The 72089-nt window shown below is 36.4% G+C and overlaps 3 protein-coding genes and 1 pseudogene across 10 annotated transcripts; 1 reads left to right on the top strand and 3 right to left on the bottom strand.

Moving 5' to 3' along the window:
• Positions 1-23435: 23435 nt before the first annotated feature.
• On the bottom strand, positions 23436-26388 carry LOC149165836 (anamorsin homolog 1-like). Of its 3 annotated transcripts, XM_089432401.1 has the most exons (6): positions 25998-26388; positions 25814-25899; positions 24767-24962; positions 24464-24600; positions 23969-24051; positions 23436-23854 (listed from the first exon to the last, which is right to left on the bottom strand). In XM_089432401.1, exons 2-6 carry the CDS (start codon positions 25871-25873, stop codon positions 23830-23832), a joined length of 501 nt encoding a protein of 166 aa, XP_089288527.1. In that variant the 5' UTR covers positions 25874-25899; positions 25998-26388; the 3' UTR covers positions 23436-23829. The 3 variants fall into 3 exon arrangements, with proteins under 3 accessions (XP_089288527.1, XP_089288526.1, XP_089288524.1); XM_089432400.1 differs by lacking the exons at positions 23436-23854; positions 23969-24051 and having other exon boundaries at positions 24059-24600; positions 25998-26067; positions 26204-26388; XM_089432398.1 differs by lacking the exons at positions 23436-23854; positions 23969-24051 and having other exon boundaries at positions 24059-24600.
• Positions 26389-26410: 22 nt separating this feature from the next.
• On the bottom strand, positions 26411-28511 carry LOC149165835 (ATP synthase small subunit 6, mitochondrial-like). The gene is made up of 3 exons (XM_089432402.1): positions 27984-28511; positions 27830-27875; positions 26411-26480 (listed from the first exon to the last, which is right to left on the bottom strand). Exons 1-3 carry the CDS (start codon positions 28102-28104, stop codon positions 26426-26428), a joined length of 222 nt encoding a protein of 73 aa, XP_089288528.1. The 5' UTR covers positions 28105-28511; the 3' UTR covers positions 26411-26425.
• A 739-nt stretch (positions 28512-29250) lies between these two features.
• Positions 29251-43790, bottom strand: LOC149165834 (protein RER1A pseudogene; annotated as a pseudogene).
• Positions 43791-44509: 719 nt separating this feature from the next.
• Positions 44510-50008, top strand: LOC149165833 (uncharacterized). Of its 6 annotated transcripts, none has more exons than XR_016260774.1 (3): positions 44515-45794; positions 46873-47038; positions 49441-50008. XR_016260774.1 is itself a non-coding variant. In XM_089432397.1 (3 exons), exons 1-2 carry the CDS (start codon positions 44702-44704, stop codon positions 46878-46880), a joined length of 1101 nt encoding a protein of 366 aa, XP_089288523.1. In that variant the 5' UTR covers positions 44515-44701; the 3' UTR covers positions 46881-46921; positions 47001-47916. The 6 variants fall into 6 exon arrangements, 4 of the variants coding, with proteins under 4 accessions (XP_089288520.1, XP_089288521.1, XP_089288523.1 ...); XR_016260773.1 differs by lacking the exon at positions 49441-50008 and adding an exon at positions 48735-48750; XM_089432397.1 differs by lacking the exon at positions 49441-50008 and having other exon boundaries at positions 46873-46921; positions 47001-47916.
• Positions 50009-72089: the final 22081 nt, after the last annotated feature.

Here is a 72089-nt window from a genome sequence, read left to right as displayed (position 1 = left end):
TGGATGCTTTTCTAGGTATATTTATCATGGTGCTAGATTTGGCACCACAAATTTCTCTAAAAATAACATCGTAAATAACAACAAAAAAATATTTCCAGAAATAATGCCATAAATAGTGCCCGAAATAGTGTCCAACATCTGACCTAGAGTTGTGCTAGAAATAACACCATAAGTAGTACCAGGAATAATGTCATAAATAGTGCCTGGAATAGTGCCAAGAATAGAGCCAGAAATAACACCATTTTATCACCGAAAATAGCACCAAGATTTGCTTCCAATTTGGAACCTGGTCTGGCTTCCAATTTAACGTCCAATTTTGCTTCTCGTTTTGCTTCTAGTGTGGCTTCCAACTGCTTCCAGTTTTTCTTCTAGTGTGGCTTCCAATTTTTCTTCTAGTGTGGCTTCCAATTTTTCTTATGGTGTGGCTTTCAATTTTTCTTCTAGTGTAGCTTCCAATATTGCTTCCAGTTTTGCTTCTTGTGTGGCTTCCAATATTGCTTCCAGTTTTTCTTCTAGTGTGGATTCCAATTTTGCTTCCAGTTTTTGCTTCTAGTGTGGCTTCTAATTTTGATTACATTGTTGCTTCTTTTTTTGCTTCCAAGTGTCAGAAACATCACCACATTTAGCGCCAAGAGATAAATTCAGTTTCAATTCTGATTTGGCTTTCATTTTTGCTTCCCGTTTTACTTCTAGTGTGGCTTCCAATTTGGATTCCATTGTTGCTTCTTCTTTTTCTTCCAAAAACTGATTATTATTTTGCATACAGTCAAATTAATATGTTTTATTTCAATTTAATTAGTTAAATATATCATGTCTGTTAAAAATATATATGATTATACATTATATGAATGCATTTGAAATATTTTATAGGATAACACATTAAATAATTTTTAAGGAAACAGACATCCATACAAATTAACAACATCATTATACTTATTAAATCTCCATCAAAATAGAATTTACAACATCGAATATATATAAAATAACAAGATAATTATTGTAACATGATCATAATCTATAACTAAAATAAGTGAGTCAAATATCTATAATTTAAGTGAATTTGAAAACACCCATCATGAATAGTAAATCAAAACTATCATACGTAATAAATATGCTTCCAAATCATCAACCACTTTCAACATACAAAAATTGACGAGTCAATACTGACAAGAACATCATCATATATAACTAAAATAAGTTAAATTCACATATACTAGTAGATCAATAACATGTGGAAATGGTCTATGGGGGGAGGTAGGAGCGGGAGGGGTTATCTTTTGCCCCGATGGAAAAGTTGAAGTTTTTTAGCATGGGTTCTAGGATTCGCCTCACATGATCAACCATAATAATTAGGGCTATCGGAAGGGCTCAAGCTAGCAGCAATTGAAGGAATCCTTAAATTAAGTGTCTTTGGAGACTCTCTCAATACAATTCAAAAATGTATCAAATTGAATCATTTCAAGGACCCAAATACAAGACCAACTCTACAAAGAATGCATTTGATCATGGATAAATTTGAAATTTTGGATTTCTATCATATCAAGAGAGATAAAAACACTTTGGTGGATGATCAAGCCAACAAAGGCGTCAATTTGGTTCAAGGCGAGTTGATGGAGGAGGGCAGCATAACAACTATATGTCACATACCATGATTTTTTATAACTATATGATCTTGAGATGCTTAAGGGTAATTAAGGAGGATAATATCACTAACATGGTGCATAAATTTGGTAGTCATTTCACGGTATAAAAGATCGTTGGTAATCACTCTAGCAGAATGACAGACCGTTCATCCAACATATGGTTAAACATGGGGATTAATGCTAAGCATGTGGACAGGTTGGATGTCATCGGCCAAGAATTAAGGCAGTTTTGTAGTGAAGGATTTGATATTTATGTTGACGAGAAAGAATGTCTCAGTTCGACTGTGTGTATTTATGGTCCATACCAAGAAGCAATGAATTCACAATTGTTTGTAGGGTGTGCAATGAATGTGAACGACACTAAACTCGAAGGGACTCCCCCCGTCATCATTTTGGAGTTAAGTCTAGCTATAAGGGGATGGTTGTGGAGAATTCATGCACAGTGGCTCTCCATACATTTTTTCCAAGCCGAAGAGATGGCCTCCTCGTCAAGCGATGGCGCTGGTGGCTCCCCAAATGATAATGACTGGGTGTTCAAGGAGGAAACCAAGGAGATGATCTCCAAGATAGGTGGGAAAATAATTTTTCAGGCTCTCTATCATTTCACCTTGGTAATAGGTAATTTGGAAGGTCTAAAAAAAGATGTTGAAATTGTGCAAGCGACAGTGGAGGTAATCATATCCAAGATAGAAAATATTGATTACAAGGTGGAGAACTTTGAGGTCGTGGTGGAGAATACATTTGTTTCAGTGTTAAAATAAATATTTGGCCTTAGTGATAGCGGTGAACAGGATATGGTGATTGGTGAGGGAGGGGATCTCCCTCTAGTGTTTCCTGATCAACAGGAGTTGTAGTAGGAGCAGGGGTAGCAAGGAGCAGCGAAACCATTCCAACAGGAGGAAGCGGATAAGGTTGCTATGGAGGAACTCGGTCACAACTATATGGATGGAACCAGGTAGTTAATATGATAGTAATAGGTAGATTATGTTATATAGGTATGTAAGTATTAATGGGGCATTTTGGATAAATTACAAGAAGAATGATGTAGTAAATCTGGAAAAAGAATTACTGCATACCCAAAGATACTGGCCAGAGCAATTTTGGAGGACTCTAGAAATTTTGCTGCTTTTGAATGTAATGGCATTGGCCAAATTCCAGTTTGATTAATAGAAGTATACCCATTCCTTTGAAAAAAAGTGAAAATGATGCATGTCCAACAACCAACATAAGTCAGAATGATACATCATGTACAAAAGATATAAATAAAAATAATGAATTATGTAATACAAAATGATACAAGTCAATATGATACGTCATGTACAAATGATATTAGCCAAAAAGATACATGTCAAAAAGATACAACTCAATAATATGGTACATGAGGTCGTGAAAATGATACATATAATAGTAACCATGAAAATCAACATCATAACAATATATCAAAAATAATCCATGATGTAGTGTATATGATCATGAATGTCACTAGCGGCTACCAACAACTGCCTCATGATCATCATATTTTGTATCGGCATTGGCCTCATGTCATCATGAGCATCATCTGCCATCTCAACATTGGACCCAACATGATCTGGATCCATGTGTTGAGGATTATTTAGATCTTTTGGACGATGCTTGTTCTGCAAAAAAACATTTAGAATGAAAATTTATTATTTATTTCATGCAATAATTAATTTCTATGTTACATATATAATATTACAACATATGAAATGAAACAATAATCATATCATATCATATCAAAGTGCACATAAGATAATAAAATTTCAAATAAGTTACAACTAAGATGTTGTAACAGCAAGCCATTTCATCTTGCTTTCCAGAGCTTGAAAGTGGGTAGCCAAAGAGGTGTTTCTGCCACCAAACACTACACTAGCACTTGGGGGATCAAGAAAACAAATTGAGAGGCACAAACATAGGTAACAACAAATTGAGAAGAAGATGTTAACAACATCGGAAATTTTTGAGACACTCGATCATAATTTTCTGGAGGAAGAGAATAAATGCATTTGCATTCCACTTTGTCCATTAGGGCTGGACTATTGGACAAAGTTGTTAAGCAAATCCTTCAGAATCAGAGACACACAGAATGTTGTGGAAAATTTCAGCACTGCTTCTTTAATAGTGCCAAGGTTAACAAAAGTATTAATTAACCTTGTACTCACTGCCTGGTTCATATTAGAGTGCTTCTCTAGCTCTCTCATTGCTCAAAGGGCTATAGGAGACTATGTTGTGGACAACAAAGGAAGTGGGCTTGGTGGAAATGTGTTTCTAACCAAAGACGAGTCCCCAGTCAAATCCCAAGATAGCTTCAAATATTTTTTCCATGTGCTAAGCTTCAAAGGTAAACATGGTATCAGAACCTTCTTGTTTATGGTGGGTTGTGTCAATTTGAAATGCTCCATTAGCTGGGTTGTGTTGATTGCAATTCATGGAAGCATTGGGAAATGGTATGATGATAACCCCATAACACTATCTAAACCAAGAGTAACAGTGATAATGGGCATGATGAGTATTATGTTGGGCATGGACATTTTTCATTTGTACCTGAGTTGGCGTACTTCTAAAAATTTTCTTTCTAGAAGCAATGTTATGGTTTTGGTAGTGATAATTTTAGAAATAACATGCAAAGTATCAGGCAATGTAGTAATCTGGACTTTGGGTATAAAGGTATTTAGAAAATGGCTATACAATGTTGTGCATGTTTTATTTTGGGTGAAGTGGGTAGTTGGTAGTTATCTTCTGGGTGAGTATCCACCAGAATACAAATCTGAAATAGATTATGATAATGGGATTTTAGTGTACTCTTTGATATTTTTTGCTAAACTCGGTTTTGGCAGGAGTCAGAGGCTCCTGGAAGTATTCACTTAAGTTAGAAGAGTTTTTGTTGTGAATTTATCAAAGATCCTATGAACATTATTGTAATAAATGGTTTAATTATAGTTAAATCTATCGCATTTAACTTATGTTTTATCAATTTTTTTTGTTTTTTTATTAAAAATATTTAATTAATTTTTCTCCAAGTTTCATTTAAATAATGATGATACACATTACTCTCATGTGGTATCTAAAATAAGAACAATTTGATGACTAAATATTTGAAAAACCAAAAAAATACATAAATATTTTAATATGGATGCTGGCACGTGATTCAGATATAAGAAAAAAAGAATGTCGTGCCTAGACCATGACTCTGCCTGACCAGTGAGTAGACCTACATGGATGATCTGCCCCACGGAAGATGTCAGATAATGAAGTATGTCGTCTCACATGAAACAAATATATCACTCTGTTGTAGCGACTACAACCACCCTCCAATATTTTTCCTTAGCTTCATTTTGGAGCCTCCCTACCAACCTTTCACAACACCTTGTCTTGCTTCATCAAGTACACAAGATTCGATGCTCTGCTTGCACCAAGACAACTTGTCGATCACAACTTGATGCATTCCCCTCACAGGTTGTTCACCCGGACTTGGTCCAGCTGTAGGCTGAGAAGCTCCCCCAAGAAATTGTGCATTTCTGGAGGGCAACCAGCCTTCCCTCCAGAAATTGTACAATCTTTTCTAGCAGCCTGTTGGGCTCCAAAATTGCGCAATTTTGCCAGTCAGCACTCCCAGTGAAAATTGTGCAATTTTCCCCAACATGGCTGCTCATCCCAGAATTTGTGCAAATCTGGGTAGCAGTCATCTGCTCTGCCTAGAAATTGCACAAATCTCTTGGGAAGCCAGCCTAGGTCCTAACCATAAATGCACATTTCCTTCAAGCAGTTGAGAAACTGCATGCATGAGCAGTCTGGTTGACCAGTTCCACTCGGGACCGAGGAAACTTGACTTGCATGCATGGCTTGCGTTTTCCCAGAATAGCAAAAGGCAACATGCAAAAGGCATCCCATGATTCAGGGAGCTATTTTTAGCAGTCGGTGGTTACATGCAAAGTTCATTTTGAAACTTCCCTCCAATTGTCGCTTTTTTCTTGATTTGTGGCATGCACGTCATGAGCCCAAATTTTTTTATTCGTCGCATTAGATCTCATTCTTTCACATCGATCTTGGAGCTCTGACATCCCATAGCACATCCAGGACTCTTCGACACATTCAACTCAGCTATTCACGGGTACGTGGCCTCAACTTGTCTTTTCCAACATTTCTGTCACTTTTTTTGTATTTTCTTGTGTGAGTGTTGTTTGTTTGATTTATTTGAACGATTTTGTTGTTTACATGTATAATAACTTTCCCTAGCTCTGTTTTAGTTTTTGTTGCTATCTCACTGCTGTCGCATGCATGAAACTATTTTGCACGAATGGTCGTTGATTCGTCCACTCGCTTCACTCACATGCATGTTAATCTGTTTACTGAATCTTTCATTGATGTTTGCATGCACTGTCAATCACTTCTGCTTTCACTTAGTGTCGCCATGCATTCACTGTCATATTTTCTTTTAGTTGCCGGTCGGCGAGTCGGGTCAAACATGGCCCAGACTTTGCCTTCACTGAGACATCATTACGCAATCTGGGGAAGGAAGGCTCTGCCTTCCTCTCTATAAATGTGCAAAACTGGAATCTCTCCCAACTCGAATTATGCATTGCGCAATCCCAGTAGCCACTCTTGCCTCCCAAATAACCCAACACTTTCCTCCAGGACTGTTTTGCACATTTTTGAGGGACAATGACTACTAGCCCAGAAATGCGCAAAACTGGAGTCACTCCTAACTGGAATTACGCATTGCGCAATCCCAGCAGCCAGTCTTGCCTCCCAGATAGCCCATACTTCCTTTTGCGCAATTCTGGCAACCAGTCACCCAACCTCCTAGAAGAAATTACGCAATCTTTCCCATCAGTTTTCCAGGTATGTGTTGTGTCATTCCTCGAATTTGCTTTGGTTTTTTCTAACATATTTCTTGCCATGCATGTTGCTTGTCTCCAGATATTTCAGGTGTTCATCCGTATCTTAGCAGCACCGGATTAATGGCTTCCAAGAGAACAGGATCACATGACATTGATGGAAATGCAGCTGGAGCAACAGTTGAGCGAGTGTCCTCTAGTCTACCGATCTATGAAGATACAAAGTTGTATCTAGACAGGGACATCAAATTGAAGTGGCTAGAGGTCAATGAAGGAAGGCCTTGAAGACCGTCAAGTGTCTGTGAACATATGCAAGTCTGACCTATACCGGATTGCATGCAGATACCCCACGTTCCCATGCGCGGACATGATACACTAGATCGTTTCTCACACTGATCCCGAGACGATGACCTTGAGAAGTTTCAGTGGGACGAAGCTTGCATCCTTTTGGGAACGAGATCATGATGATATGTATCAGATGTTAGATCCCGTGACTGCCATGAAGACTCCATTCAGCTTACCCAACAACAGTGCTAACTCTAGAGACATACTGAGGAAGGCGTATCAATACTTGGTAATATTTTCTTCTCGACTATATGACCAAGCAAGCATGGAAACCTTCCCACAGAGTTGCGTGATTGGACTAGACCAAGTGGCTAGAGAAGGAAAACCATGTAATTGGTCCGACATTTTAGCTCATCAGCTGAAGGAACAAGTAACAAAGGCTCGACAGTCACCCGGAGGTATGCATGCGGAGATGTACATGTTCGCCTACATCTTAGATGCAGTCTGTGCCCGACAGGAGTTCCTGGGTTTGGAGTGGGCATGGTCACCGGCAGAGACTGCTGTGAACACATACTTCAAGTTGTTGTCTAAATGCAGCTTCAAAGGAGTAATCACATGGTTGTCTGACCGTTTTTTCACCCCTGTGTACAAGATGATATTTGAACATGATCCACCCTGCATGTCAAAGGAAGCAATGGAGGCATTGTTGATTGGTATGTCTCACCATACAGAACCTTCATCCGAATGTTCAGCGCGGAGAAGCCTTCGCATGTTCTACCGAAGTTTGCCTTGGATGTACTGGTCATGCAGAAAATAGCATATCACATCTTGGCAGGATTGACAGCTAGACTGAATCGGAAGGAGAAGGCACCTTGGCCCACTCTTTTGTTGCAGATTGGGTTATATGAGATCTAGAGTATCAAGCAAGCGGATGTCGAAGCAGAACAGATGAAGAAGTACCCACTCGACCTCTGAAGCTACAATCCGTATGACCCACATTGCATTGTGAAAGATCACTGCACGAGAGTTCAGTTCAACTGGATCCACGGGGCATTTCATTGGGCCAAGGAGGACCCATGGAGATATTGCTATAGCTTCTCCAGACCCAATGAACAGATTGGCTTCGATGGGGTGTGGTTAGCGAAGCAACTTGAAGTAGCATCATGGAGAGCACCAACAGCACCAGTAGCAGTAGTAGCAGCAAAGGCAAGCATACCAATGCATGACAAAGGTAAATGGAAGATTGTTGATCTCATGGAGGAGGAGAAAAGTTGCAATTTTCGAGCATATCCACTTGTAGAGCAAGCATCTATGGATATAGAGGCAAAGAGGCAGTAGCGCGACAAGAAAATCCCGTGAAGGCAGAGGGATAAGAAGAGAATGGAAGAAGTAGAGAAGGAGTTGCATGAGCTGAGGGAGAAATTATGAAAGGAACAAGAGCTGCGCAAATAGGAGAGGGAAGTGCAACAACAAAAAATATAGCAAGGGGCAAAACATGTGCAAACACGAAGCAGTGCCCGTACAATTATTTGATTTATCAGAATAGCTGGCATTAGGTGAACAGGGTGAACCATCACAGGGGAAAGACTTCGCTCATGAGATAGAACAAGCACTTCAATAGTTGGATGTAGACATAGAGCAGCAGGAGTTGGAACAAGACAGCGACCTCATGCCTCACCACAAAGAGGTCGACTCACCCGTTTCAATGCATCAAGATGATGAGCAAGTCTCAAATGATGAAGAAGGCAATGAGATCCTTGGTGATCAGCCGAAAGAAGAGATGCACAACATCTCGTTCGACGAATCCCAACATAGAGTTGTGCAGTATCGTAGAGTGTCAACTCTAGAGGATCATACATCTCCTGCGCAAGTTAAGGAACGAGTGATCGTGACTGATGTGCACAAACATCTAGCTGCCTTGGCCGATGCTACCAGAGTGTATGCCGAAGCCACTAGCTTAAGTGTCCGCTTTCTAATAGCTAAGAATGAGCAAATGGAAAAAGAACTATAAACAACCAAGCAAGGAGGAGACTTGGTGATAATGTCTGCCCGAGTTGAACTGAAGAAGGCAATACTAGATGAAGTATTGTCCCTTGACATAGTTATGTGAGCATTTTACTCCAAGTTTGGTACCGTGCACAAGGCAGCCATCCATCTTAACGGATGGCAGCAACAATGTGCTAGAAGAGCACGTATCTTGATGAACTTGCATGCTGTTGCTAATGACATGCAAACATGGATGATTAAGTACAAGGGAGCCCCACTTCACTTGCCTAAGATGATGAGGGCTAATGCGGTCGAGCTAAAGGCACGTATTCGGAGTCAGATCCAAAATTATGAAGAGCTCCCACAATTCATCACTAGCATACAGGCTTCCCATGCATGAGTATTCACGAGTATGGATTTTGTGGTGCACACACATGCGATCCCATCACTTGGAACTCTCACCCAGGCGAAGACAAAGAAATAAGAATGACTAGAGCTTGACTAATAATTCGACGAGTTGATGCGCATCGCCACCAGCTCGGACTTTCCTATTAGTGCACACATCATGAACAAGTATGTTGTTGGTCCGGACACATTGAAGACAATGATGCACACGCTTTCAGACGAGTTGGACAAAGGAGCCCGAACAGTGTACCCGAATGCTATGGAGGCAAGAGTTAGGTTGCAGACGAATGTCACCGTGGAGCACACAGATACCATCAAGGACTACCGATCTTGGCATCAATATGTTACTATTGATCAACATGAGGATTTTGAGGAGTTGGACTTCCATGGTTGTCTAATTCAGAGTGATGTCTAGCATGGTTTTCTCAAGCCATTTTGTTTCACATGGGTACATGTGCATTGTAATGTTAAGTCATGTCAAGTGTAATTCAAGTGTCAATAGTTGGATGTAACAGTCATAGGGTAGGTGAAGAGTCATGAGGGTAGTTGAACTATCACAAAGGAGAATGTCAAGGGTCACCCCACCCTTTGCTATAAATAGTCCCTCATAACTCTTTATATAGGCTTTTGGTCAGCCAACCTTCTAATAAGACTATCTTGGAGAGAGCTTGGACAATATTGTAACGCGCCTTGGCTTCTCCACTACATGGAGCTATTACATCTATTTGGAGGAGTAGGCCGATGTGGCTGTAACGTTCCACTATTGGAGCTAGTGGTTGGACATGGATATATTGTATGATTGGAATTTACACTTCTTTATATAATAAGAGCCGGTACGTTTCATGCATATGTTGTATTGTATTCCAACTATCTTGTTTACTCTAAATGGAATATGTATTTTCTTTCTTACGAATGCATGTATGGACTATTCTGTATGAGTATGTATGAATCTTTCTGAAATGTGTTGATTGGTTTAACCATCACTTTGGATTGCTAGTTGACTTGTTTTCCATCTTGTGATGTATCTTCGCTCGTGTGTTCCCTTCCCATCTGAGTACTATTACAAGTTGCCAAGGGGCGCACTCATCTCAACCCACTTGTGTTAGAACCTCTCATGCACCTTCCTCACTGCAGTTGTCACACCCTTGCTACCAACAGAGTTATCTTACTCACATCTGTGCGAAATCGTGTTCAAGGCATTACCATACGACCCACTGCTAGGACTCTTACACCAAAGTGTCTAAGGTCTAATTGGGACTTCTTACCCGGGAGATCCCCTAGACATGTTGGCGGGTCCATCGCTGTCAACATTTTTGGCGCTAGAAGGAGGGCCAGATGACAAGCTATGTCCTCTCATCCATTTTTGAACCTTTGCATATCTTTCATGGATTATTGCACTCTTCTCCCTCCACAATTTTTTCGAATCATGAAGATGTCACCATCACGAGGGAGTTTTTAAATCACTTGTCCACTTACATGTATTATGGTGAAGGTGAAGTGGCCTGGCCTGAGTACTTACATGAATTTCTTTCCATGCTTCAGGAGGAAAATGGGTGTTCTGACGAACATGCCAGCTTGCTGCTTGCATACACACTTTGTGAATCTCCACTTTGATGGATGTGCAGCCTACCGGCTGATAGCATGCACTCACTTGAGCACTTCTATGATATCATTGAAGACACTTTCTATCATTTTGATCCGGACTATCTTGACCATAAACTGTTACAGTAACAGCAGGCTCTGCATGAATCGATCATGGATTTTTGGCAGCGCTTCTGTGACTTGCAGTTCCAAGCTCCGAGGAGCCAGATGAAATTTGTCTATCTTTGGGATTGGTTAGAGTATTGCCTTAAGAAATCTGGTTGTCCCAAGAAGAATCTTGAAATCAATCCTCGCTCAACATTCTTCACTAATGGAGCTGCACAATCTCATGCGGATGCGGCCACTGTCTCGACTGACTTTTCTCCATCCCCTCATTCAACAACTCCACCACTGTCAAGCGATGTTGAGGATCATGCTCACTCACTTGTTCAGCTTGCACATCCTCCCAACATCACTTCACTCAATTTTCGCAGAATGTTGGTTGTGAGTCCCTTGAGTTCCCATATGCATACTTTTCCACAACCTTTGTCTTCACACTCAGGTGTTCCTTTGGATGATACTCTCTTGTGTTCTTCCATTCCAAACTCTTCACTTGTTGTGAACGAGGAACAAGCCACTGACGGAGTTGGTGTTGCACAACCAACATGTGTTGTCATTCATGAAGAGTACGAGTGGGATCTTGAACATCAGCACTCGGCGAAGGATGACTCCCTTCTGTCCGAGCCTCCTCCATTTTTTCCCAAGATCTTTGGTGAACCTACCATCCATGATTTCACATGTGTATCTCCATCCATGGATGCACCCATTGTTGATCACTCACAGGACTCACCAGATGTTGGTCCATCATTCGACAATAGAGAGGATAAGTTGTTCATTGAAAATCCACTTGATCTTTCATTTGTCTTTTCCAGAAACATAGAGGATGATTTTGTTCGCTTTTCATCTATCCCTCTGTTTGATTCATCTGATCATGAGGATGCCAATGAATTAATTATTTTTTCTGATCGTCACAGTAGTGATCCATTTACTCCCATATTTTATCATGATCATGACTCTATCGCAGTTGATCTTTTGAAGCCACCAGTTTATGATGATTTACCTGATGATGAAATTGAAACACCCAAGACTGTCGAGGAACTTCAACTCGAGCTGATGGTTATGTCAGGTCCTCGCTCTCTTGGGGTTAGTATCACTTTTGATCAGGGAATTGTTCAATCACCCAAGGCTCCTCATCACTCATCTGTATGCATTGAAGATAAATCTCACACACAGATCATACTTCCTCCACTCGAACTGCACGATCCCATCGCTCATGCATTGGAGGAATCTTACATTGCAAGCACTCGTTCACGACGCAAGTTATCTTTGTTTCTTTCATTTGCTTGCATGTCATAGTCAAGAGTGTGATTATGCTTCAAATTTGCATGTAGTGTCACACAACACTATGATAAGTCCATGGACTGCTCATCATGCACTTGTACTCACTTATGTCCTGTGGGCACTTTGAAACACGAAGTGTGGTTGTCTTCATTGTTATATCTTTCTTGCTTGCTAGTTCGCACAACTGGGTTGCTCGCGGACCAAGCCTTCACCAACATGGGTCAACCAATGCGCCAGTGGCTGCATTGGAAATATCACTTCATGTGATCAGGCCCATGCACCGTTAGTTTAGGAGTAGGAGTATAGTTTTCTTTCAGTCAGTTTTCTTGGATGCTTGTTTGCTTACTTGCTTTGTTTGTTGGTTTGTCTGCTTGCTTGTTTGCTTACTTGCTTTTCTTTTGCTTTTTCTTCTGCTCTTGCTTTTCTTTGTTGTTCGTTTAGTTCGCTTATTTAGTTCGTAGGTTAGTTTCGCATGAAACCATGTATGACTCTTGAAACGAGCTGGGTGAAGTACAAGAGGGCTTGTACAATTATCACTACTTTGTTATCTGTCATCTTGCCTCTGTATGAAGAGCTTGTTACTTTTAGTCCATGATACGTCAAAGGAAAATATGTATTGTTCGAAGTGAACCTTGGTGAAACACAATGCTTGCGCGCTAACTAGTGTCACCTTCTCTAGTTGGTTGTTTTTGGGTTAACCCTTGTCCTCTCAGTCAAGTAGAGTAAGGTGAGGGGGAAAACCTTAACAGGCATGTCAAAGATATAATAAACTACTTCTATGCTGGAACAACCTCTTTTGCTCTCAATAAGTTGGGATCCCTCTTCTGCCTCTGAAATGAATAAGTGCTATGCACAACTGAAAAAATGAAAAATTCAAAAAATTCAAAAAATTCAAAATGAAAAATGAATAAGGCGAAATAAGAGAAAGGCTTCCTACGCAGGGAGGTAATGCAAGTAACTCCGCTAGGGTACTGACCAAGCTCGCTGGCAAGGGAGCCATGCTTGTGTTCCTATGTGACTTCGTCGGGGTACTATCCAGGCTTGCTGGCAGTGGAGCAACACCAAAGATGAAACTAAGACTTTGACGACTATACTGCTTATGCACTAATATACCCCTCAACCCCAATCGAAACAACTGGGTTGCCTTAGCTTGGAATGTGTGTCAATCAACCAAGAGTTTGGCAGATGCTACATCTTACAATCAAGCTAGTGTGAAACCAAGATGAGCTGAGAATTGAAAAATACTTCCGGAGGTGTTAGACTTGCTTTTCATGAACAAGGCCCATTCACAGAGCTCGAGTTCTACCAGTGTGTCGCAAGTGTTGTAGCCGCTACAACCACCCTCCAAAATTTTTCCTTAGCTTCGTTTTAGAGCCTCCCTACCAACCTTTCACAGCACGTTGTCTTGCTTCGTCAAGTACACAAGCTTTAGTGTTTTTCTTACACCAAGACAACTTCTCGATCACAACTTGATGCATTCCCCTCACAGGCTGTTCACCCAGACTTGGTCCAACTACAGGCTGAGTAGCTCCCCTAAGAAATTGCGCATTTCTAGAGGGAAACCAACCTTCCCTCCAGAAATTGCGCAACCTATCTAGTAGCTTGCTGGGCTCCAGAATTGCGTAATTCTGCCAGTCAGCACTCCTAGTGAAAATTGTGCAATTTTCCCTAGTAGGGCTGCTCAGCCCAGAATTTGCGCAAATCTGGGTAGCAGTTAGTTGCTCTGCCTAGAAATTGCGCAAATATCCTAGACAACCAGCCCAGCTCCCAGCCAGAAATGTGCATTTCCTTCAATCAGTTGAGCAGTTGCATGCATGAGCAGTCTAGTTGACCACTTCCACCCGGGACCAAGGAAACTTGACTTGCATGCATGGCTTGCTTTTTCCTGGAATAGCAAAAGGCAACATGCAAAATGCATTCCATGATTCAGGGAGATATTTTTAGCAGTGGGAGGTTACATGCAAAGTTCATTTAGAAACTTCCCTCTAAGTGTCATTTTTTCCTTGATTTATGGCATGGGCGTCATGAGCCCAAAATCATTTATTCTACGCATCATAGCTCATTCTTTGACATCCATATTGAAGCTTTGACATCCCACAGCACATCCAAGACTCTTTGACACATTCAACTCAGATATTCATGGGTAAGTGGCCTCAACTTGTCTTTTTCAGCATTTTTGTCATTTTTTGTGTATTCACTTGTGTGAGTGTTGTTTGCTTGATTTCTTTGAATGCTTGCTGACGTTTACATGTATAATAGCTTGTCCTAGCTCTGTTTCATTTTTCGTTGCTATCTCACTGTTGTCGGATGCATGAAACTGTTTTGCACAAACGGTCGTCAATTTAGCGACTCGCTTCACTCACATGCATGTTAATTTGTTTACTGAATCTTTCATTCATGTTTGCATGCACTGTCAATCACTTCTGCTTTCACTTAGTGTCACCATGCATTCAGTGTCATATTTGCTTTCAGTTTCCCGTTGGCAAATTGGGCCAACCATGGCTTGGACTCTGCCTTCAATGAGACAGTATTGCGCAATCTGGGGAAGGAAGGCTCTGTCTTCCTCTCTAGAAATGCGCATTTCTTCCCAGCACTGTCCTCTAGTACTGTTTTGTGCATTTCTAAGGGGAAATGATTGCTGGCCTAGAAAATTGTGCAATGCAGTCCCTCAGTCTGTAGTCACTCCCAGCTGGGATTGCGCATTGTGCAATCCCAGCAGCCAGTCTTGCCTCCCAGACAGTCCAGACTGCCTTTTGTGCAGTTCTAGCAGCTAGTCACTCAGCCTCCCAAAATAAATTGCGCAATCTTTCCCATTAGTTTCCCAGGTATGTGTTGTGTCATTCCTAGAATTTTCTTTGGTTTTCGATAACGGATTTCATGCCATGCATGTTTCTCGTCTCCAGATCTTTCAGGTGTTCATCCGTCTCTTAGCAGTACCGGATCAATGGCTTACAAGAGAACATGATCACAGGACACTGATGGAAATGCAATTGGAGCAACAGTTGAGCGAGTGTCCTCTAGTCTACCGATCTATGAATATAAAAAGTTGTATCTAGATAGGGACATCAAATTGAAGTGGCAAGAGGTCAATGAAGCATTTGCAGACACTTTTGAGGAAGGCCTCGAAGACCATCAGGTGTACGTGAACATTCACAAGTCCATCCTGTACTAGATTGCATGCAGATACCCCGCGTTCCCATGTGTAGACATGATACACTGCATCGTCTCTCACACTGATCTTGAGACGATGACCTTGAGCAGTGTCAGTGGGACGAAGCTTGTGAGCTTCTGGGCACGAGATTATGATGAGATGTATTAGATGTCAGTGCCCGTGACTGTCATGAAGACTCCATTCATCTTACCTAATAGCAATGCTAACTCTAGAGACATTCTGAAGAACTGGGTAAAGGATCGGATCGATTCAGGTTGACACCCAACCAGATCTATAAGACGAAGATACTGAGAAAGGCATACCGATACTTTGTCATATTTGTTTGTTCATTGTATGGCCAAGCAAGCAGGGAAACCTTCCCACAGAGTTGGGTGATCGCACCGGACCAAGTGGCTAGGGAAGGAAAACCATGTAATTGGTCTGGCATATTGGCTCATCAGCTGAAGGAACAAGTAATAAAGGCTTGACAGTCACCCGTAGGTATGCGTGCAAAGATTTACATGTCCGTCTACATCTTAGATGCAGTCTGTGCTCGACAAGAGTTCCCAGGTTTCGAGTGGGCATGGTCACCGTCGGAGACTGCTGTGAACACATATTTCAAGTTGTTATCCGAATGCAACTTCAAAGGATTAATCACATGGTTTTCCGATCATTTTTTCACCCCTGTGTACAAGATCATATTTGAACAGGATCCACACTACATGTTAAAAGAAGTAATGGAGGCATTGTTATGCATTGTTGATCGGTATGCCTCACCGTCCGGCACCTTCATCCTAATGTTCAGCGCGGAGAAGCCTCCATATGTTCCACCAAAGTTTGCCTTGGACGTACTTGTCATACAGGAAGTAGTATATCACATCTCAACAGGATTGACAGCTAGACTGCATCGGAAGAAGAAGGCATCTTGGCCCGCTCTTCCGTTGTGGATTGGGTTATATGAAATCCAAAGTATCAAGCAAGTGGATGTCGAAGCAGAACAGATGAAGAAGTACCCACTTGAACTTCGAAGCTACAATCTGTATGACCCACATTGCATTATGAAAGATCACTGCATGAGAGTTCAGTTCAATTGGATCCACGGGGCGTTTCGTTGGGCCGAGGAGGACCCATGGAGATATTGCTACAACTTCTCTAGACCCAATGAATAGGTCAGCTTCGTTGTGGAGTGGTTAGCGAAGCAACATGAAGCAGCATGACAGAGAGAACCAACAACACCAATTGCTCCAATAGCAGCAATGGCAGCAAAGGCAAGAATACCAGTGCACAACAAAGGTAAGAGGAAGATTTTTGATCGCATGGAGGAGGAGCAAAGCTGCAAGTTTTGAGTAGATCCACTTGTAGAGCAAGCAACTATGGCTATAGAGGAAAAGAGGCACCAGCACGACAAGCGAATCGCGTGAAGGCAGAAGGATAAGAAGAGAATGGAAGAAGTAGGGGAGTTACATGAGCTGAGGGAGAAACTCCGAAAGGAACAAGAGCTACGCGAATAGGAGAGGGAAGCGCAGTAGCAGCAGATACAACAGGGGGCACAACATGTGTAGACAGATGAAGCAGTGCCCATACAAGTAGTTGATTCATTAGAATAGCTGGCATTAGGCAAACAAGGTGAACCATCGTAGGGGCAAGACTTCGCTCATGAGATAGAACAAGCACTTCAACAGTTGGATGCAGACATGGAGTAGCAGGAGTTGGAACAGGACACCGACCTCATGCCTCACCACAAAGAGGTCGACTCACCTAGTTTAATGCATCTAGGTGATGAGCAAGTCTCGAATGACCAAGAATGCACTGAGATCCTTGGTGATCAGCCGGAAGAAGAGATGCACCTCAAAGGAAATTATGGAAGTAAAAGAATAGTTTAAGAAATTATGGAAATTTGACCTCAAAGGAAATTATGGAAGTAAAGGAACATTTCAAGGAGTTTAGGAAATTATAAAGTTATAAATAATGTAGAAATATATAAACTATATATAATAATTATTTATAGATATTTTCTTATAAAATAAAGGATTTAAGGAGTTTCATGTTTATGTGAATTTGATTTTTTTTAATGTTTATTAATATTTTTTAATTAAAATTTATATATATATATATATATATATATAATTTAATAAATGTGTGATAATAATATTTGATTTTTTAAATGTATTTTAAAAAAAATATTTTTTAATATTTTATTTTTTATCTAGAATACGGATTAGAGAATTTTAATTTAATTGTCAATAATTATTAGATGAATTAACCTCCACCAAATATTTTTAGAGAATTTTAATTTAATTATCAAAAATTACTAGATTAATTAACCTCCACCAAATATTTTTAGTAGTAGTTACTATAGAGAGTTGATAAATAACCTCAAAAGAAATTAAGTCATTTTTTCAATTTTCAATTAATTAATAAAATGACATGTCCATATATATCATTACACTTTTATAGCTTGTTGTTTTATCATATTTTTCTTGTTACATGTTTTTTTAAATGTATATATTATTAACTAATATATTAATTATTTTTTTAAAATAAGAATTAAGCAAAAAGCTCTATCGCATCATAAGACTATACTGGGTTTCTATAGCAGCCTTTAGACATGCAACAACTAAACCCCGAAAACATTAACAACCCTTATAACTACATGCCACTCGAATGCATTCCCCAACTAGCCTAGCCCACATGTTTCCTCTGACGTAACAACGACACTGAATTGTGGGTAAAACATTCCTACATTTTAGGATTCCCCGACTATGTTGTTCGTTGGTATATATGAAATAGTGACTGTTATAATATGAAATAGTATATAGCTTTAGTGAGTGTTATAATATGAAATAGTATATAGCTTTTTATGCAACTATGGAGAATCGTTTGAACGACAAAAGCTTTGCTTTCTATGCATCAAAAAATATAAAAATGACAATTACGAAAAAGGTGATAGAATTTGGTTGTTTGGGAAGTGAGATTCCATAATAATAATAATTCGAAAAAACATCATTAATGTCTCATTCTCCATGTACGTACTATACAACGAGTCCATACCATTCACAGTTTGAACGTCGTAAAGTGTTATTGGGCAAAGACTTTTTTTTGGGAAAGCATTTTGGCTTAAAAAACAATATATACATTATTTATATGTTAGAATTGATACCAATATCAATTGTACACAGGCAACTCAGCATACCGATAGAATGACAAAATACAATGTTACAAATAACTGCAAAGCATCATGCAACCTTGAATCGAACCCAGGTGAGGGGCCACAAACCTACCGTCCAGACCACCGGGCCAAACGACCACATGCTCAAAGGCTTATACACACGGGTTTTACAGTGGTTTCAGAAAGCTCAAACCGGTTACAATTTGGCTAGCGAAAATGTTGGTCAAAAATGCTATACACACGGGGCTGATGGTGGAAGTTGGTATGCTTCTTTAGGGCGGTCCGTTTGGTGCACGAGGCTCGTCCCACCCGTCTACTTCATTCGCACATGGGATTCCATCAAACATGGCTTAAATTTGACGGGTCCCCTTGCCGATGAAGATTTTTTTTTGTTTTAATTACTTTCTACATAATTTTTTAATATTTATTTTTACTAGTTATGGGTCATTAGTAATGGATTTAATAAATAGTTCATTTTATGTTGTATATAAATTTGTGGGTGTTAATCTCCTCTCATCAGGAAACTCTGGCCTCTGGAGTTGAGGTGTTTGGAATCGATTTGTAAAGAGTCCCACCCGTGTTCTTGCATCTCAACTTTCATTAATCTTCCTCTAAAAGTGCCTTGTTTTTCCTAATTAAACATAACCCTGTTAATTGTTGCAATTTTATTCCATAGTATATCTTTTGTTTAATTATTTCTTTCTTTTCCATCATATAATCTCTTATTTTCAAATTAAACGAATAAGTTATTTTATTCTCAATTTTATTTTATGTTATAAAATATTTTCGACATTAAAAACTATTTCAATTTTCAAAGTGGATTTAAGGATATAGATTTTGTTATTCATATGATAAATTTCTATTTATATAATGAAAAATAATTAGACCTTAATTCCATTGATTATTATATCTTCAAATTTTATGTGATTCTAATTTAGTATATATGTGTGTGTGAATTGACGAAGAAAGAAACTACTAAGACTCATATTGAATGTTTTTGGCTAAGAGATCTATAATAATGACATAGCCATGATTTATTCTGATTCTTACTTATACAAAGCGTTATAGATTCCTCACATTATTCGATTCTTACTCATACAAAGCATTATAGATTCCTCAGATTTTGCAGCCCAAAGTGTTACTCCACTTGTATAAAAGGTTATGAGATTGAAGTCATATTTATTTATTTTTAATAAATTTCCATAAAAAAATAGGGTATCTAATCCATTGACACGAAAACAAACTATTTGAAATTATAAGCAAAAACAACTAATCCTTACTTCTTATTTAATAATTATGTGTTATAATTATATTAAATTGAACTTAAATTTCATTTAATCAATACAACCATTAATTTATAAAAAACCAAAAATATATTATGACTAATTAAATTAACATTAAACCTAAAAAAACAATTGAATTATTTAAAAAAGAACACAATAGTATTCTGATAAAACAAAAACAAAAACAAAAACCAAAAACAATTTATAAGAAACACTTCCAACCTCACCCTCACGTGCACTCTTCCAACCTTCCAAATTGACTTTCTATAGGTCAAAGTGCTATATCTCAAATTTTGACACTCTTGCCACCACTGGATGAAACAACTCAATTTTCATTAGCCTCACACCATGTACAATCATAAGTCTCCCCAACTCAATCAAATGTACAAACCCATTGGGAATAAATCCTAACATTTCTTTCATAAGTAAAAAACACCTCAAAATACTTCAGTGCTTTACTGTACCGATAGCAACTAAGTAAATTATAGACATTTTAAAGCCTGGTTGGGGTGCGAGTGGGATCAAGATAGCTTATCAACTCTTAAAGAAGTGCATAAGCATGCTTATATCAATAAATCTAAAGTTTAGGGGGCATTCTCTAAATCCAAAGTTTAAGGTGCATTCACTACAATTAGTATGGACGCTATCTCAACCCATCTAAATATGGATATGTGAAGTTTTAAAATGCATATGACAAGTTTACACAAATAAACAACATATCAAATTTGGAACTTGATATATGCAACCAACCATATTATTATATAATAACCATTTTGAAAACTTATAGTTATATGTTTTCCTCCTTAACCAATTATCCCATAACGTTTTTAGTTGAGACAAAAATTTGCCTATTGGGATTGTACAAAATTTGAACCCTTAAGTAATCTAGTTATAAACATACAAATTCTAACCATAAATAATTATGGCTGTTATATGACACTGAATTACACAACAAATTGACATGAATCATCTCGATAAAAGATCAATTGCATTCCGGTTTCTAAAAATAGATATATTTTACCAAAAAAAATTGCAGTGTTCCAAAAAAAGTATAGTAAAAAAGTATGGTAAAATCTTAGACCACATATTGTGTTGAAAAAAAAATGACTTAAAAGATGAAAAATTCAAAGAGAAAACATTAGAAAGGGATAATTGTGCACAAAAAAAAATCAAAGATTGAGTTTGGAAACATAGGATTATGACTAGCAATTGTCCCAAAAGGTACAAAGAGAGGCCGATAGGATTATTAAATCGGAATTGTTGAATTTTCTAGAAGAGATGTTGGTTCAAGCACGAATGAGCAATTTGAGTTGGCTAAAGGCTTTCTAATTGTTTTTTATTATGTTAAAATTATATTGATAATTCATTGGTTTTACTTTACTTTCAAAAGCTTGAAGGAATTTGAAAAGCAAGTATAGGATTGCTTTGTGGGATTTGATCCCAAAATCATTGCTTTGTAAATACATACTCAATGAAATGTTAATTGGTTGAAACCTGCAAATGTTTGATATAAGAAAATAAGCCAAAAAGGTTGAAAGGGGCCTGGATCATTGTGCAATTACTTTTCTTTAGATGTTTTATTTATATCTATATTACAAAGAACACATTGAATGTCTTATTTCATTTTAGAGTAAATTAATTACCCAAAATCAAAAAATCTCTATAGATGGCCAAGCATATACGAAGCTTGCTAGTGACCAAGGCAATAACCACCATGACTATCCCCTACCAATATATTTCATTGAAAACCATAATTGCCTTTAGAAAGTCAAAACATAATATTACAAAACATATTGATATATTGCTATGAAAAAGTTGATTCCATTAGAAACCATGATATTATCGGATGCCTCAGATCCATCAAGACTGAGGCTGAATTTGTTGATCGTAAGGGCTGTATTCCACAGCCTCCAACCCACAACGTTGACAGCTGAGTCAACAGTCCCAACGAATTGGGCCAAGATTTCAATTCTGCACAATCACAAACCCACAACTTCTTCAAGCTGCTCAAGTGACCTAGAGAACAGGGCAGCATTTCCAACAAAGCATTTCCCAAAGAAAATTGTTCCAAACTGCTTAGGTTTCCAATATCCTAACAATTCTTTTTATGTAATTCTGAATTTTCTAATTTTTTTAATATAATTATCTGATCATTAACTTGCAATTTCTAAATCTGTTCACATAATTTTCAATTACTAAAATGATTAATTTGTCAATCAAGTGAATTACAAAAATCTACTTTTTAATCTAAAAGGATTTCTTTCCTTTTATTGATATTGAAAAGTTTTAAAACAAAATTAATGCATTGCTTATTATGCCCTTTGGTTATTAACTTATTCTTATAAAACCAAAATGATCATTGATAACCCTACTCCTACTAATAAATTTGAGAAGTACTAATAAATTTGAGAAGATTGGTTATGTTTTGTATGACCAAAATGATAACCCTACTAATAAATTTGAGAAGATAGGTTATGCTTTGTAAGATAGGTTATGCTTTGTAAGACCAAAATGATAACTCATCATTCCACTAATAAATTTGAGAAGGATGAGCAGCAGAACATTGAAACGAGTCATCCGTAAGTTGTAACAAAAGGATTTAGGATTTCCAACCTGCCTAAAACGCTGGGAAGCCTAAACAAAGTTCAACCCGGTTAAGAGGCTGGAAGCCTAGACAAGTTTAGTCAAACCCGTAAGGGTAAAATGACCCTATACATTGAACAAGGGTGTTAACACCCATGCTGGGGAAGAGGCAAATTGAAGCAGTCTCCAGGTCCTCCCTCATGACACATGATGTAATCTACTTATTTTGCAAAGTAATATAAGATGTATTCTCTTTCTAGAAATGGAAAATAAACAGATCAAAAGAACAAATCCGGTTGAGAAGATTGGTTATGCTTTGTATGACCAAAATGATAACCCTACTTATAAATTTGAGAAGATAGGTTATGCTTTGTAAGACCAAAATGATAACTCCACTAATAAATTTGAGAAGGACGAGCAGCAGAACATTTAAACGAGTCATCCGTAAGTTGTAACAAAAGGATTTAGGATTTCCAACCTGCCTAAAACGTTGGGAAGCCTAAACAAAGTTCAAAGCCTAAACAAAGTTCAACCCGGTTAAGAGGCTGGAAGCCTAGACAAGTTTAGTCAAACCCATAAGGGTAAAATGACCCTATACACCGAACAAGGGTGTTAACACCCATGCTGGGGAAGAGGCAAAATGAAGCAGTCTCCAGGTCCTCCCTCATGACACATGATGTAATCTACTTATTTTGCAAAGTAATATAAGATGTATTCTCTTGCTACAAATGGAAAATAAACCGATCAAAAGAACAAATCCGGTCTAACTTCATTTGTAAAAGCTACAGTCCTTAAAGGTGTCTCTGCAAGAAAGATATCATGGGATACAATTCACATTTAGGGTAGGGAGAGTCAATTTGTGATTCTATTCAACTTCAACCAAATGGAAGGCAAAAGAAAACCGATCTGGAAACCAATTTATCATCCTTTTGAGAGCTTTCCCCAAATGAATGGTCATGAAAGATTTTCCCAAATGAATGGTTGGGAATGTCTTTAATTAGGTCGATTACTTCTTAACAAATCGTGCGTATAGTTAATACAATAGCCCTTACTGACTGTTGTAATTGAAAAAGCAGCATAAGAAAAGAGCTGGCCAAGCAAATCAAACTTATCCTAAATTTGATAAACAAATATTAAGTACTTTACTCATTTCCTTCAAGGAAGCAATGTTGGGATGCTATAAACATTCCTTCCCTGGCCAGATTCATCATTTCATATGTCATATATAACAGATACAAAAGTAGATAGGTAACACTAACAGTCCTAATAACGCCAGCAATAGTTGTGATTGTCATACACTATATTATAATTTATACCTAGAAATAAGGCTGCACCATTGCTTAATTTAAGCACTCAATGGTTGAACGGAAATTACATTAGAAATGCTTAAAGGTAAGCAACCCATCACTTGGATGGCACGGAATGATTGAGGGTTTATGACTAATTGTTAACTCTTCAAAGCACTACTTTGCTCACATATCAACAGTCAAGAGTGTGCCAGGAAGAGATACCTGCAATTTTTGTAAAAGCATTTTAGTCCAATGGAGGAATTGATATGTCAGAACAAACTTGTTAAAAATAGAAGGCGCAATAGATGGAAAACAATATGTATGTGGTATATATACCTTTTAAGTTTTCCCCAAGTTTGAAAGGAGATAAGTCCTTTGTAGGGACAACTACTGCACCTGAATGCATCACCGAGTCCACACTAACAAAATCAAGACATCCATTATATCAGAAAAATGAGCAAATATTATATTACATTTTGATTCCTACAGTATGTGACCTTGTTCACAGTTTGGAATATAAAATAGGGTAACTGTAATATAGTATACGCTGCAGATCCCAGCAGCCAAGATTCTCCTTCAAAAATGGAGATGGAAACTCAAGTTTTCATTAAAAAACACAGCTGTGTATATTAAGAGAGACATAAAGGAAGTTTGACAGATATCAACGCAGCATTCTGTTCTTTTATACAGAACAATTATACTCGTAAACAGTAACTAAAAGGTTAAATAAATTGGCAACCTTTCTCCACAAAATAGGGATGGCAATTTGCAAATACTTCTTCCCGAGAAAGAAATGAAATAAGAGCAAAAGATTAAAAAGAACCAGCATACATTTCCACACGCAGATTGTGGGTTATTCAACTGTTCTGCAGTCAGGCCCAACTTCGTCTGTTTCTCTTCCAACTCAGCTCGGCCACAGGTACAATTTTTGCAGGCTTTTCTTTTCGTACTAACTTCATAGTCATTGGCTGCACAACAAAACAAATTACAAAATATGGATTGAAAGAATAGATGGGAAAAGTGACCAAGCTGATCAAGTTTGTAACGTTATTAAAGAGGATTCTATCATATATATTCCTTTCCAATGGATAAACTGCAAACCAACATTAACAGCCACCAGCCCCTGTTACTAACCAGAGGGCAATGAAGATCTTTTCGAATCCTCTTCAGAAAGAAGGCTTTCTTCATCTATCAGATCCTCCAAATCATCATTCATGTCTAGCTTTACGCCCAACGGGTCAGATTTAGGCAAACGCTCTTGTTTCTGCACAGCTTTATTTTTTAGGGAAAACGATGATCCAGTTTCCCAAGTGGGCTTTTGTGCTCTCAACTGCAATGAGGAATGCATGAAAGGGAACAACTGTCAAAGATATGGCTATAACTATCACAAATTCCAAATGCACACAAAATCATGCAAGGATATTCTGGATATAACTGTTCCAATGTTTGTCTTAATAACAGGAAAAACTAAAACTCATAAATGAGATAGACTACCCAGCAGACCGATTTTACTCTACAGAAGAAGTATTTATCAGAAATTGTTAAACTAAAGGAAAAAGTAAACCACCCCTTGGGGATTATCAACTAAAGAACCTTCTAAGCAGTTATATTTTTAGCATGTTTTACAAAGAGGCACACATATTGTACTGTAATCACAATACTGGAAATATTAAATAACAATTATCTATCTTAAGATAAACAGAATATAAGCAATATAGTTTTCGCCTTGAGTCGGAACTACAATAAACAGTGAACTTACTACCATATAAACAAGAGGAATGGCATGCCCAACATGCAAGATTTAATTGCAGGACTGTTTCAAACCAAGTGTTTAGCCATAAAATACCAAAATGCATATATGTATCCTACAAGTAACCTGTGCAACCAACAGTACAGGAAAAGGATAACGTCAAACCTATTTACTTACATTCTCGGCAATAGAAAACTCAGTGGAGAATATAACCACTGTAAATTATGAAGAGAAATTTTAACACTGTAATTTGGATCTTAACAAAAACGAAAACAAAACAACTGACTTTGGTTCCGGCTAGAGCTAAAATGCTCAACATCCATAATAATTTTAAAACCCTCAAGTCGACAGAGAAAAGACGCTCTTCTCGAAAAACCATAACAGAATTTAATAATAAGTAAGCTTAGAGGAAACATAGCCACAAAAATGACCTGGTTCACTTCCGGGGTAAGGAGAAATTGTTGCCGCCACGGTTGCACTGTGGAAGCCATCGACAGTACAGACCTGTAGCTTTCCCCTGCAAAGAAGGGGAAAAGTAAGTTGTATACGATGATGAGCATGCAAAACAAAAGACCTATGATAACAGAAACATCATATATTCAACAAGGGCCTTACCTGCGAGGGTTACTGTATAGTGGGCGATAATGAACTTTCCAGGAAGACCTTACGGTTCTGTTGACTGAACCTAAGATCCAAGTGAAATTGGGAAAGATTTATCCAAGACAGATAAACAAAATTCCTGGTGAAAACCTCAGAGAGAGGATTTGTAACACTGAAGGAGGGTTTGCAACGGCTTCTAAGTCCGAGGGGGAAAAAGATACCTGTGGTGTGCTAGTGTAGGTTTCACCTCGAGCACCAGAAGAGCGAGGTTGCAGAACGCCAACGGCCAAGGAAACGAGTTGAGGCATGTCCACAATCTTCTGCTGGATATAAGCATTGTCCAAGATCAACAGAAAGCCGCCCCTGAGCACCTCAAGATTTGGTTGCAACTGCTGCATAAATCCCTTACAGAGGCCAATACCATACTCCATACCTACAGTCCATCACAACGACAAGGACGACATCTGGACTGTCTCATTGGCAACCGCGGAAGATCCACTGAACAAGACAAAAAATGGAAGGTACCTTTTAATTTCCTCTTTTAAGGCCTTCAACAAGAATTTTCAATGTTTGTTACTTCTACTTCACACCTCATTATCAATAGGGATCCGATCCAAATGGAATTCAAGAGCGTGCAAGAGTCCAGAGAAGGACAACCTCTTTCTACATATGAAGCAGAAGAGTCAACACGACCGCTCCCCAAAGATGAAACAAAAGTTTCCGTAGATGAAGCACAAGAGTCAGGGCGACCTCCCTCTAGAGATGAAGCAGAAATCTCTGCATATAAAGCAAAAGCGTCTATGGATGAAGCAGAAGCCTCTAGGGATGAAAGAGAAGGGTGTACAAATGAAGCAGAACAGCTAGAACAACCACTCTCTAAAGATGAAGCATGGATGTTATTCAGAAGAATTGCTTTCAAAGACAACCCTGCTCCTCCTATGGATATACAGGAGTGTGCTAAGAATATTGCAGACAAGTGTAAAGGTTTTGGTTTGGCCATAACCTTAGTGGCCGCAGCAATGAGGGGAAAAAGCAGAGTAGATGAATGGGAGACTTCTTTATCTTCCATTAAAATGCAGATTCTTCTTCTTCTGCAGATACTCTGCATCCTCGCATTGAACCACAACTCTATCCACTATTAAGATGGTGTTATGATGCATTGTCCAATTCAGACATCAAAAATTGCTTCCTATATTGTGCCATGTATGCGGAAAATGAAAAAATCTCTGTGCAGGAATTAGTGCAGATGTGATTTGCAGAGAGTCTTGTGAGAAGCAAACAGGGGAACCATTTAATGGACATGGCCATTGGGCAAAGCTACGTGAACCTTCTTCTAGATCGTTGCCTCTTCCAAAATGCTACCGCTGACAAGGGTATCATGTTTGCTTGGCTGAATCCAGAGCATCCATGTATAAGAGTTCACCATGTTGTTGGCGAGATGGCAATATATATTGGCGAGAAGGAGAATTGTTTACTCATGGCAGGTCAACGGCTGCAAATTTTTCTTTATTAATTATGAATTTGTTTCAGTGTGATGGTATACAGTAGTGCCGCCCTAAAAGTCAAGCAATTTTATTCAACAACAAAAATCCGTAGCCACAAAAGATTCATAGGCAATAACCAAAACATTCGCTGTGAAAACGTAAATCACTGTCTCTATGCCTATGGATTTGCAGCGAGTTGTAAGCAAAATCTCAATATCCTTCTAAATGGCAAAATTCAAATTCCAATTAGCACATCACTAATAAATCCACATGAACTGGAAAGGAAATAATATTCAAAAACCGGGGGATCTACGGGGATCTGAAAGTCTAAATTTTGAAATTTGGATTAGTAAGATACAGTACCTCTTTCCATGGCGCTGCACGAAAGGGGAATTTTTTGCATCCTCCTCTGTGAAATCAAACGATCAACAAACCGTAAATACATACAGATAGACAACTACTCCTTTACTTCAGGCAAGACTGCAAAGGAATACGTAACGGAGATCAGGGAAGATACCTGTCAAGCCAAGGGACATCTTGGTTACGATGGTGAATGTAATGCCAAAACCGACCAGAAATGGCCAGTTTCTGTTCAATTCCCTCTTCAAAAACACCCTCATTGGCTCGTTCAAACCCATTGCTCTGCTCTGCTCCGCTCCGCTCCTGACGAAACCCTACCGGACTGACAAACTTCTTTAACCTAATGTAGGTATAATATAAACTTATTTATCCTATGAGTAATGACCTTCAAGCAATTCCTATCGGCTATGGGCTAACCCTATGACAATGGACCACCACTTCCTGGCTAGCAATGTTGACCTCCTTCCTGTCAATGAGACTGTCTCTCGGCACTGCCCTTAAGGCACTTCCTCCTGGGCACGGACTAATTGGCGAGAGTCAGGTTCGGATAGGTTTCGATAAGAGATGAAAACGGCCCAGTCCGGGATATGAGAGATAGTTCCAACGTTCGGGATCGGAGCACAGGGCGACGGGGATCTCTTGAAAGGTGCAGGGATCGACCCTGGCAAGCGTAACAGGAAGAGCGAAATGCCAAAACTAAGAGTTCATATGCGCCATTACTACTGGAGCTTATGAACGCTGAAGCTTCCGAACAAAACGTCTCAAACTCCAACTAAAAATTAGGTAACCGCAGAACCGCCTTCATGAATATCCATGAATACACGACGAGCGACGAGCACGGAGGGCATATTCCCCGCATAGCCAACATATGACCGCTCGCTTTCAGAATTCTGCAGATAAAGGTTTGGGTGGTTAGAGGGTTTATGCCCGCTCTATGCCAGACGCCAGGTGTCAGCCTGGGAAACAAAGGGACAACGAAAGTCCCTTTCAAAGGAAGGCCTATCGGCCTAATAATGAATTGATGCTTAGGTACTTAACCATATTTAAATATTTAAACAAGGAATTATATGAATCTACTCACAAAACCATTTGAACCATTCATAATAAACCAAGCTCTTTAATTTTCAATTTGCATTAAGAAAATAAATCATGTTTTGACAATAAAACCATATCTTAATTTTAAAAAATTGTGTCATATCCTCCTCTAGTTCCATTTCTACACAATACCCACAATGCCAAAAAAATTGGGCAGAGAGGAAAAGGCGTTTTAGAGATCTCATTTGACAACACCCACATTGGGAACAACATAAATCTGCAACACCCATAATGTGAATAACATCAGTGAGCACCTTCACATATAGATAACAAAGTGAAAAATCAATCAATACAAAACTTGCTAGCATGGAGGGAGATTTAGTTGACATTTAAACATATTGCATGTCATATCTAGCGAAGGTTATGTCTTGTTTAGATTTCTGAGTTTCCACAATTATAAATGGTACATATTTGTATGTGATCATGTGCAATATATACCTACAACTTCATCGTTAGCATGAAAAACACAATCCAGTAGAATAATAATATTGGTATTTTGCCAAAATACTAGCACATCAAATATCTAGAAGAATGTAATTATGAAAGCAATACAAAATGCCTTTGTTATAGAGTACCACAGTTTAAACTCAAGCAATTGCAAAATGCACACCCTGAATTGGTCTAACTGTTTGGTAGACAACCATTGACCCTCCATGGCCCTATCAATAAATTCAATATATAAATTCCCAGTCTATAAAAAACTATGTAAAACCCCTTTATGAAAAAATCCCTCCCAACATAAATGGCTTCCAGCATGTCAAGCCCCAACCATCTACCCAATATGTGCCGAGTAGATTTGTCCAGATAATACTGAAAACCTCTCCAAATGCTGCTCTTCTATCTGGCTATGGCAAAGGAGGGTGAGTCCCCACGCCGTCCCCGCCAACATTTGCATCCCTATGAACAACAACATAGCACAGGAATGTCGTGTATATACCTAAGCTCGATGGTACACTGCTATATACACTTACTATGTGGATTGCAATCCAAAGGCCTGTAGCCCAAAGGTAATTTCCCCACATGAGATGGAGTCACAATGGTGCTAGAATCCTATGGGAAATGGGCAGGGCCCCTAGGTGCGAGACGTAGTTGAAAATGGGGATTGTGGAACCTCGTTTCCCCAGGATTATATTTTAGAAATATTACATTGGAACATAATCTGGGTGCACTAAATTATTGTGATATGGCATTGAATATTCATTAATCAACTTTCACCGTATTGGAGTTAATACAGGCACGCCAGAGAGCTTGAGAGTGCAAAACAGTTGTTGGAAATATGGATGACCAGGTATAAATGTTCAATGCAATTATGCTTTATGGCGGAGTTGTGGATTTAATACTTGGAGAGATTGAGTGTTGTAGAATTTGTTGTATTTAAACTTATGTTAAGTGGAATCCCTCATATGGTGGAGGTATCATAATTTTTGATGGTTTAAATTTGAAATCAGAGGTCATTTTGACAGGTTGAAGATATAAAAGGGACGTCAAATCTGACAGGGAAAAATTTCCGCTGGTCATTAAATACATCTTAAAACCCAAATTACGTCTTACACGACCTCAAATTCCAGGGCTGGGTTCCACTCAACAAATATATAGCCTGCCAATGAGCATTAAATGAGTGTAGCAGTTTATGCCTATAGTTGGATAACTAACCTCCCAAAATCCAACAATGGGCATATACAACCCCACTCATTTAATACTCATTTTATGAGTGGCGCAGTTTATGCCTATAATTGAGTAACTAACCTCCCAAAATCCAACAATGGACATATACAACCCCACTCATTTAATACTCATTGACAAACTACTTATTTACAACGCCACTCAAATTGCTATGGGTGAGAGTATAATAGCATATTTTTGGAGTTTGAACTAGGTTAAATATAATAACATCTTTTTGTTTTTACAGGGGCAAGCCATAATGTTAATGACCAACAACAGGAGTTATTCCACATTTATCAACGTCATAAAGTACATAACGATTGGGGATCACGAAGTGAGAAGAAGATATCAGTGCCTATCATAAGTGTCTGGGGCAATGTGCGTGGCTAGTATTACAGAGCAAAAACAAGTGCGAAGGCCATTATTGTGCTCACTTGCTCAGTGACGTCGTCATTATTTTAATTGGTGAGATATTCTCCATGTAGTTTTTATTTTGCGAGTGAGTAATTGGAAACAAGCTTTGTAGAGTAAGTGTGTGGAGGAAGCATCCATGGGCATGGAGGGCGTTGTGTAAAGGTGGCTATGCTGAGGAAGTTATGCGCAACAATAGAGGAAATATGTGCGACACAGAAATGCAAGTAAAATAAAGACCCCCTTAAAATCAATTAATTAGCAATAAAAGCCTCTACTACAATACCTTGTAATTATTACCTATATTTTTTTAAAGTAATTTACAGTATCAATTAATACCACTGTTGTCTGATGTCCCCACCACATGACCTATACTTTAAGAAAAAAAATCTACACTTTAATCATGTCAATTTAAAAGGATATATACTCTGACGCTTTAAAAATTGTAAATATGCTAAAGTGAAAGTTGAAAAATATAATAATCATGTCAATAAAAAAGGATATATATTTTGACGCTTTAAATCAAGCGAATAAAAATTGTAAATATGCTAAAGTGAAAGTTGAAAAAGATAATAATCCTTTTATAAAATTCCCAAAAAAAAAATGGCAAGCCATAAATCCCATGCTATAGGGATTTTAATGCCTTATAGTACGCCCTTTTATGTATGACCATAGCCATTTCATGCCATGGTAATCGGCCACAATAAATGTGGTTACGGGACAGCCCTAGTCCCCGGATGTCAGATATCCTGATAACTGCATACATACATGGACATACAGCCATAGGAATTTCGTGCCGCCTCCGCCTTGATCGCCACCGCCACCACCACCACCAGTCCGTAGGAACGCTGGCATATACGATACAGGGTATACAACCTACGCATTTAATTCGCATATTAGTTTGAATTTGAATTTTGAGTTTGAATGTGAAAGCCCGCTCTCACAATTTTAATTTCTGATTGTAGAATACCAAAACCGGCTTACATGGCTGTTGTGGCCCGCGTCTCCATCTACGTTTTTTAAAATCTAATTTATTAATTTTATAAATTTTATATATTTATTTTATTAATCTTAATTAAAATAAATAATTAAAATTTCATATATTTATTTTTAAAAAATTATAATAGGTTATACCTTTATCTTATTTTACTATGTTTACACATTAAAATTAAAATTAAAATATGTTTTCTAAAATCTAATTTATTAATTTTATAAGTTTTATATATTTATTTTATTACTTTTAATTAAAACAAATTAAATTGATTAAATTATTTGATTAAAACAAATAATTTAATTTTAGATATTTATTTATTAATTTTACTTAAATAAATAATTATAAAATAATATTAAGTATTTCTATATTTTATTAAATTTTAAAAAATTTCATATAATTTTTTTTTCTTTTAATAAAATACAAAAATATTATGTTTTATTATTTTAATAAAATACACAAAATTATTATATTTGATTATTTTATAAACATAAAATATGGGATTTTCTATTGGGTGTAGAATATAAAGTGACAGGTTGTTCTATTAAGACAATTTGTGGTTAAAAGGTCATTTATTCGAAATTTGGCTTAAACACTCCTGGATTGTCGTTGCTCAAACCACAAATTAAACATGTTAGTCATCTCAAAACTCACATTACCTAATAAACTAAACAAAAAAACATAAAATTTATAATTTATACATATCAATCATAGATTTTTATACATATATAAAATTAAAATATTATTGGAAAAGATTAAAATAAAATTATACTAAATATTTAATATTTTAAAATAAAAATGTGTTATATCATAAAAATAATAAATTAATTTTTTGAATATGAATAAATTATATATATATATATAATTAAAAATTTGTTGAAAAATATTAAAATAAAATTGTATTCAATGTTTGATATTTTAAAATATTAAAATAAAATTGTATTCAATGTTTGATATTTTAAAATATTAAAATAAAAACTTTTACAATATAAATGAATAAATTAGTTTAAATTCATTTTAACTATTAATTTATAAAATATTTATTAAAATTAAATAAATTTAAAAAATAAGAAAAATGATTATATAAATATTTGATATATATGGACTAAATATGATGTGTAATACTACCAATGAAAAAAAGTGGCATACCACGAACAATAAGTTGTTAATATTGATAAAAACACTTAGGTCTTCTTGTGATCCGTGTTTCTTGGGGGGCGGGGAGTTTCTTTCTTTTTTTGGGTTCTATTTTTCTATTGTCGGATTCTCGCATATTTTACTTTCCAATTTCCATGTCACTCATCTCAGTTTAAGTCTTCGTTGGCATTTTTCTTCTCGAGTTTATTATGGATGATGAACTATTTTATTATGGCGATGATAACCCTTAAAGTGGGCATTCATACCCATCCCATGAAGATTTATTTTTATAAAGGATCGCCCATTGGTTTCACCTCCCATTCACATGATAGTGGAAGTGTCTCACTTTCCTCAAGGCTTATTTAATTTGTCATCAAATCATCCAGATAATGCACAACATTTGGAGGTTCCATGCCTGATTCCTTCTGCTAAGCATGCTCCATCTCTGGATACAGCAAGCCCTAATCACAATAAGCATCATGTGACAGCCTATAAAGCAACGAAATTCAAATATTTAAATGGTAATAGAGGATGATATTCCCCTTTGATACATTCTACAACTTAAATGTATAGGGATCTAATTGGTCGGTTTGCTAGGAAGGTGGTTAAACCTTCTTCTCTACCACACTTGATCGATTCCAATTGGGTTCTTATTATCAGTGTTTTATGCAATTCCACATATTTCCTAAAGCTCAATTATGTGGTATCCTCACTAAAGTAGATGAAGTGAGGACTCTCCTATCCTCCGATTAATGTTGGTGAAAATCTAGGTTGATGCTTCAAAAGTGGAATATGGATTTCGACGCTTCGCTTAGCCCCATGTGAATGAAAAGAAAATGGGCCCTCCTCACAGATTTGTCAACGCCATTCTAGAACAAATCAGTTTTGGAAAAAATAGGAAATCATATTAGCCAATTTGTTTGTTGGGAGGAAGTTTTCCTTTCAAAGCAAGATGGATGAGTGGCATGGAAGTAAGTGGAGATCAACCCCAGTGAAGGTTTCCTAGAGGATATTGAATTGGTATTCAATGAGGTTGCATGGAATCAAAAGATTGATTATTGGAAGTTTCTCTTCCATTCTTTTCCTTTCCATGAGGTAGGTCACCTCGTCTCTAATTGCACAAGAAAGAAAAATTCTAATCATCTAAAAAAGTTTATATTAGGAAACTTTTGAACATGTAGATTGAGGCCTCAAGACTGAGGGAGAAGGATCCTTTGGATTCCAAACTCAAAGACAATGACGACAATCATCATCCCTCCTTAGGTAAGTGGTTTCACACCCCCTCATTTTTTCCTATAAAAAATAATGATAAAATTCTTCATGATGGTAATATGCTTGAGAAATTTTCCAAAGTTATGTCCCTAATAGCAACATCTCTAGTGCCTTCTATTCAAGGTCTCTCCCTCTATAAAATATTTTTACATGTCAAGGAGAATGATGTCTTTCCAAATCCGATTTTTCCTTATGGTTCCAACTCATCATCCAACTCTTGTGGGAAACCTCCTTCTGTAGATTATAAGGTCATTCGTTCCTCAAACTAGCTCTATATTTCTATTGACCTCCATGTTAAGTGAAATGCTCTCTATTCATCTTCCTTGACGCGTGAATATGTCTCAGCGTCTAGTGATCTAGCCATGGATGCTCCTTCTGTTATTCATGCCAATCACAAATCCTTGCTTTCTAAGGCCCAATCTAAGGTTAGGGTAGACATTCTAAGTGGAAAAAATACCATAATATCCAAGTTTCTTAGATAAAACGCCCCTCCCATGAAGGAAAATGAAGGTCTTGTCTTTGAATATTAGGGGGTTTAGGGCCAACCCCAAAAAATTGACTCTAAAGTGGCTCATTCGAGCCCACATCTTGGATGTTATAATGATTCAAGAAACTATGTCATCGAGTGCCTATGTGGTTTCAATTTTAGAAATACGGTGTAGAAATTAGACTTTCTTCTCATTAGATTCAAAAGGTTTTTTGGGTGGCTTTCTTATGGCTTTGCGGCCTGATCCATCGTTTTACTTTTATCGATCTCTTCCAAACATATAGCAATTGATTTTGTTTCAAACTAACTGGAAGAGGTGAGTCATCACATTATTCCAATTACAAATTCTTATGATGCATTAATGAAGTCAAAATATTTATTTGACTCACTCTCATAATTGGAAGTAGTTCATAAATTAGACCTATGATGCATGATGTGGAAGCCATTGGAATTAAAATGGACATCCCTATCATAGCCTTTGTCAAGGCCCTCTATCCTACATATTATCACTATCTTCAATCCTTACAAGTTAGTTCCCAACTCAAGGATGATACTTTTGACACTCTTGTGGAGGCGTTTGCAAGAAGGGATAAAGCTTTTGGGAAGAGGAATATAGCTTATAAATCCGATGAAGAATTTGTGTGCCTTGCACAAAAAGAGAGGAATTAGTCACAATATTCTTCTAGAGGAAGATTTGGTAGAATAAGACATGGAAGGAAGAATAACAGAGACAATGGGGATAAATATCATCAAGGAGGAAAATATGATCTCCATTATATTTGTTTAAAGATTTATAAACCTTGTGTGATTTAGTTAGCAAACATTTGGGTAATATTTAATATGTCATTGAAAATAAAATTAAGAATAACAAGTTGCAAAAATGAACGTGTGTTTATTTATGTAGGTTGATCCAATAGGTTTTTCAATCGTAAGCTAAAACCAAAGAATACAACTCATTAAACATGTAGAGGAAAACATGTATATCCACTAATTATTTTTTAATATATATTCCTATTACATAAATTAATAACCATGCATAATGAAGAAGGCATATGGCCTTTATGCAAAACTTACCAAATGGTACCTAAAATACCATATGGGGTCAAGGACACCAGAGAATGCATGTGTCATGGTTGGACACCTTGATCATAGTGCCTAAAGCCTACAATATTCATTTTCTTATGTAAGGCTCTTATTTTCCTCTTCAACCATGGCTTAGGCCCTTAGACCCCTCACTACTATCCAAAACCAATTAATTGTAGCCACTTTCCACTTAAAGGCTAAAGATCTCATAAAAAGTTCGTATGTGGTGTTTCAATTTATCTTTCATCATGCTTAAGCCTTGGAAGCTTGGATAAATTCCTAAGTCCCTTTTTATGCTTTCCTAACCATTGATAAGTTATAAAGACCGATCATGGTTACAAAAAGCATCATGATATCCCATGGTAAAGCACTCATATTTTAGACTCGTGGTTATCAATTAGAGGTGTTTTCCATGTGATTGAGACTAGCAAGCATCATTTTGGGCATAAGGTTGTTATTGTTAACTCATAACCTTGGTTGGGACTATAGACCCATTTTTGATGCATAATTAACCTAATCATGGTGTCCATTAGACACTTGGAAGAAAATTGTATCTAGCAAAGGTCTAATGTGGTGGTTCAAGGACTTGCCCATGGTGCTTGAGGCTGATAAGAAATATTTATGGCTAGATGTTCTTATTTCCTTCCCTTAACTACAATGATAGACTTGAGACCCATCAATTATGCCTAAGTATAATGTGTTAATCGACTCAAATGTGAAAGAATCCCTATAAAGAGCTTAACTCAATGTTTCTAGGTGTTGTTCATGGTGCTTGATCTCAAGAAGGTTTACTTAGGGGGGTCACTATTTCCCACTTGACCATGCATATACCTCAACATTTCAACTACAAAATGACTACTTATGATGCTTGTATCCTACTTAGAGGTGAGAGAACCCTAAAATATTCCTACATATTGGTTTTTGGTTTCCTAAAATGTTTGAGCCTAACATATTTTTCTTCAATACCCCTATGACCATTCAAACATCTCAAGATGAATGGGTATATAATGAAGCTCCCTTTTGTCTAAATACATTGGAGCCTCCCTTGTAAGAAGTCTCTGAGAACAAAAGTTTGGGAAAAGCTCGTGCAAAGTATAGAGAAAAAAATATATTGTTGGACCTTTAGGACACTCAACCTTTCTATTAGACTTACCTTTATTAAATTACTTTTGCAAGCCATCCTTATGTACCTATTCTCATCCTTGGCAACCCCTAAAGCCATTCTAGAAAAAATAAGAAACATACAGAGATCCCTCCTTTGGGGGGAGCTAGAGAGTAAAAAAAATGGGCCCTTGTCACCTAGGAAAATTATATTATCCTAACCACCTAGGGGGCCTACGACTAAGCGACCCTAAAATTCTCACTCAATCACTAGGAGCCAAAACTTGGTGGTGGTGTCTTAAAAACCTGGAAGCTTTATGGAGTAAAGTATGGAAGGAAAAATGCATGCCATGAACAAACAATAATCTGTTGATTTGGATGGGGGGTGGAATTGATGGATCTCATCTTCGGAATTCAAGCTCACAAGTTTTTGGAAATCAGGCACATAAATTTAACCCTCTTTTGGTAGGATTCCTATAAGAAATGGACTGGTTGGAAAAAGGAGAGTTTAATTAGCTAAAAACTTGTTTGATATTGCAAGGTGGAGTCGCGGTCCAATAGTATTGGGTATAACCTCAATCTCAAAAACAATGGAGGCGGTGGGAGAAGTGCACACACTAACCATTGAAGATAAGATTCGAAACACAAGGAACCATCACAAACGAACTAGAAATTGGAAGAATTAAAATACAATCTGGGAAAGATATCCTCTACTAAGGACATTGGCCTAAAGGATATTTTAGCTTCAAGGAGGCTTACATATAGTTAGTTGGCATAGAAGGACACCCCAACAAAAGTAAATGGAAAAAGCTATGGAATCAAAACTCTGGCCCAAGGTGATCCATTTTCTTTAGATTCTCATGCAAAACAAGATATTAACTTGAGACAATCTCCAAAAAAGGGGTTTTCAAGGTCCAGGTAGACTCTAGCTTATGCTGGAAAAGCATAGAAACAACTAAGCATCTACTTAATAACTATAAATTTTCATCATAAATATGGAATTGTTTGGCCATAATTTTTAGATGATCAAATTGGAATGGAACCAATATCCATGTTACACTTTAAGAATGTAACTTTTGGCCTTTTACAAGTATTACAGTGAATAGAACATTAAATTGGTTTATAGGATTTATAATGTGGGAAAGATGGAAGGAAAGGAACATAAGAATATCCAAATATTAGTCATTAAATCTGGACACTATTCGAGCTCCATAATGGGAAGGGTAAGAGAAGCAATCCTCACAACCCCTTGGTTTACAAAAGATTGGGGATGTAGTTCCAAGGAATCACGCATTCTCACACTTTTTGGGCTCAACCAATCCTTCATAATTTTTTAAGCTCCACAACCCCAACCTATTCCTTTAAGTCCTGATAACTGGAAACCACCTCTATTGGCTTCTTAAAACTAAGCTTTGATGAGGCCTCTAGGGGTAATCCTAGCCTTGTTAGTTTTGGAGGGGTATTTAGAGATATCATGGATAAACTACTCACATTTATGTGGGAAATATAGGAAATTAAATTAATAATGTGGTGAAACTCTCATTCCTGGAGCAAGGTATAATAATAGGCAAGCACTTTAACTATCAAAAATTGATCATTGACGGGAATTCTAAAATTTAAGTATGGGGGATTACGCAGTGCATTATCTTAGATATCATTTTTGGGATTCAACTGCGTTAAGTAAGTCATTCAAACGTATGACCATTTCCATGAGAGGTAGTTGTAACTGACTAATTTCTCATGATTTTTGAATCGTTCACTTAGCACTCATTGCATCGGGTGATGCTCACAGGGGTGAAGAAGTGGGATTGAAACTAGTGAAATGTGGAGAACGAATCACATAGCATCAATCATCACTTCCGGGGCTTGCACCCGGTAACCAGGACTTCCCAGGAGGTCAGCCATCCCAGAACTCCTCTGGCTCAAGCGCGCTTAACTGTGGAGTTTTTCCCCACAATCAAGCCCACTTAGCTTGCTACCCCATTTGCAAAACCTTAGCAAGTATTGTGCCTCATGAACCATTCAAGTAGAGATCCCTTGACTCTTTTTGAATTTAAGTATGGGGGATTACGCAGTGCATTATATTAGATATCATTTTTGGGATTCAACTGCGTTAAGTAAGTCATTCAAACGTATGACCATTTCCATGAGAGGTAGTCGTAACTGACTAATTTCTCATGAGAAATTAGTCAGTTACGACTACCTCTCATGGAAATGGTCATACGTTTGAATGACTTACTTAACGCAGTTGAATCCCAAAAATGATATCTAATTCTAAAATTGTTATCCTGTCAATTTTGTTGATCTGTCATCACTACATTGGATCAAACAAATTCAAATTTTTTTAATCAAACAAACTCAGAACTGTCTTGTTATGACCAGAGAAGAAAATGCAATCAAAACATAGTGGATGACAAGAGAAAATACCACACATTCTATTAAAAAAATTAATTGTCCATGAATCCATTGAATCAAACAGATTCAGAACTCTTTAATCAAACAAGTTCATAATTGTCTTGTTATGAATAGAGAACAAAAGGTGGAACAAACATAATGGATGACAAGAAAGAATCCTAGAAGAATCTGGGCATGTTGAAAAGTCTCAAACGCAAAATGGAACTCATCCTCAACTTCCTCAGTATTACAAATTAAGAAAATTTGTTTATCCCAAGGTGTTTTTAACTCCACAACTCATGTCAATACTTATTAGTCAACTGAAATGTATATCATCATTAAAAATCGAGACAAACAAGTGGATTAAATATGAGTGTCAAGTGTAGATTAAATTGTTGAGAAAACTACAACCTAATTTGAGCTAAACCTTATTTGTATAACTTTCTATCTTTTCAGGCATAAGTTAATTGTAAGGAGGTTTACTATCAAGGCCCCTCTCTAAGGATGATTTTTCAAATACAAGCCTTGAACAAGGAGATAGAAACTATGAAGTTGCCAAAAAACTGTGAGGCTTTTTCTTAACGAATTTGATGATTATGGCTCAGACCGAATCAAAATGAGGTTTATGTAAATGAAAATTGAGCAAAGCAGCTATACTTCACCCTTTTGTTTGCAAGAACAAAAAAATACTTTACTTTCATTACTTAAAACAAAAGAGGTTACAAGTAGCATAGATCAGATCATCAACAACAGAGAGATCAATGTCCAACTTAAGTCTTCCTTCCAGGGCAGAGTTCACCAAAGAAACATAGATAACAAAAAAAGACATCGTTCACAAAAATTGAAAACAAATTAGACCAAATTATAGTGGAATTTGCAATGTCCAAGGTACCCCAGGGAGTGGCTCAAAACTGTTGAAAGACCAAATCATAAATTCTAGAATGGGCAAGAGATATTCAGCTGGGAGGCCTGTGAGTTACCCATGTTATATCTCCTCTCATTTGTCTCATTGAGTTCTTTCAAATCAATCACTCTGCACAACACACCAAGATGTTGCAACATGGATCTTCAGAAAGTCTAATACCTCTAATAGGAAGGTTGGGGCAGAGGTCCTTATAGAGGCATAGCTAGCCATATTGCAATGCATATTTATATATGTGGAGAAAATAGAAGAAACCAAAAAATATGGCGAAAAATACTACCCTCGTTGAACTATAAGCAACGCAAGATGACAAACTAAGGTGAACCCTAAAATCTTCCTAGTGAGATGGAAGTAATCATAGAATGTGCAATGGATTAGGGCCCAATTACTACCTTCGGGTGGGGGATTTGACAACTTTTGAAAGATCAAATGAACAACCTTGAGAAATATATAAACCCCCAAAGAAAGTAGCGCTTTTATATGTTTATTTTCTGCCGAAGGCGCGGTCAGGGCCATGGAATGTCGACAAAGAAGGTTTTTAGGATCCAAATGACTCATTCTTTTTGGTCATGAGGCTCAAAAGATGAGGGTTCCTCAAATTTACAATGACCCACAAGAAAAAAAACCTTGCAAAAATTATAGTGAACCTCAAACATAAAACCCTAGAAAAATTACACTGAACCCCATGAAAAATTTCAGTGAACCCCAAGCAAAAATTATAGTGAACCCTAAGCATAAAAACAAGGAAATATTTACAATGAACCCCGAGCAAAATTTACAGTGAACCCTATGCAAAATTTACATTGAACTGTAAACATAAAAACACTAAAGAGCACAAACTTCCCATGGTTTGAATGTGTTTAAAAACATAGAGTTAGCAACTAGTAGGAATGTAATCCTACCAGACAGTCATCGACGAAGCCACCAAGCTACACAAACCATGTTGCATCAGTGTTGAAGACCTCAACCCTTCACAACACCTCATTTGCAAACCCAACCATTCTCACTTGTCGCAAAAATCACAAAGGTGTTAAAAATAATTGCAAATAAACCAATGAAAATGCCAGAAAAATTCACAAACAAGAGAACTTGACCTCTAAAAAACCCACTGGAGTGCAAAAACCCCATGTCCACCATGTCCATTGTTGAGCTGATGGAAATTTGGGGCTCGGTCGACAATGAACGACTGTACCAAGCGCTGGTGCACTACAACCATGGAGCAACGAGGCATAAAAAATGAAGCCCTAAATCACAACATTCAAACCCCTGAATCCCCCACAAATTGCTTCTCTCAGCACACAAACCACTTCTCTTAGCAATGAAACCAGTCGAGCACAATCACCCAGTGTATGTTGACCAACATCAAGGCATCGATCGAACAACAATGGGGCAGAAGAACGCCCACACACTGACCCCAAGAAAAATAACACAACCTTCCAAATGCAGTAAAAACTAAACCCTAAAAGAGGAGGAAAAACATGAGAAACGAGGCAGGTGTTAATTCCCCAGCTACCACGACAAGTGGGATGATCTGTTAGACACGTGTCGTACAATCCATTCAATACTGAGATGATCGTTTGATGTCATGGCAGAAAAAAAACACGCAACAATTGATGTCCTTCCCCTAGTTTTTTTTCCTAATGCAACTCTTCTCAGACTCGCCTACTCTTTTTTTAAATTTTGAAAAATAATTGAAATTAAAAAAAAATACTAAAAAAATGAAAAATTAGCAGTAATAGCATGGCTGATGGGATTTGAGCGCACGTAGCCGGTCACAACGTGGAACTCTCCCCACTAAAGCAATGATGAAGCACTATACTTTAATTGGTCCATATGTTTATGAAATGAATAACTAATTAAAATTGTACTTGTGTCACCAAAATGGGCTTAGTGTGACATCAATGCATGAAAGTACACTATAGTTCATTTATGAATCATAGTGGTAGTAAAGGTATTACTAAAAACGTTGGTTGTATTTTTTTATTTTTTTTTTAGAACGAGAATTTTTATTTATTTATTTATTTGAATGGTGTAATTTGTAAAATTTATAAATGAGATTATGGGACTCTGTTTTTTACATTCTATGGGTATTTGGAGAAGCCTAAATATATATATTTTGGAAGCGATAGTGGTAGATGTAAGATACACTTGCTTGAAGTAACAAGTCTTTATATGTAGATTGGGCGAAAAACCAAAATTTTTTTTACAAAGGTTTACTAGTTGGAGGATATGTAGATTCCAACCAAAAAAATCCAATACATTTAATAAAAATTATTTTAAAACATGAAATTGAGAAAACTTATTATGATAAAATATTTTATAATATTAAATCTATTTTTATATAATTTTAAAATTATTCCATAAAGAAAATTTACATTTAAATTTTAAAATAACCATAAAAAATTAAAATTAAATATAACCTCCTCACAACCATAACGACCAAAACATATAGATATATAACAATTCTATTTCCATAATATATTAAAACACGAGTACTCAAACTTTAAAAATCATTTGCAAAATTACAAATGGTCCAAGTTAGACATCTTATGAACCCATGAACCTGTAAGAGTTTCAGCAGACATCATTTAAAAAAAAAGCAAAACAATTTCGCATTTCGCCAGAGTTTCTTTCAAAGATCTATAGCAGTTGTTTTTAGCTCTCAGTATTTTCTCTCTCTTATGTTTGAAAAAATATGTAGAAAGCTCTAGGATACTCAGCGGTTTTGCCGAGGCAATGATTAAATTTTTCCTCCGAAACCGAGACTATGCAGTGTAAACTTATCAAGCATAACCGAGACTATGCCATTGTAAACCTCTCTGGCAGAGCATAAAATAAATGGTATTCACAATAAAATAACTAGTAGTACCCTTTACGTGCGATTACGCGTAAATGTAAACCTGCAAACTCATAAGACTAAAGATATAATAAATGAAAATGTGTGATCTCTGAAGAAAGTAACTGCGCAAAGTTACTTAGAAGAAACAAACTCAACAAATTTAAACAATGAAAAATTTCGATGAAAATATATTGCACTGCGTATGTAGATATATATTCTAACCTCAATAGTTAAACTTAAAGAAAACCTCAGCGGCTTTTGGGCATTTGAGTACAGAGAAACTACCGTTCCCTCCATCCTGATAAATCTTCATCTCCCGGCATTCACGAAGGTCATCGAGAACACTGTTTGGCTGCCGTGGGTGAGATGAAATATTGAGCAGCATGAAAGGACTTGGTAGAATAGCTGCTGTATATCTCGCTGCGCCTCAGCGTCTTCGTGCAACTGTTGCAGTGAGTGCAATGTCTGAGAAGTCCCCAGCATCTGAAAAGCAGTGCTACCAACGCGCTGAGGATTTGAGACCTTGGCATCGCCTTCACCATGAGGGCCACGGACACTAACAGACCGCATTTCGTTACACCCTCCAGAGAGTAGGACGGGCAGCCTGCACCCTCCAGGGGGTCACAGTTATAGAAATTAAATTTTTGAAAGCGGGCTTTCAAATTCAAATTCAAACTAATATGTCAATTAAATGCGTACGTTGTATATCATGGTATACCCTGTATCGCATATGCCAGCGTTCCTACGGACTGGTGGTGGCGGTGGCAATCAAGGCAGAGGCGGAGGTGGCTCGAATATGAATTCAAATACGTAACATGCATGCATAGGTCATCACATTTAATATGGGCCTCCGGATGTATACCACGGTTTTATGTATGGTGGATGGCGGCTATCCATTTAGTAGTACTTTCAGACACTGTTTTACAGACATTAAATACTTAATAGCATGGGATTTATTGGTTGTTAAAAATAATAATTTTGGTTAGTACAGTGATGTGTGGTTTGACGGTAAGTTATATGAGCGAAGCTAGGGAATACCGAAGTTCAAATTTCATTGAGTACAATTACTCACTGTGGTGGCAGCTAGAGGGTCAGATTCCCCTTTCCAGTGAGTCTGCTCTTGCTAAAATCATAGGAACTTAGTATACCTGACTTGCAGGTGGTTGGTTATGCTTTTGGTGTTATTGTGGCAGCTATGAGGTTTGATACTTGGTCTCCCATAGATTAACCCTGACAATTACCAATTCACCATGTGATTAAAAAAAATAATAACCCTGGATAAAAATTTTGTTTAGTTCCATCTGTATTGCGCGCCACATCTGCTGGCTCCAGATTACCAAAACACAGGAAACTCATTTATTGTGGCTTCTGCAACTCCGTTATAAAAACATTCCGGCTATAGCAGGGATTTTGAATCGGTCTTTTATCAGTACCGACCACAGAGACTGACTTTTGCCATTTCCATTGGGCTGTCTTTTGAAATGGGTGTTGTATTAATGAATTGGCAACCCCTGATCCGCTTCTCAATTATTCAATTCATTGTCTGCTTGGCATGCCTATCCAACATCGCTTTAGCAGGGGGATTGATCGGTGAAGAAGTGACTGGTTCATCTAATGTTCCCGGTATAGGATTGGCCTGCTTTGGCAATCTGGCAGTGTTTGTCACAAGTTTGCTACGAGGCAGACTCGATTTGGAATTGGGTGGCAGGGATGTTCTGGCCACCATGAGAGGTCCTAAACTTGAGGACATCAATGATGGATTCGGACTCACAACATCCACGGATTACACTCAAGTTTCTGTCGTCATGTTGTCAAACCGCGCGCCCAATCTTTCGATGAAGCAGTTCATGAGGTACATATCCAATGCCTATAATGTGCACTCCACCATCCTCCAATTCTTTCCTGTAAAATCTCCTGCATCCAAGGGAACTGCCCATGAATGTAAATGCATCGTATTTAGCACAGTGGAAGAGGTCATAATCTTGCTTGCTGAGCAGCTTCCTGGAACCCTGAAACGACTCTCGGATTCCCTGTTCCTGCTGCCATCAAGGAAATGCTTCCAAGAGGGTTGCCATGGATGCAACGAGGGCCTGCTGTATGTGAAAGAAAATGGAAATAAGAAAGTAGTATACGAGGGTAAGAAGAAAGACCCTGAGCACAACATCGTAGAAAGCAAGAGATCCGCGATTTTTGAGACGCTTAATCAGAATTTCCCGGACGAAGAGCATAAATGCATCTGCATCCCACTTTGTCCATTGGGGCATGACTATTGGACAAAGCTGTTGAGCAGATCCTTCGGAATCAGAGACACACAGGATGCTAAACCAGAAAATTTCAGCACTGCTTCTTTAATAGTCCCAAGGTTAACAGAAGTATTAATTAACCTTGTACTCACAGTATGGTTCAGAGTTGATGGCTTCTCTAGCTCTCTTGTTGCTCGAAGGGCTATACGAGACTATGTTGTGGACAGCAAAGGAAGTGGGTTTGGTGCAAATGCGTTTCTGACCAAAGCTGAGTCCCGGGTTGAATCCCGAGATAACTTCAAATATGTTTGCCATGTGCTGAGCTTCAGAGGTAAATTTGGTATCAGAACCTTCTCGTTTATGGTGGGCAGTGTCAATTTCATATGCTCCATTAGCTGGGTTGTGCTGATTGCAATTCATGGAAGCGTTGGGAAATGGTTTGATGGTCACCCCACAACACTGTCTAGACCTAGAGTAACAGTGATAATGGGCATCATGAGTATTTTGTTGGGCATGGACATTTTGCATCTTTACCTGTGTTGGCGTCGTTCTAAAAATTCCCTTTCCAGCCGTTCTAAGAATTTCATTTCCCGCAGTGTTGTTATGGTTTTGGTAGTCATAATTTTAGAAATAGCAGGCACTGTAGTAATGGGGACTTTGGGCATAAAAGTATTTGGAAAATGGTTATACAGTGCTCTGCATGTTTTAGTCTGGGTGAAGTGGGGAGTTGGTAGTTATCTTTTGGGTGAGTATCCACCAGAATATGAATCTGAAATAGATTATGATAATGGGATTTTGGTGTACTCTTCCATATTCTTGCTAAACTCAGTTTTGGCAGGAGTTAGAGTCTCCTGGAAGTATCCACTTAAGTTAGAAGAGCTGAGTTAGAGTCTCCTGGAAGTATCCACTTGAGTTAGAAGAGCTGTTGTTCTCAGTTTATCACAAACCCTGTGAACATTATTGTAATAAATGGTTTAATTATAGTGAAATCTATCACATTTAACTTATGTTTTATCTTTGTTGTTTTATCAATTTGATTTTTTTATTTTTAGGAGGTAAAGCGTTTCCCTCTGAAATGAACACCCTAATTGAACACCCCTAATTGCCACCTGGCACAAGTCTGCACCATCCAATCAAATGTTACACAATTCAAGAATAATGTGCCATGAGATTAATACAGTTTTAATACAGTTTCACAGTTTAGTTTTAATATAGTTTCACAGTTTTAACAGTTTCAATACCGTTTCAGTTTCAACTGAGTGAAACTGATATAGCGTATAACCCTGCATAACGTGAGCTTGAACTTAAACTGATATAGCATATAACCCTGCATAACGTGAGCGTGAACTTAAACTTCGCATTTGTGTTTTCATTTGTATTTGTGTTTTCATTTGTGTTTGGTCTTGCAGGAATTTAAGGAAACTTCTGAGGCATACACCTTCAAGATTGATCCTGCGGGTATATTCATCATGCATGTTACAGGGTTTTTGGATTTGTTGATATTTAGTGCCTGGTGTTTATCCGTCGGTCTTGGCAGGTTTGAAGAAAGAGGAAAGACCACCAGAAACCTGAGCAGTAAGAAGAGTTCGTGAAACCCTCACTGGGTGTTTTTTGTTATGACCTGCTTATCTTTCCCTTTCTTTATTCAGACATGTTTCATAATTTAAAGTTTCTGCAACAATGTTTCTCACGTCTTTTGTAAATGACACATTCTTATAGCTACAGTACTTGTTGCCTGTTAGAATTCACCGCTTGTCTTGATATAGCCCTTTTTTTGAATTTCTGCTGGACTGTCTCTTATCAATAACTATTCCCCTCTATATCAATTCTTTTCGGCCTACCATCTGGTCTTAATACGTCAGTTTCTTTGATGGGCATGTTAATACTCTCATGGTCATATTGGACCGATTTTTGAAGTATACTTTCTCTTGCTCCTGTATTGCTGATCATCGATATTCTTATAATTTTACTGTTTTCATTTGAAGTTGTCATAACCCTCTAAATTCATTATTTGTCAGTTCTTATTCCATTAGTTCCGTGGTCATTCCTTCCTCTCAATGCCCACAAAATCCATCTGATGCGTGCCATAGTAGCATCAGTACCGATGTTTGGACAGCTTAGAGTTTACCAATTCATCATGCTTTTGATCCATAAGTGAGTGGCTATAAACCTTAACTCTGCATTGAGTGATATAGATACCCAGTAACATGTTGAATAGATTGAAATCTTATAACTTTTACAGCTAAAAGCAAAGAATTTGCCACCATAAGAATTTACTAATTCATCATGCTTTTGATCCATAAGTGAGTGGCTATAAACCTTAACTCTGCATTGAGTGATATAGATACCTAGTAACATGTTAAATAGATTGAAATCTTATAACTTTTACAGCTAAAAACAAAGAATTTGCCACCAGCTGTAGCTTCTCTGCGTCATAAGGAATATGGGCTTCAGGTAGTTGTTATTGGACAGTCAAGTCAAGTCGCTTATTGTCAATTCATTGGTTGGCCCACCGCCCGCCCCTTGAATAAACAGCACATTTTGCACAGTTTGACTAAATGGGCTGAATTTAGATTCATTCACAATGCATTCAGATATGGAAAGTAAAGCTTAAATACTCGTTATCATCTCATTTCTCTAGACCCTCTCTCCCTTGCTTCTGCACTCTGTTCATTCAATATTTCAAGCATTCACTGCCTGTTATCTTCCTTAACCGCTTAATCCATTAATCCATTTAATTCAGTCCAAAACATAAATACCAAGATGCCTACAGCTACTGCTACTCATTCGAGGAGGAACATCCCAAAAAGAGGGCAGGTGAAGGCAGCCATTGCCTCTTCCCTCGCCCAATCCATCAGATCACTGTTAGGATCCCCTAAATCCTTCAACCACTCTGTTCCTCTTCCTCTTCTCTCACGACTGCAAATCGTTTGAGAGCACAATGAATGACTTGCAGATCAGATGGGCTTATCTCCAGAATGCTGATACAGATTTGAGTTTCTTTCATTACAAATTCAGTGATGCAGAAATTAAATCATTATGGATGAAGCATTTGTTTCCTCTTCCTCTTCTCTCGCAACTGCAAATCGTTTGAGAGCACAATGAGTGACTTGCAGATCAGATGGGCTTATCTCCAGAATGCTGATACAGATTTGAGTTTCTTTCATTACAAATTCAGTGATGCAGAAATTAAATCATTATGGATGAAAGCATGGGATCCTCAGATCTGTTGTCCAAATCATTTGCTCATTTGTCTGACTCTTTTCTTCAGATTTGAAGCCCTGCAACACCAATGGAGTTTTCTCTTTACGCTGTAGTGAGTCACCAAATGTAAAGAGGGGAAATATTTTCTACTACAGCAGCTTTTACCAGTTGCAGTTGAAAAGCTCTGAAATACAAAGTTTGTTGATCAGAGATTTTGAGTTGAAATATATGGCACTTGATTCCCCTTGGCATATCTCTTTGAGGAATTTGCAAATTTGGCAATGATCAAATATAATATCTCAATGTTAATGTTGTTTATCAGACCTCCTCCCTGTCTTGCTTTTAGAAAGCTCTGCTCTGCTAACATATTTATTGCAAATGTAAACATGCCATACAGTTTGTCGATGTGATACCTAGTTCAACTTTTACAAGGTTAATTTATGGGAGCTTGTATGTTTTGGTAGAATGTGAGAAGTTGTCAATGTGAGAAGGACGTTGGAATTTTTCTATGGTGGTAGAGGTTGCAAATGTGTCTCCTATTTTTTATACCATGGACAGAACTTTGCTGCAAACATATTTTTCTCAACTGAAAGAGTTTCTCACAATTAACAAGCATAGTGGACTTAACTTGTGGACAACCATTTTTGCTTTTGAAGACTGCAATTTTTCAACTGCAGATTATAGATTGTAACATAATTACAATGTATTTTATTTTTGGGCCTTGGCTTATACTGGTTATTTGAACTTTTTTTTGGCCTGACTCTTTTCCTCAGATTTGAAGCCCTGCAACACCAATGGAGTTTGCTCTTTACGCTGTAGTGAGTCACCAAATGTAAAGAGGTGAAATATTTTCTACTACAGCAGCTTTTCCCAGTTGCAGTTGAAAAGCTCTGAAATACAAAGTTTGTTGATCAGAGATTTTGAGTTGAAATATATGGCACTTGATTCCCCTTGGCATATCTCTTTGCGGAATTTGCAAATTTGGCAATGATCAAATATAATATCTCAATGTTAATGTTGTTTATCAGACCTCCTCCCTGTCTTGCTTTTAGAAAGCTCTGCTCTGCTAACATATTTATTGCAAATGTAAACATGCCATACAGTTTGTCGATGTGATACCAAGTTCAACTTTTATAAGGTTAATTTATGGGAGCTTGTATGTTTTGGTAGAATGTGAGAAGTTGTCAATGTGAGAAGGACGTTGGAATTTTTTTATGGTGGTAGAGGTTGCAAATGTGTCTCCTATTTTTTATACCATGGACAGAACTTTGCTGCAAAGATATTTTTCTCAACTAAAAGAGTTTCTCACAATTAACAAGCATAGTGGACTTAACTTGTGGACAACCATTTTTGCTTTTGAAGACTGCAATTTTTCAACTGCGGGATTATAGATTGTAACATAATTACAATGTATTTTATTTTTGGGCCTTCGCTTATGCTGGTTATTTGAACTTTTTTTTTGCCTTGTCTGCAATTGGAGGTATTTTGAAGCATGTTTTTGGGAACTTATATAGATGACCTCAACCTGTACTGGTCTCACTGATTATATGTAGTATATATATGCTCTTTTTCTCCCCCATATATTTTCCATGGATGAGTTTATGTAAGTAACTTGAGAATACACTATTGTGGAGGCAGAAGCATTAATCATGATGACCTCAACCTGTACTGGTCTCCTGTACTAGTCTCACTGATTATATGTATTATATATATGCTCTTTTTCTCCCCCATATATTTTCCATGGATGAGTTTATGTAAGTAACTTGAGAATACACTATTCTGGAGGCAGAACCATTAATCATGATTTAAAAAGATGCTGACTGTTTCCGTTTCTCAGTTTCAATTCCTTCAACCAAGCTTCTATTGAGAGTGGACAATGCAGAAAAACATGAGTTAGTCCATTGAATGATATAAAGGATTCAGGATATTCATTTCTATACCTTGTGGTGAGCGACCCGATATTTGTTCCATCTGAAACCCCAGTTTGTTACCCTCACCCCAGTCTAATAAAGCCAATACCAATTTTTTCTTTTTGTTACCCTCCCCTCAATTTTCTCATGAAGTCAAAACCATTCTTTTTTCTTTTTAATAATTTGTAGTCATCAGGCTTGAAATAAAAGCCTAAACTTTGGCAATTTCTTTTACCCTTATAGTATGCAATCCTTCTTATGCTGCTCTCATTGACAAAAACTAGATCATTTGTATAAGGATCATACTGAATTGAGGAAGCTTGCCAACAAAATGCACAAGCGGAAGCTTTATTGCATCTCAGATTTCCCATGGAGACTCCAAAATAAGCAATGCAGGACGTAGGAGACCAGTAAGTAATAATTGAGGATTCCTTGAGCCACAAATTAGAATGCCTTCATTTGAGTTTCACTGGAAGTATAACCAGATCTACAATGAAGAAAGTGGGATTGGTTTAGGACTCCAGCATATGGAAGGAGTGAGTTGTGGTTCCATTGCTTATATTTGGAGTTCAATATTAAGTTCTTTCATTTGTTATAGATATGGGTTAATATTCTGTTAAGGACAGATCCAGATGTTATGAAATCCTTGGATCCATGCTCTAAATTTTCGAGGAAGAATTTGAATAAGGATTTACACCAAGGAAAAGACAGGGTAGGATTGATCTCAAGTTAACTCCACCATTATCTCTGCCTTATTTAAACTTATATGAAGACATTGACATTATGAACACTGACTTAGCCTTCTTTTGGGAATTAAATTGGCTAGGGAATCATGTGGTTTGGTGAAGGAAATGCTTGCGGACAACAATCTCTTGATATTGCATGTGATCTTTCCCTTTACCTTTGACAATGTTGTACTATATTCTGTTAGTTGATTTCTTGCTTATAATTATTATATTATGTTAAAGACCATTACTGTATTGTGCATTGGTTGTGCATCAAACAATGTTATTATCACCTCACATTTATGATATACCATATTCAGTAAGTTACTAATGGCATCAGAATTTGGATTTTAAGGTTGGTAAGTTGTGATTGTGGCAATATTTTAGGATTCTGTGTGAAAATTTCTGGAGCTCATGGCGTGATTCTGGAGGCACTTTAAAAACAATTATTGCAAGTGATTCCAAGGCTTATTTTCCTTGAAAATTCAGGACTATTCGGGGGCCATGTTGGAGTTTCAGATTTCAATTAACAAGTTATTGAAAAACTGGAAATACTAATCTATAAGAATACTTGGTACAGCCCACTGTTATCTGTCTAATTATGTAGTCTGAAACAACATCATTCATAAACAAAGGGATTTGAGTATCATATAAAAATTTCAGTTATTTATTTATAGAATAATCGGAAATGCCAATCTAGAAGAAGGGTTTGTACAGTTCATAACCTCTCTCTTGTATCCCTGTCAGGCTGTTAATTTTTCTTCCATTTCATCTAGAATTTTACATTTTGTGATCACTATTTTATCGTTGTACTCCTTTGTTCCACTTGGGTCTTGATTCACTACAAGTCTTGTCTCCACATCCCCTTTCTGTTGAAAATTCTGTACTCTGTAATCCTTTGTTTGTCCTAAAGCCCTTAAGCCCTTTTCCCCTTTTGGTTGTGCAGAGTTTTTACATCCTTTTGTGATCACTATTTTAGCTTTGTACTCCTTTATCCCATTTGGGTCTTGATTCACAAGTCTTCTCTCCAAATGCCCTTTTTGTTTGGAAATTTTGTATGCTGTTAAGCCTTTGTTTGCCCTGAAGCTATTTTCCCCGTTTGGTTGTGCAGTGTATTTGTGGTTGCATCGGTGATGTAATTCTAGACGCACGTATTTTGTGCTTTTGCAAGTTGTGTTGCTCTTCTTTGACAAACCTATGTTATGACCTGCTTATCTTTCCCTTTATTCAGGCATGTTTCATAATTTAAAGTTTCTGCAACCATGTTTCTCACGTCTTTTGTAAATGACACATTCTTATAGCTACAGTACTTGTTGCCTGTTAGAATTCACCGCTTGTCTTGATATAGCCCTTTTTTTGAATTTCTGCTAGACTGTCTCTTATCAATAACTATTCCCCTCTATATCAATTCTTTTCGGCCTACCATCTGGTCCTAATATGTCATTTTCTTTGATGGGCATGTTAATACTCTCATGGTCATATTGGACCGATTCTTGAAGTATATTTTCTCTTGCTCCTGTATTGCTGATCATCGATATTCTTATAATTTTACTCTTCTTATGTTTTCATTTGAAGTTGTCATAACCCTCTAAATTCATTGTTTGTCAGTTCTTATTCCATTAATTCCGTGTTCATTCCTTCCTCTCAACGCCCACAAAATCCATCTGATGCGTGCCATAGTAGCATCAGTACCGATGTTTGGCCCAGCCCAGGACATGCAGCACCTGCATGAATTATGCAGATCTATACTGTTTGTTCTAGGCCTATTCTGCTCGTGGCCTATAGTGCTCTCTCTTTCTTTGCTTGTATTTATTATATTATATCATCATCTTGGAGCCTTTCATTTATTGAAAATCTTAAATCCAGTCCTGTAATTTTTCTATCATCCTTGGATTTTCTTGCAGTTGTTATTTGCCTCTCTTCACCATTCTATCATCTTTGGATTATTTTGCAGTCATTCCTGGCCCCTCTTTACAATTTATATTTTTGTTGTTGCTTCACAGCAATAATAATAAAGCCAAAGTATACTTTTTTTTGGCCCCCTTTTATCATTTCATGTTTTTGTTGTTGCATCAAAGCACTAGTAATAGAGACGAAGGTGATTTTTTTTTTGTAAGAATGAATCCCAAGCAGAGACAAAGTAAAAACTTTTTTTTCCACGAATAAATCCCAATGGGACATCAAAATATAATCATTAAGCCTTTTTGCTTTGTCCCTAATCACAAGGGAACATTTCCTTGGTTTTGTTTGGGTTGCCTCTTACTTAGTGTATCTTGCTTTCTTTCTCATCATTTTTATTTCTTTTCCTTCAACCCAATTCTCAATATTTTTGTTAGTCTGATTGCTATGTTTCATTTAGATTTTTCACATTAAAGTTGTCCTCCCTTTTTCCTGACCATTGATATATATTATCATGTTTAAACTCTATACTCTCCTTGTTTTTTATATTTTTTTGTTTTTCCTCATTGCATTAGTGACATAGTTTTTGTCATAGCTAATTACATATGTCGCTGGTACCTCCGAAAGCAGCATGAACACAGTGTGTAATCTCTATTGGTTGTAATATTTTATTATATTGATTGTAATATTTTATTATTTATTTGGTTGGTCAATCTCGTTGTTCTTGTAGTGATTGTTCTCTTCTTTTCCATTGATTGATCTAATTGTATTTGTAATTTTACTCTATTTTCTTATTTTATAAGTAAAAGAGGAAAATTTTAATGAATTGGTAACATATTTACAAAGGAGTCTTGGCTAGACGCCTCCATTGGCCCTGTGGCCGCCCTCAGGGCCCTGCATGGCTGGGATCGATTTGACCTTGGCCAAGGGGCTTGAGGGCAGCGGCAGGGCCAAGCCTCTACGCCAACCCTGTGGCAACGCTTAGGCCCTTGCCTGGCTGAGGTCGATTCTCGGAATCAACCCCGACCAGGGAGGGGCTTAAGCGCCGACACAGGGCCAACGAAAAGGTCTTGGCCAGGGCCTCCGTTAGGCCCTCGCTTGGCTGAGGGTTGATTCTTGAGGGTTGATTCTCGAAATTGACACTCGGCCAGGCGGGCCCCGACCATTGGCATTTTTTTTAATTTTAATTAGTTTCTTTTTATATATATAGTTTTTAGTTTTTATTTTTTTAATATTATTTAAATAATTATTATTATTTTTAAAATTTTAATGTTTTTCTTATATAGTTTTTAATGTTTATGGAAGTTTTTTATTTTTTATTTTTATTTTATCTTTAATGTTGTTTTTTAAAAGTTTAGTTGTATTATTTATTTTTAATGTTAATTTTTCTATTTTTTCCTTACATTATGTTATTGTTTTTATTTTCTTTATATTTTTGTTTTTTCATTTTTTCGGGTTTATTTTTTATTTATTTTTAATTTTTAGTCCATTGAATGATATAAGGGATTTAGGATATTCATTTCTATACCTTGTGGTGAGCGCCCTGATATTCGTTCCATCTGAAACCCTAGTTTGTTACTCTCTGAAACCCCAGTTTGTTACCCTCTCCCCAGTCTAATAAAGCCAATACTAATTTTTTCTTTTTGTTACTCTCTCCTCAATTTTCTCATGAAGTCAAAACCATTCTTTTTTCTTTTTAATAATTTGTAGCAATTTCTTTTACCCTTATAGTATGCAATTTTTCTTATGCTGCTCTCATTGTCTTTTGGATTTCTTTTTTATGAAAGAATGCTCTCATTGTTTTTTGGATTTCTTTTTTATGAAAGAAAGCCAAACTGTGATTTTGATATTATCTTGAAAATGGACCTTTGAGTGAAGTGTTCTGCATTACCTTCACTTTGAATTTTGATATTATCTTGAAAATGGACCTTTGAGTGAAGTGTTCTGCATTACCTTCACTTTGAACATATCCTGGTTGGAATCTCCCTAAAACATAACATATGATAAAAAGAAACAAAATTTCTAATGTTTCTTATGCCATTGCCTTACGGCGTTTCTTTTGCAACATGTGGTGCAAATGCTAGTTTATTTTGCTCTTGAGTATCATTTTAAATAGGGATGATACACTTTAATATCATATGGTCTCTAAAATAACGACAATTTGATGACTAAACATTTGAAAAACCAAAAAAATAAATAAATACTTTAATATAGAAGCTGACCCATGACTCAGATATAAGAAAAGAACATCAAGCCCGTGACCATACCATGACCGTGCCCAACCAGTGAGTAGGCCAGCATGGTTGAGTTGCCCCAGGACAGGTGTGAATTACGTCCTCTCACATTAAAAAAATATATCACTCTTCTATGAAAAAAATATATTATTGATATGCACGTCAAAGGAAATTAAAGTAAAGGAACATTTTAAGAAATTATTGAAATTTGACCTTAAAGGAAATTATGAAAGTAAAAGAATATTTTAAAGAGTTTTGCAAATTAGAAATTTATAAATAATGTAGAAATACATAGATCGTGTATAATAATTATTTATAAATATTTGTTTATAAAATAAAAGATTTAAGGGCTTTCATGTTTATGTGAGATTGATCTTAAAAAAATTTGAATGTTTATTAGTATATTTTAATTGAAATTAAAAAATTATAATTTAATAAATGTTTGATAATAATATTTGATTTTTTAAAATGTACTTTAGAAGCAAAAATCAATTTTAATATTTAATATTTTATTAATGTTTTGTTTAGATCAAATAATTTTAATTTATTTATCAATAATTATTAGATGAATTAATTTCTATTAAATATTTTTAGTAATAGTTACTATAGAGGGTTGATGGATAATCTCAAAGGTAGTTATGTTTTTTTTTCATTTTCAATTAATTAATAAAAAGATATGTTTAAATATGTTATTGGACTTTTATTGCTTTTTGTTGTTTTAGTGCGTATTTTTCTTGTTACATGTTTTTTTTTTAAATGTATTATATATATAAGTTAAGGGTCAAGATGATATGCAAAAGGGTCAAATTCTACAAACTCCAAGCCTACAGCAACTAAACCTCGAAAATATTGGCAACCCTTGTAGCTATGTGCCACTCCAGCGCAATCCCCAACTATCTTAGCCCACATGTTTCCTCTTTCTGGGGACCTCCCCATCAATTACACTCTTGATAAATGACATGGAATCCTCATTTAGTATGAAGTACCCCGATGTGAAGGAGCTCATTGATTTTTCTAACAACCTTCCCAGGTCCCCTATCTTCCACCTGCAATCAAATTACTCCACCCATGAAAACATTAGACCAAGGAAAAAAACTTGCATCCCTCTTATTCCACCACGTACCATATGCAATTACTCTCGAGTTTCTTGCAATTATGGCCCCTCGACCTCCACACCCTCACTACCTCGTCATAGCTCCCCTCCTTCATAGGACATGGACATTCCCTCATCCCACACTCCATCCCCCACTTTTTCCCCTACCTTCCCCCCAATGGATATAGAGGACATTGTCTCTTTAATATCCCCATGTAGAAAATATTATGCCCACTCCCTCCCCAAAAGAAACCCATCAAGACCAAACCCTCCCCTGTCACTATGGTTGTAGGTCAAGATATCCCTTTCAATGCAATCCCAAATGTGATGGAGAAAACCCTGTGGGCTTTTTCAATGGAAAAAATCCCTCCATGCGGACGTTAAATAATTGGATCTCCTCCTCGTGGAGCCCTTTGCTTGGTTATTTGCCAAATTGTTTTCTCTTTGTCCAGAATTTGATTGCTGTTGTTTTCACACTTCAAAGGATTGATCCTCGATAACTTATCGTGATTGGTCATGGGGGGCCTCTGGTTTCCAGTTGACACCTTGCACCACATATTTTGACCCAACTAGAGAATCAACCACAAAGAAAAGTGTGGGATATACTATCAAGGCTTCACCTAATATACTTGTCGCCATGGGCAGGGATGAGGGTAATTAGATGATTTCCTCATATTGAATACACTTGTGTAATAAAGGAGGATAAACAACGACTCTAACTACAAGTGGAGGTGGATGTGGGAGAGGGTTTCCTAGGGAAAATTCATATAGTACATGATAATATCTCCTAGACGCAAATGATAGATTATTAGTGACTTCCCTTCAGGGGTTTCATATGTCATGTGGTTGGACACCTCAAGCACCAATAATAGGGTTTTGGTCCACCTATGAAAGGAAACAAATGAATCCAGGTAAAACAACATGTGAATATTTTGAAAGACCATAGAGACTCCACATAAGGCTAGAGAAGTTTGCAAATTTGCATGACTACAAGGATCCGGGAGGAGATACTAGCTCACGACTCCTAAAAACATGGTAAGCATACATTTTCCTTCCCCCATTTCCCACATAAGCTTTATTTCTATGTTTGTATCAAATTTTTAGACATATAGATTAACTTCACATACCACTCTTCCCTCTCTAGTTTCTTCAATCCTCCCCTTCCCTCTGTTTTTGGTCTCCCATCCCCCCTCTATTATCTCATTTTCCTCCACTACCCATGCCTTCAGCCCTCCCCCTGGATTTAATCCTTCCACTCCTCCCCTTCCCCTATGCCTTTTGATTCTCGTAACAACCAGGATCCCTTAGAGTCAAGAACTGATACCCTGGTTGTCCCCTCCAACCTTGTTCCCCCTAACCCCCTCTCCTCCAAGCCCCCATATGAACTCAAGCCTCAACCCAAACCATTAGATATTATACCCTCTTGGGGGGTTTAACTCTAAACCCCTTTCTCCCCAACCCTGTTGGTCGAAAATCCAACCTCTTAAAAGTTTAGTATAAATCCATCTTGGATATCAGTAAGGGAAAACAAATGACTATCTCTAGGACCCTTAAAGAAGAAAATTCACTCAACTCCATCCCTTAATTATGATACTCTCTTACAACACCAGAGGGTTGGATTGTAGTATATTTGACCTGCAAATACATTAAATTGAAAATATGTCCAATAATTGCCAATAATCCCAATACAAATACAAAAACGAAATATAGAAGCTTCAGATCTTTATTAATATCAAACCCTTGAGGTAGGGACACCATACAACTACTCATTAATGAAGGATATCACCCCACAAGTTATATGCTTGTCAATACAACAATACTTGACATCTATCAATGGAGAGTCTCTAGTCTCTATATAGGCTTCATACATACAATACCATGGATCTCTCAACACTATACATATAATACAATAGACTTATCACATTATTCCCCAACTACTTGTGGTCCCTTGCATAATGTGGGTTAACCACTTTATTTATTAATTATGACCCATTTATTTATCATCTTTACATTATTAGATTACATTATTCCCTTGGGTACCTCCTTCTGTATCCCATATTACCCCCCCTAGGTATACTACATTCTAACCCCTTAAGCATTTGTTTTCCCCGAAACATGAGAAGAACAAAAATAATAAGATCTACTCAAAAGAGTAGTCCAATGGTACCATGCACATGCATCTAGCCATTCTGAGGAAATGTTAACACTAGATTTAGTTGGTGCCTCGCTCGCTTGAGATGGAAGTTGGTTCTGGTAGTTCTTCTATTATGATGTGTCACGGATGGATCTCCGCACCTTTCTCTATGTCGTCCTGGGGTTCTTGTCCTTATTACTAATTCGTTTCCATCTTGTTGGTTGTTGTCTTGTTAGGTGATGAGGGTGGTGATATGCTGAAACTTTAATTGGGGGTATATATTTTGTTACTTCCTGTACTATTGGTTCCTGAGTGGTGTTTGGTGCTTTTTCTGGTACCTGGTTTGATGTTTGTGTTTGGTTGTCTACCATCAAAGGTTCATCATCTGATATGTCAGTGTGATTAGAGTTTTTTGTTTCTACCTCCACAATATCTTCCTGGTTCCTAATGGAAATATCTTGCAAGGCAATTTTCTTCTTTTTATATCATAGCTTTGGGAATTTCTTCTGTACATTAATATTAATGGTGCCCATTGAGTCCATCCAAGGATACCCCAAAACAACATCTGTCTCATCCATGTCTAAAGTGTAAAAGTCAACATGTAATACATATTTATTTATGGTATCCTTCAAGTCCTTAAATATTTGAATAGGTGCCCCATTAACCTGTGTGCTTGTAATATGTTGTGCTGAAACTTGCAAGCGTTTGGCCAATTTGAGATTCATTAGATTATGCTTGCAACTAGAGTGAATAACAATAATGATCTTCTCTTTTTGAATACTTCCATGAACCTGTAGTATGGAGATATCCGTAAGAAACAACCCTTTATGTTTCTTATTACACTGTCTTCTACCATGGGACCATTTTTTTAAAAGGACTTTTTCAAATTTTTCATTAGGAAGGCTTACCAACTTCTTTTTGTTAAGTGAGTCACACCATATGGCAGTCTCATCTCTAAATTTAATCCATGCTAGCTCTTTCCAAACTCTTGGACATGTTGACTTTTCCCTTTTTAGGAATTCTTTAATAGTAGGGCCATCATCTTTTCTTGTAAATTTCATCTTGCTAGAACTTTTAAAATAGAGTAAGGGTTTTGAAGAAAATCACTTTGGCGAAAATTTAAAATGGGCATAACTCGGTCAATATAACATTGAATCCTTATTATGACATGTTTTTGGAAATGAAACGACCATTTTGCATCTTCCTAACTGATTGAAATCACGATCTGGGCACTTTGGAAACATAGATTTGCACTGCAATTATCTGACAATCACAAACATTTCAAAAAAAAAATCGATTTTAAATCAACGATATTTCCTTCATCTGGACTCCGATTCGACCTATCGTTTTTTTGAAATGGAGTTATATTTCAAGATGATCTCATATCTACCATTTTTTTTTCTGAATTCTGTACAAAAATTGTAAAATATTACAGGAGAGCCGTCGTCCACGAATTGTTGTGAGAAAAAATTATGCAAAACAATTGATTTTAAATCAATGATATCTCCCTCATCTGGGCTCTGATTTGACTGAATTTTTTTTTGAAATTGGGTATATTTTCGCAAGGAATTTAGATATGTAATTTCGTTTGAAAATTTTTCACCAAAATTTCATATATTATCTCTAAACACGTCACCCAAAAATTTCCTACAAAAAATGAAAAAAAAAATCTCCTGACTTTGCCCAAGAAAGTGCTCTAAAACCACTTGTAATAGATATGATTTGCGAATATATTAAATTACAAATATGTCCAATAACTACCAATAATCTCAATACAAATACAAGAATGAAATATAGAAGCTTTATATCTTTATTAATATCAAACCCTTGAGGTAGGACAACACCATACAACTACTCCTTAAGGAAGGAGATCACTCCACAAGCCATATGTTTGTCAATACAACAATACTTGACATCTCTCAATGGAAAGCCTCTAGCCTCTATATAGGCTTCATATATACAATACTATGGGTCTCTCAATACCATACATCTAATATAATGGTCTTATCTCATTATTTCCTAACTACTTTTGGTCCCTTGCATAATGTGAACTAACCACTTTATTTAATAGTTATGGCCTATTTATTTATCATCCTTACATTATTACATTACATTATTCTCTTGTGTACCTCCCTTTGTACCCCATATTATCCCCCCTAGGTATACTACATGTACGGGGCTTAAAAAAACCTTACCCTCCGCTACCTCATAAAAAATCACAATCCTAATATCATTCTAATCTAGGAGAACATGATCGATGATGCCAGAGTCAAGTTGGATATACAATATAGATTAAAGGATTGTTCTTTCGTGACTTTAGATTTAGAAGGACACTCAAGTGAAATACTAATAAGGTGGAATATGAACTTCAGGGCCCTCGCCTCCACCTCTTACAAATCCATTGTTATGGTCACACTAGAATCATTGGAGCTTGGAACGATTTTTTTTGTAATCAATATATATGGGCCTTACAATGATCACATCGCCTTCTAGAATTTTCTCATAGATTCTAGTGCCTACTCCACCCCTTATGTCATCCTTGGCAGATATCTTAATCTCACCCTATCCTTAAGGGAGATCTAAGGTACCAACCCTAGACCAAACCCATTCAATGGATTCTTCTCTAATTTGTTTTCTTTTCTCTACCTTATTAACATTTAACCCCTAAAGGTATCCCCTACCTAGAAAAATTCACGCACAAATGAGGATACCATATCCAAAAGGCTCGACAAGTTCCTCATTTCAGATGATTTTCCCAACCTGAGACTATCTCACAATGGATTTTTAGATCATATCCCCATTTTTCTTAGACCATTTTTCGATTCAGATAAACTTCAACACCCACTTTGTTTCAACCACTCTTCTTTTTCTAAAGAGGATTTTAAAAAGATGGTTGAGGACGCATGGTCACACTTACCTCCCTCATGACTAAATCCTATATGTATTAATTTGCAGAAAACATTTCCAGATGCCTGTGAAAGGATGCTCTCGACATCATAAAGAAACTCAATAAATTTATTTAAATAAAGTGGAACAAAATATAAAATTCTTGTTGAACTGAGAGGCTTCTTTTACAATTCATTATGAGGGGGATGTGTAAGTTTGTCCATCCGTCCGTTGAGTTGACTCATGCCATTTTAAAATAAAAATAAAAATTATGCTCTAAATAGAAAAATAATGGCGATTATAATAAAAAAAATTGAATATGCTATAAAGAAATTAGAAGTAAAAGAAATGTGAGTAAAGTGTTTAAACCTTATACTTTTCAAAAATATTTCAACAGTAAATTTAAATAAACTATTTGAAGATCTATGTTAACTAATTTATGTTGATATAAACTTCATATATATCTATATATAGAAAGAAAAATAAAAATATTTTAATGTTGTATATAAAAAAATATTCAATTTGGGTTATCAATAAAATATCTTAATACGAATTAATATTGACATATACGTAAAAATATATTAATAATAAAAAACTATTTTAATTTGCACTATAAAATGTTTCTATGTACATGTTATGTAAAATATTTTAATGTCAATTATATATATCATTTAAAAAAAATTATGCATATAACATGAAAAAATTAAGTTTTTATGGTTACAACTTATATTTGGTTTTATATATACTCTATATAGCATTCAAAAATACAATTTAAACAATGAAAAATAACACATTGCATTTTACACTTTAAAGAACTTTGTATATGAAGAAATTTGATTCCTCTCAGATCCATACTTAAGATGGATCTATGATGGTATCTTTGAGCCGAGAGGGGGATATGTAAGTTTGTATGTATGTTCGTTGAGTTTACACGTGCCCTTTTAAAATAAAAATAAAAATTATGCTCTAAATAGAAAAATAATGTTGGTTATAATAAAAATTCTACAACCCAGTATGAGGGGGATATGTAAGTTTGTATGTAGTCTATTGAGTTGACACTTACCCTTTTAAAATAAAAATAAAAATCATGCTCTAAATAGAAAAATAATGTCAATTATAATAATTTTTTTTTGTTGAATATGCTATAAAGAAATTAGAAGCAAAAAAATGGGAGTAAAGTGTTTAAATCTTATACTTTTCAAAAATATTTCAAGAGTAGACTTAAATTAACTATTTGAAGATCTATGTTAACTAATTTATGTTGATGTCAACTTCATATATATTTATATATAGAAAAAAATTGTTAAAATAAAATATTTTAATGTTGTATATAAAAAAATATTCAATGTGGGTTATCAATAAAACATTTTAATATGAATTAATATTGTCATATACGTAAAATTACATTAATAATAAAAAACCATTTTAATTTGCACTATAAAATATTTTTATGTATATGTTATGTAAAATATTTTAATGTCAATTATGTATATATTATATATCATTTAAAAAAAATATGCATATAACATGAAAAAATTAAGTTTTATGGCTAAAACTTAAATTTGATCTTATATATACTTTATATAGCATTCAAAAATACAATTTAAACAATGAAAAATAACACATTGAATTTTACACTCTAAAGGAGTTTGTACATGAAGAAATTTGATCCCTCTCGGCTCACATTAGATCTGTAATTAAGATGGATCTATGCTGGTATCTTAATTCCAATGGGGTCTTCTCGAAGGATGTATCAACCATTCTTAGAGAATTGGAACATAAGAGATATGATCTTCCTAAAAAAAAGAGATCGAATGACACCTTAAAAGTAGAGTTGTGTGGATTAGTGAGGGTGACAAAAATTTAAGCTTTTCTATTGCATAGAATAGGGCATACTTCATGAAAAAATATGAAAAAAGGTAGTTACACATCTCCCCCCAGTCTTGTTGCATCTCCTCATGCAACTCCCAATAATTCCAGTTATGGAACTCTAGCATGTAGTTCTCCCTAGTCAAAATCTAGGTGTCCATACTCTCTTGGGCTGTGGTAGAAATTTCTATCAAGTTGAATACATTGAGTCCTCTTCATTTGTTCTTCCAATTATGTATGTGCCTTATAAAATCATGTAGGACACTAGATAAGAAAGTGAAACTTTAACCCATCCCATTAAGATCCAAATCTCATGAATGATTTGTATAAAAATATGCTCTATCAAGGGGTAGACTGAAGTAATGATATCCCATGGGACTCCTACTTTTTAGATAATTGGTTGCTTCTCCCAAATGTCATGGGAAACTAGTAGAGAATATAAAGAGTGGTTCCTTGCCACTTCTTGATACTCTATTACTACATACCTATGATTATGTTAAATAGTCATTGAATCCCTAAGGTCCTACCTAAATCTTTTATAATCATCCACAATAACCTTGGGTAATGGATATTCATCTTTTACCATAAGTCTAGCCTTTGCCTTTGTCCTAAAATAGAAATATGCCCATTTCTTCCATTGTATCAAGTTAAGAATATAAGATATAAATTCCCTGAGCAATACACCCTTAATATATGGGTTGGGATTCCAACGAGTGTTATCCTAAAGAAAAAATTAAATTGATATAATTCACATAACAAATTTTATTCCAAAGGATAAGTGGAAAAGAAAATCTATGTGAATTCCTATGGTTCTTTATTTCATGAGGTTGTCCAGCTGCCAACCATTTCAACATGAAGGCAATCCATTGTTCGTGCAATAAAATGGGATACATCTTGTAGGGTATCCTAAATGTTATTCCTTCTCGAACCAATTCAGAAGTATCTTTCTTTTGTGCTTGTGTCACGTGCCAAGTGTTCTTTATATTCATGAATATTTGCCTTCCAGTTGTCCTCTCATGTGAGATACATTGAAAACTATTTTTGCCTCAATTTCTCATTGATTTTTTGGTGGTTCTTATTGTTTATGATCCCAAGTTTGAAAATATCATCCTTGGTTCACCATTGATACAAATCAAGTTGGATTTGGATGAAGGCATATGTGTTAGTAATAACGTCATGTAAAATAACATGTATAGTCTATTAGGATTATTTAACACATTATTTAGAATAATTATAGGCTCTTAGCTTAGGACCTTCAACCTCATCTATAGATTCTAACAATGTTTTTAAATTACTAACTCCAAGCTTAGCTTGTTGGAGTTTGGACCTAATCTTCTCATTTTAAAATAACTATCTCATGTTTTACCTTCATAGAGCTTGATAGGTCGAGCTGAAAAAATGAAAAGGTTTGGGTCTGAGGAAATTACCTCTCTTCCTTCTAGTTTTCTTAGCTTAGCTAGGTCCACATCTATCATGTATGAAGGTGAAGTTGAAATGTTGAGGCTCTTTCTCCATGAATTCTTCTATCTACTCTTGTGCCGATGGTGTAGGTTCAAGGGTTCTAAATGCACTAGCCGCCTCATAACACAAGGTTTCCTCAAATCCTTCTGTTGACCATCATTCCCTTTGAGCTAGAGGTGAACTGGGATTTTCACCTAACCTTTTAGGGCTTGTTTCATGTGATGGTCCTCGTTTTTTACTCTAGAGAGATTCCCCTAAATCCTCACTATGTTTAGCAATATCTACTTCAATTGATTCTGTAGAAGTTCAAGTGTCTAGGCTAGCAGCTTGCTACCCTTCTTTTCCTAATTAATATTGTGCATACATGGTTTGATAATGAGAATCCTAAGGGGGAGTTGATTTGGAGACTAGTGATTACTTTTGGCCAATGCCCCTTTTAGCAATGAAATCCATGCTCTAGGTTTCATTTGGATACCCTAAGGAAAAAATTCCATGGAATATTCAATTTATCCAACTTAGTTGAGATTAACATTTTAATGAGCCCTTGGTGATATAACCTTGTATTGAGGTCCTTCTCTTTATTGCGACTATGGCCATTTTTGTCAGGGTTGTGAGCAAATAAAATGGCATGTTCAGTAACTATCTTTCAATAAATGAAAATATGTGTTAATAGTATAATATATATTTTATATACAATGAAATGTTAATTATTTTATTATATTCTTACACATTTTTTTCTTTTAAATGATATTTAACATGCATCTTTCTTGGAAATATGGTCTTGAACTTTGTGCCTTGACAATGTAGAGATTAAGCCAGAAGAAAAAAATGATTACTTTATTCTTTATAAAGATTGACACTAGTAAAAGGAGATTAAAAAAATTGTGGTTACTTTATTCTTCTTGTCTAAGATTGATATTGGTAAAATATCGCCTAAAATAACGTCGAAATTTAGTGTTTTTCAGTTCACGAATTGGATGCTTTTCCAGGTATATGTATCATGGCGCTAGATTTGGCACCATAAATTTCTCTAAAAATAACATCGTAAATAACAACAGAAAAATATTTCCAGAAATAATGCCATAAATAGTGCCCGAAATAGTGTCCAACGCTTGACCTGGAGTTGTGCTAGAAATAACGCCATAAGTAGTACCAGGAATAATGTCATAAATAGTGCCTGGAATAGCGCTAAGAATAGAGCCAGAAATAACACCATTTTATCACCGAAAATAGCACCAAGATTTGCTTCCAATTTGGAACCTGGTCTGGCTTCCAATTTAATGTCCAATTTTGCTTCTCGTTTTGCTTCTAGTGTGGCTTTCAACTACTTCCAGTTTTTCTTCTAGTGTGGCTTCCAATTTTCTTCTAGTGTGGCTTCCAATTTTTCTTATGGTGTGGCTTTCAATTTTGCTTCTAGTGTGGCTTGCAATATTGCTTCCAGTTTTGCTTCTAGTGTGGCTTCCAATATTGCTTCCAGTTTTTCTTCTAGTGTGGATTCCAATTTTGCTTCCAGTTTTTGATTCTAGTGTGGCTTCCAATTTTGCTTACATTGTTGCTTTTTTTTTTGCTTCCAAGTGTCAGAAACATCACCACATTTAGCGCCAAGAGATAAATTCAGTTTGAATTTTGATTTGGCTTCCATTTTTGCTTCCCGTGTGGCTTCCAATTTGGATTCCATTGTTGCTTCTTCTTTTTCTTCCAAAAAATGATTATTATTTTGCATATAGTCAAATTAATATGTTTTATCCAATTTAATTAGTTAAATATATCATGTCTCTTAAAAATATATATGATTATACATTATATGAATGCATTTGAAATATTTTATAGGATAACACATTAAATGATTTTTAAGGAAACAGACATCCATACAAATTAACAACATCATTATACTTATTAAATCTCCATCAAAATAGAATCTACAACATCGAATATATATAAAATAACAAGATAATTATTGTAACATGATCATAATCTATAACTAAAATAAGTGAGTCAAATATCTATAATTTAAGTGAATTTGAAAACATCCATCATGAATAGTAAATCAAAACTATCATACGTAATAAATATGCTTCCAAATCATCAACCACTTTCAACATATAAAAGTTGACGAGTCAATACTGACAAGATCATCATCATATATAACTAAAATAAGTTAAATTCACATATACTAGTAGATCAATAACATGTGGAAATGGTCTATGGGGGGAGGTAGGAGCGGGAAGGGTTATCTTTTGCCCTGATGGAAAAGTTGAAGTTTTTTAGCATGGATTCTAGGATTCGCCTCACATGATCAACCATAATAATTAGGGCTCTCGGAAGGGCTCAAGCTAGTAGCAATTGAAGGAATCCTCAAATTAAGTGTCTTTGGAGACTCTTTCAATACAATTCAAAAATGTATCAAATTGAATCGTTGCAAGGACCCAAATATAAGACCAACTCTACAAAGAATGCATTTGATCATGGATAAATTTGAAATTTTGGATTTCTATCATATCAAGAGAGATAAAAACACTTTGGTGGATGATCAAGCCAACAAAGGCGTCAATTTGGTTCAAGGCGAGTTGATGGAGGAGGGCGGCATAACAACTATATGTCACATACCATGATTTCTTATAACTATATGATCTCGAGATGCTTAAGGGTAATTAAGGAGGATAATATCACTAACATGTTGCATAAATTTGGTAGTCATTTCACGGTATAAAAGATCGTTGGTAATCACTCTAGCAGAATGACAGACCGTTCATCCAACATATGGTTAAATATGGGGATTAATGCTAAGCATGTGGACATGTTGGATGTCATCAGCCAAGAATTAAGGCAGTTTTGTAGTGAAGGATTTGATATTTATGTTGACGAGAAAGAATGTCTCAGTTTGACCGTGTGTATTTATGGTCCATACCAAGAAGCAATGAATTCACAATTGTTTGTAGGGTGTGCAATGAATGTGAACGACATTAAACTCGAAGGGACTCACCCCGTCATCATTTTGGAGTTAAGTCTAGCTATAAGGGGATGGTTGTGCAGAATTCAAGCACAGTGGCGCTCCATACATTTTTTCCAAGCCGAAGAGATGGCCTCCTCGTCAAGCGATGGCGTTGGTGGCTCCCCAAATGATAATGACTGGGTGTTCAAGGAGGAAACCAAGGAGATGATCTCCAGGATAGGTGGGAAAATAATTTCTGAGGCTCGCTCTCATTTCACCTTGGTAATAGGTAATTTGGAAGGTCTGAAAAAAGATGTTGAAATTGTGCAAGCGACGGTGGAGGTAATCATATCCAAGATAGAAAATATTGATTACAAGGTGGAGAACTTTGAGGTCGTGGTGGAGAATACATTTGTTTTAGTGTTAAAATAAATATTTGGCCTCAGTGATAGCGGTGAACAGGATATGGTGATTGGTGAGGGAGGGGATCTCCCTCCGGTGTTTCCCGATCAACAGGAGTTGCAGTAGGAGCAGGGGCAACAAGGAGCAGCGAAACCATTCCAACAGGAGGAAGCGGATAAGGTTGCTATGGAGGAACTCGGTCGCAACTATATGGATGGAACCAGGTAGTTAATATGATAGTAATAGGTAGATTATGTTATATAGGTATGTAAGTATTAATGGGGCATTTTGGATAAATTACAAGAAGAATGATGTAGTAAATCTGGAAAAAGAATTACTGCATACCCAAAGATACTGGCCAGAGCAATTTTGGAGGACTCTAGAAATTTTGCTGCTTTTGAATGTAATGGCACTAGCCAAATTCCAGTTTGATTAATAGAAGTATACCCATTCCTTTGAAAAAAAAGTGAAAATGATGCATGTCCAACAACCAACCTAAGTCAAAATGATACATCATGTACAAAAGATATAAATAAAAATAATGAATTATGTAATACAAAATGATACAAGTCAATATGATACGTCATGTACAAATGATATTAGTAAAAAAGATACAGCTCAATAATATGGTACATGAGGTCGTAAAAATGATACATATAATAGTAACCATGAAAATCAACATCATAACAATATATCAAAAATAATCCATGATGTAGTGTATATGATCATGAATGTCACTAGCGGTTACCAACAACTGCCTCAAGATCATCATGATCATCATATTTTGTATCGGCATCGGCCTCGTTGTCATCATGAGCATCATCTGCCATCTCAACATTAGAACCAACATGATCTGGATCTATGTGTTGAGGATTATTTAGATCTTTTGGACGATGCTTGTTCTGCAAAAAAACATTTAGAATGAAAATTTATTATTTATTTCATGCAATAATTAATTTCTATGTTACATATATAATATTACAACATATGAAATGAAACAATAATCATATCATATCATATCAAAGCGCACATAAGATAATAAAATTTCAAATAAGTTACAACTAAGATGTTGTAACAGCAAGCCATTTCATCTTGCATTCCAGAGCTTGAAAGTGGGTAGCCAAAGAAGTGTTTCTGCCACCAAACACTACACTAGCACTTGGGGGATCAAGAAAACAAATTGAGAGGCACAAACATAGGTAATAACAGATTGAGAAGAAGATGTAAACAACATAGGAAATTTTTGAGACACTTGATCATAATTTTCTGGAGGAAGAGAATAAATGCATTTGCATTCCACTTTGTCCATTAGGGCATGACTACTGGACAAATTTGTTAAGCAAATCCTTCAGAATCAGAGACACACAAAATGTTGTGGAAAATTTCAGCACTGCTTCTTTAATAGTGCCAAGGTTAACAAAAGTATTAATTAACCTTGTACTCACTGCTTGGTTCATATTAGAGTGCTTCTCTAGCTCTCTCATTGCTCAAAGGGCTATACGAGACTATGTTGTGGACAACAAAGGAAGTGGGTTTGGTGGAAATGCGTTTCTAACCAAAGACGAGTCCCCGGTCAAATCCCAAGATAGCTTCAAATATTTTTTCCATGTGCTACGCTTCAGAGGTAAACATGGTATCAGAACCTTCTTGTTTATGGTCGGTTGTGTCAATTTGATATGCTCCATTAGCTGGGTTGTGTTGATTGCAATTCATGGAAGCATTGGGAAATGGTATGATGATAACCCCATAACATTGTCTAAACCTAGAGTAACAGTGATAATGTGCATGATGAGTATTATGTTGGGCATGGACATTTTGCATTTGTACCTGAGTTGGCGTACTTCTAAAAATTTTCTTTCTAGAAGCAATGTTATGGTTTTGGTAGTGATAATTTTAGAAATAACATGCAAAGTATCAGACAATGTAGTAATCTCGACTTTGGGTATAAAGGTATTTAGAAAATGGCTATACAATGTTGTGCATGTTTTAGTTTGGGTGAAGTGGGTAGTTGGTAGTTATCTTCTGGGTGAGTATCCACCAGAATACAAATCTGAAATAGATTATGATAATGCGATTTTAGTGTACTCTTTGATATTTTTTGCTAAACTCGGTTTTGGGAGGAGTTAGAGGCTCCTGGAAGTATTCACTTAAGTTAGAAGAGTTGTTGTTGTGAATTTATCAAAGATCCTATGAACATTATTGTAATAAATGGTTTAATTATAGTTAAATCTATCGCATTTAACTTATGTTTTATCATTTTCTTATTTTTATTTATTTTTATTTTTTTTTAATTAAAAATATTTAATTAATTTTTCTCCAAGTTTCATTTAAATCAGGGAAAATTTTAAGAACCCCCCCTAAATTTATAAATATAATAAATGGGCGAATCTCCATGGTATATAGGAAAAATGGAAGGCGATTTTATCAATAATATAATATGTATATATAATTTTTTGGCGAATATCTCACGAGGCATGGCGAATATTTTACTCAATTATAAAATCTTGTAAGATCTTGGTGAGTCTTTCACTAAATAATAAAACTTTGTAAAGTCCTAGTGAATCTTAGCATAGGCTACATGCTGGTTTAATTCCCCCATTTAAATAGGCTACATTCCAGATGAATACCATGGGTCAATACCATGTGCCATTTTGGTGAATACCATGGGTCAATACCATGTGCCATTTTTATTTTTATTAATTCTAATATTACGGTTAATAATGGTTTTTTGCATGGTATTAATAACAATCTAGTCCATGGTATTTGTCCCATACTATTTTGGCCATAGGTTTCACCTAAATATAACCCATTTTTTGAGTGTTCGTAAATATAAGGTGACTTATGGAGTAAATATTAAAAAAATGTTTTATTTGTTTACCATACCTCTCGTTTATTTATATTTTTATTAATTTACCATACCTCTTTTACAAATATGGTATTTGGCCCATAGGATTCACTTAAATAAAACCTCTTTCTTGAGCCTTCATAAATAGAACGAGGGTTATGGACTAAATACAAAAGAGGTTTTATTTATTTACGATACGTCTAGTTTATTTATATTTTTATTTATTTACCATACCTTTTGAGTAAGTATATAAAGACGTTTTATTTATTTACCATACCTCCACTTTACTTATATTTTTATTTGTTTACACCCTTACATGTATATAAGGTGACTTATGGAGTAAATATAAAAAATGTTTTATTTATTTACCATACCTCTCATTTATTTATATTTTTATTAATTTACCATACCTCTTTTATAAATATGGTATTTGGCCCATAGGATTCACTTAAATAAAACCTATTCTTGAAAATGGGCGAATGGATTCACTTAAATAAAACCTATTCTTGAAAATGAGCGAATGGAAGGTTGTATGTCCTAATTTCAAGGGCTAAATTTACCTTTTTTACCCTCTCCCTTAAAATAAGGTGGGTTATTTGAGGTCATTTGTAAAAATGTACTATGATACAAAATATTCGCCCACTAAAAATTTAAAACCCCTTAATTTCGCCAACATTCGCCCCTAAAATTATCCTTGATTTAAATAATGATGATACACATTACTCTCATGTGGTATCTAAAATAAGAACAATTTGATGACTAAATATTTGAAAAACCAAAAAAACACATAAATATTTTAATATGGATGCTCGCACGTGATTCAGATATAAGAAAAAAAAGAATGTCGTGCCTAGACCATGACTCTGCCTGAACAGTGAGTAGACCTGCATGGATGATTTGCCCCACGGAAGATGTCAGATAATGAAGTATGTCGTCTCACATGAAAAAAATATATCACTCTGTTGTAGCGGCTACAACCACCCTCCAATATTTTTCCTTAGCTTCATTTTGGAGCCTCCCTACCAACCTTTC

Source organism: Pinus tabuliformis, chromosome 5_1, assembly GCF_031772625.1.
Source record: "Pinus tabuliformis cultivar Carrire ecotype Pingquan chromosome 5_1, CPIR1, whole genome shotgun sequence".
NCBI lineage: Eukaryota > Viridiplantae > Streptophyta > Pinopsida > Pinales > Pinaceae > Pinus > Pinus tabuliformis.
Note: the sequence above shows the minus strand (reverse complement) of the source record. Positions and strands in the feature narration are given on the sequence as shown.

What these genes read in the sequence shown, in the direction of transcription:
- LOC149165836 (XM_089432398.1), bottom strand. Translation starts at nt 25,873, where the DNA reads ATGGCTTCCACAGTGCAACCGTGGCGGCAACAATTTCTCCTTACCCCG. An exon ending in TTACCCCGGAAGTGAACCAG is followed by an intron (nt 24,963 to 25,813) that starts GTCATTTTTGTG and finishes TCCTCATTGCAG; the next exon opens with TTGAGAGCACAAAAGCCCAC. An exon ending in AAGATCTTCATTGCCCTCTG is followed by an intron (nt 24,601 to 24,766) that starts GTTAGTAACAGG and finishes TTTGTTGTGCAG; the next exon opens with CCAATGACTATGAAGTTAGT.
- LOC149165835 (XM_089432402.1), bottom strand. Translation starts at nt 28,104, where the DNA reads ATGGGTTTGAACGAGCCAATGAGGGTGTTTTTGAAGAGGGAATTGAAC. An exon ending in GATGTCCCTTGGCTTGACAG is followed by an intron (nt 27,876 to 27,983) that starts GTATCTTCCCTG and finishes TTGATTTCACAG; the next exon opens with AGGAGGATGCAAAAAATTCC. An exon ending in GTGCAGCGCCATGGAAAGAG is followed by an intron (nt 26,481 to 27,829) that starts GTACTGTATCTT and finishes TGTCTTGTTCAG; the next exon opens with TGGATCTTCCGCGGTTGCCA.
- LOC149165833 (XM_089432394.1), top strand. Translation starts at nt 44,702, where the DNA reads ATGGGTGTTGTATTAATGAATTGGCAACCCCTGATCCGCTTCTCAATT. An exon ending in CCATGTGCTGAGCTTCAGAG is followed by an intron (nt 45,795 to 48,734) that starts GTAAATTTGGTA and finishes TCTTTTCTTCAG; the next exon opens with ATTTGAAGCCCTGCAACACC.